The sequence below is a fragment of the Acinonyx jubatus genome, chromosome A2 (genome assembly GCF_027475565.1).
Source record: "Acinonyx jubatus isolate Ajub_Pintada_27869175 chromosome A2, VMU_Ajub_asm_v1.0, whole genome shotgun sequence".
In the NCBI taxonomy this organism is placed as follows: domain Eukaryota; kingdom Metazoa; phylum Chordata; class Mammalia; order Carnivora; family Felidae; genus Acinonyx; species Acinonyx jubatus.
In genome coordinates this window covers 7,325,117-7,375,871 of record NC_069383.1, presented here as the reverse complement: position 1 = coordinate 7,375,871, position 50,755 = coordinate 7,325,117, and the positions used below count along the sequence as shown (strand labels likewise).

The window sequence follows — 50,755 nt, the reverse complement described above, 5'->3', positions numbered from 1 at the left end:
GGATTTTGTCCATCACCTTGTTCTCACTACTCTGGTGAGATGTCCAGTTGAGCTAACAAGCTACCGATAGGCAATAAAGAAAAGCCACTGGGGGGGGGGGGTGCCCGGCTTTGGCTCAGGTCATGATCTCACGGTCTGTGGGTTCCAGCCCCACATTGGGCTCTGTGCTGATGGCTCAGAGCCTGAAGCCTGCTTCAGATTCTGTGTCTCCCTCTCTCTCTCTGCCCCTCCCCTATTTACACTCTCTCTTTCTCTCTCTCAAAAATAAATAAACATTTAAAACATTTAAAAAAAAAAAAGAAAGAAAGAAAACCCATTGGAACATACAGTCATTTCCAGTGAGGGAAGTCTTTGGCCACTGGTGAATGAGAAAGTTAATTTCACAAGTCTTTTGTTCACTGATATTTTAATATGGAATGATTTACTGTGGCTTTTTTTTTTAAACCACAGAAGCTTGTACATCTGAAACTAATGTAACAATGTATGTCAACTATACTTTAATGAAAGAAAAAGGAGAACCTGGGTGGCTCATTTGGTTAAGCGGCCAACTCTTGGTTTAGCCTCAGGTCATGATCTCGTGGTTTGTTCATTCAAGCTCCACACTGGGCTCTGTGCTGACAGCACAGAGCCCTGAGTGGGATTCTCTCTCTCCTTCTGTCTTTGTCCCTCCCCTGCTCATGCACTCTCTCAAAATAAATACACTTTATAAATAAATAAATAAAATAAAACTTCTCACACAAAAACATTATGGTGATTTAAGTCCTAGAGATAGTTCACTTACATGATTTTAAGCAGCATAGAATAGTTGGTAATTTGTAAAAATCAGCATCATGTTTTGATCCTCTAAAAAAAGCTGCAGTTGCATTTAGGTGAATTACATTAAATTGCTATAAATGCTGATCTCATTGCCATTGTATGGAAAGCTCTAAAGAGAAACATATTCTGTAGGCTTTAATTTCATGAATGAGCTATGGCTTCTCCATTTGGTTAATCAAAATATTCTGAAATTGCTTGGAGGCATTTGGATAAGCCATATTATATCTGTTGTATAACTATGTAGGGATCACAAAACAATAAGCTCTCTTCCATTTTCACAGCAGTTGGATGTATCCATGAAAGTAACTTTTTTGTAAACAAAATGAGATTTAAATTCTAAGTTGGATATCTATGTCTTGTACATAAGGAAATTATTATCAGCCAATGTAAAGCTGAAACATTTCAATGAACAGATTAAGGTTATCAAACATCTGTTATTAAATTAATAATGTTTTAAAGGAGTATCTGGGTGACTCAGTCAGTTGAGCGTCCTACTTCTGCTCAGGTCATTATCTTGCAGTCCGTGAGTTCGAGCCCAGTGTCAGGCTCTGTGCTGACAGCTCAGAGCCTGAAGCCTCCTTTGGATTCTGTGTCTCCCTCTGTCTCTCTGCCCCTCCCCCGCTTGCACTGTGTCTCTGTCTCTCTTAAAAATAAACACTAAAAAAAATAATAATGTTCCATAAAGCATAACACAATGGGACAACCTACATACTTCAAAAAGCTTTGTGGGGTACCTGGGTGGCTCAGTCGGTTCAGCGTCCGATTTTGGCTCAGGTCATGATCTCATGGTTTGTGAGTTCAAGGCCCACGTCCGGCTCTGTGCTGACAGCTCAGAGCGTGTAGCCTGCTTTGGATTCGGTGTCTCCCTCTCTCCTTCCCCCTCCCCTACTCACACTCTGTCTCTCTCGCTCTCTCAAAAATAAATAAGACATTAAAAAAATGTTAAAAAGCTTCATTATAACTTGAGAGAGAAAAGTTCGGTTTTTGTTTTGTACAGTCTTGTATTTTTTAATGATTTTTTGCCAATGGCCCTGAAACACCAGCAAGACACAGAAAGTATTTTAAGCTGCTACCTTTTGATCCAGGTTGCTGTAGGTTTTGTGCGCAGGGTCTCTGGGTAGAATCCCTGTGCATGCAACTCTGGAGATGAATCTATGCGTATCCTCATAGGCTTAAGCAACCTGAGTGGTTGCTTGGCCAGTCTTTGCACAGAACTCTTCCCTTGCCTTTGAATTCCGACTTTGAAAATCTGTGTCCTAGGGACTATGGCTATCTGACCTTCTCCAAAGCATCTTGTGGAGGAGAAAGTGACTTCTCCTCTCTAGCACCTAAGTAAATCACAGCCTTTCCTGTACAACAATAAGGATTCAGCTTCTTGAACTTCAGGGAGGTTGTTAATTTTGTCCCCAAATTATTACTGGCATTGACCCTGAATACATGATATACCAAAGTATATGACAATCAAAATAAGGATGCCAGGACTTGGGCAGATTCCCCATAAAGAACAGAGAGGAAATGACCCAGATGCCTCAGATCCTCTCAACTATGTTACAGTCACATTTTCAGCTTATGACTGGTGTCAAAGGGAGACTTTGGGATAAGGCTCATTGTATAAAAGCAGAAACTTATATTTATTTTTTTTTTAAAGAATGGCTTCCCAGGCCTTTATCCCCCCCCCCCCAGTTTATTTATTTATCTGGGGGGCAGAGATGACGTCTTGGTCACCTCTTAGGGTTTTTGTCCTGTTTTTGATATCAGCTTTATAAATCAAACAGTGAATAAACCAACATCTCTTATTCCTTTCTAGAAGAGCAATGAGCCCTCTTTTCTAGTTCAGTCACTTCCATTCCCCGACCCCCCCCCACCCCCCCGCCCATACCAAGGAGACTAAGAGAAGGGATTTGTATAATCTCAGTACAGCGTCTCAAATGCCAGTGCGATTGCCCCAAAACAGCCATGCCCTGGTCTCTTCAAATCCACAAGCTCACCAGCATGGGAGTTAACTGTCTTTTCTGTCTCCTTTCCCCTGGATCCCCAAAGAGCAAGTGGCTCTTGCCCATTTCAGTCTGGGGTATCGCGACTGGTTTGGGACTATCACCGTCTGAAGAGAGGTCACCGAGAGGTGGATTAGTTTCCTCCAACTTTACATCCAAAAGCACATTCAGTGGTGCTAGAATTCCCATGTTTCACGAAAGGCACAAGATAACCGGGCGAGAGGAAATATAAACAAAAACCTAACCCCCTGACGACCCTGTGGTGCCGGGAAGAGAAAATAAAACGGTCAGCACTCCGAGGATGTAACATTTACTTGGATTTGAGGCGCCGGTTTTGGTACACCTGTCACGTGACGAAAGAGCCCGGGGTGGTAACATTTTGTGGTAGTAGGGGAGATACTACCCCAGGAGAAACGCTGGCAGGCATGCGCAGATGGTAGCCTCTAACCCAAGTATTAGGACTGTTGTGTTCAGAACAGGCCGTTCCAACCGTTCTCTAAGAGGCTGGAGAACACGGTGCCAGGAAGGAGCGGAGGAAATGACTGGCTGCAGCTTAGGCAGCAGATGCCAGGAGACAGCGCGGTCGGGGCGGGGTCGGAGGAGGGGCGGGGTCGGGGCGGGGCCGGCGGGGGGGCGGGGCCGGGGCCGGCGGGGGGGGGGGGGGGGCGGGGCGGGGGCGGGGGCGGGGGCGGGGGAGCGCTGCGGTCTGAGGTTGAGTCTACACTGCCTCCTTCCAGGGACCGGAATCTGCCTTCTTTCATAGACCACACGTGGACCGCTTTGTCGAAAATGCGCATTCCTTTCCTCCCTGGCTCTGTTAGCCTGTCCAGGCTGCGCTTCTATCAGCTTCTAGTCTACTCGGGCAGCAGCCACCCACTCATCGTGTGTCGGGACTCAGCTGAGATGACTGTTTCTCCAGGACCGCTTCCCTGGTCCCTCCAGGTTGGGTCAAGTGACCTTCCTGTGTGTTACCCTCACACTGCCGGTTTCCCTCTAGCCTGGCGCTTTTTCCACTTCACCGTATCTGCCCGTTTACTCCTCTTTCTGCCCACTAGACTGTGAGTCTCCCGAGGGCAGGACAGTACCTGGCCATCTCAGTGCTGGGCAAACGCACAGGACTGCTTTCCTTTCTGGTGCTGCCCTTTGACTGGGTGTGATTTCCAAACCTCAGCCATGGCTGTCACACTTTGCCCTTGATGTTTATGATCTCAGTGAACTACTCCTAATACTATAGCATTAGATCACATTTATTTAAACGATTCCCAAATCTATAACTCTATAGACTCACTTTTGGGGTTAATTTCAGTCATATATCCTCTTGCATATTACATGATCTCCTTTTGATCTTTTCTACTTCTACACAGATTCGTTTCATCAACTAAACCCTTTCCGTGAACTGTGTCGCCACCTTTTCCTTTCCTTCCTCTTTCTCTTCTCTTCCTTTCCTGAACAATTCAGTTCCAAAATCATTAAGTGGAGCCATTTAATGGTGTGGTGGGCATCCACACCAGCGGTGGATTCAAGGGTGGGGGGAGGTCAGTCCAGAGCTCAGTGTCACACCCACAGTGGGGCAAGGAGGGCATCTGCTAAGGGCAGGGAGTGGCAGTGGCCAGGTGAGATGGGTTACATACAAGGGGATCGGTCAGTTACATAACTATATTAAGGATAGTGGGAGCAAGGCTTCTCATTGTCGGAGACAGAGTTACAAATATGGGAAGGGACAAACTTGAATGGACCCTGTGGTGTTGGATTGAAATCGGCAGTATTGCTGGGGAGTCATTTTTTAAAAAGATAAAGGGAAGTGTGTAAATGTAAACATGTATGTGTTATGTGTATGTACGTCCTCACTCTAGGCACTGAGAGGGCCCCAGAGTAACAATGAACACTGCTGGTGGCAGATCTTGGCTTCTGATCCACTGCCCACTAAAAGGTACCAGGGATCCCTGATGAAATGTCAGCTCCAGCACTAGGACAGGGAAAAACGGAAGATGAGCCTGGAATAACTGTGCCAGAGAACAAAGGAAGTTGCTCAGGAATGATGGGAACATGTCAAAAAGACACAGAAAGAAGCCTGTGTAGGGGCCCCCTTGTGGGCCAAACTTGGGAAAATTGGAGCATTAAAATAAATACTGACAGAAAGGAATTATAAACCACTGGATAAAATAAGAATAAAAGAACCTATGGGGCCACAGAGATATAAAATTTATACCTTAATCAGTGGAGAATTCGATGAGGAATGGGATATTTACATGGCTTCAAATACATCCCCACGAAATCACCACATAGTTAATAATCACAGAGAAGAAAACAAGCAACTTCACAGTGGAGAAGTCTGGCAGACACGACCTGGGTCAACTGATTAAGGTGAACATCACCAGTAACAGAACAAATTGAAATCCTGTGCTACCCAACAAGATGTGATGAGAATACAGCATCACTTCTTGTCCATCCTTCTGAAGGGAAATAACCTGAACTTAACCCTGAAGACTCATCAGGCACACTCAAACTGCGGGACATTCTACAAAGCAACTGTCCTGCATTCTTGAAAGGTATGAAGGTCCTGACAGCCTGAAGCTGTCTCTTTTTTCTAGAAACGTACCGAGGGCTGAAACAAGCAAGCTGCAACACCTGAATGTTTTTTTCTACCTGCCAAGTCCACAGTGCTACATGCTAGTATGTACACGGTCAGAGCCCCAAGATTCAACAGGTGACAGTTACTATTAACGAAGACTGTCAACTTCTCAGACCAAAACACTCATTGCTTTTCTCCATTCTACTTTCTCTAAGCAGCCAATTCCAGACTTTAGTCTCTATTACTTGCAACCCCCCCCTTTCTGTTAGCTATCTCTATGTCTTTATTTTTTTAATGTTTTATTTTTATTTTTTTGAGAAAGAGACAGAGTGTGAGTAGGGGAGTGGCAGAGAGAGAGGGAAATACAGAATCTAAGCAGGCCATAGACTCTGAGCTGTCAGTGCCGATCCTGACGCAGGGCTCGAACTCATGAACCATGAGATTGTGACCTAAGCCGAAGTCTGACGCTTACCGGACGGAGACACCCAGGTGCCCCAATTAGGATTCTTTATTTTGTAAAAGAAAACTCAACCTGAAACATTTTAAACAAGAAGTAAATGTTTCTGGTTCACATAACTGAGGAGCCAGGGGTAGTATAAGTTCAGGCACAGCTCACGCCAGGGCTCAAATGATGTTAACAGGAAGAGGTTTCCCTGTCTCTCAGTTCTACTTCCATGTGTTGGCTGAGCAGTTCTTAGGGCCACATCCTTCCTCGTTCTGATCCAGCAGGAAGGAGGGTGTTTTCGCCCCATGTAAGTCACTCTAAAAGAATAAAGGAGTTATGACATGGTTTGCAAATAGTAAAATTGCGGGAGGTTTTCTCTTCTCCCTGCCTGAAAATTCTAAGAGAATGGAGAAACGGAATGATTTTCCCATACAGTTATACTCTTTCACTCCTATGTGGAAGACTTTCTGAATCGCTGCTGAGTCTTCAACAGGAAGTGGCTTCAAAATAAATATATGTGACTTCAAAAGTCATTGGATGGGTAGGTCAGGAAATCCTACTGATAAAGAAGGTTGCCATCTCATGAAAGCCTGGCCAGTCAGCAAACATAAAGAAGGAATGAATTGCTGAGACTTGCCTAGTCTTTGATTTCATGAATTACTCTCAATTTTTCAACAAAGCCCCATCATGCCTAGAAAGATCAGTCTCATAGATACTCCTTATAACATGCGTGAAGGGTTCCTTCGGATGCTCATCCAGATCTTCCTCCTGTGCTCAGAAACAGACGACTACATCATCAAAGGACCCTGTCGCCTGGCCCCACAAACACATTTGCCTTTGTCGCAGGATGGCTCCACACCTGTCCTCATCAGAAATATTTAGACACCTTCTACATTTGTTCGTCTCAGATAAGGAGTTCGTGGATCTTGAGAAGCCACACTTTTCAATATGTACGACAGGCACGGCTTGCAATGATTTTGCTGGTCCTTTTTCTGCAAGTTAACCTATACTTCACCCAAACCAGATTTGCCCCCTGGCAGAGGTAGAATATTGAATACATAGGTTCTTGTTTTAGAAGAAGGATCTGTGTGTCATGGGGCGACTCGTAAAGCAGTCATGGGAAATGCCACAGACACTCACTTGTAACTAGAGAAACACAACTTGAAATGAGTAGTTTGAATCAATTAAATGAACATTTGAGCACATACCACAGGACACAGTCATGTCAACATGGTAGTGCGTGATGAAGTATGCACAGAACTGCCTTCAACATTTTCTGTGATTCAAACACTCATGCGTTTAGGAGAAAGAAATACAGAAAGTTACATCTGCAGAGGTTTCTACATTGGGTACTGTGTTGCTCCACTAAAATTTAAACTGAACACTGATTATTTGGCCCAAGAACACATTACAAGTGTCAGAACACCAATTATCTTTAGCACCATAAAATCAGATAGTCACTTTACCTAGAAGAAAGTGACAAAGGGGAACAAGGAAAATGTCTGAAAGCTGGATATGTCTGATAACCTGGAAAATGTGGAACAGAAGCTAATTAGGCAGTCACAACCCAAGAGAAGCAATATTGTGAATTTTATTAATATTCGTTAAAGGAAACAAGTCCTAATAGGTATTTCTTGAAGGAAAGGAAGGAAGGAAGGAAGGAAGGAAGGAAGGAAGGAAAGAAGGAAGGCAGGCAGGCAGGCAGGCAGGCAGGCAGGCATAGAACTGGAACTCAGGAAACCAAAGTCGTATTATCTGTCACGTGGAGGAAGTCACTTCAATCTCTGTAACTCGCTTTACTCACCCATAAAATGAGTGAGTTAGATTACAATCACTAAGGATTCTATTTTTAATACTTTTTTTTCTTTCTTTCTTTTTTGCATCAGTGAAAAAGGCAGTAAGAAATTAATTGCCATGTTTCTTGGGAAACATTGTTTCAAATTAGGCTAAGTATCGGAAATTGAGTTACTATCACCCCGGGGGTCTTTGAAAACCTTGAAACTAAAATAAGACTTAGGACCATCATTACCATTTTCTTAAGAACTACTAGAGTGACGGTCCCTATCACTGCAATTTAGAGTTGTACTATCTATCATACGTCCCCCCCGTCCCCCTGTAGGGCTTCTTTCCTTTTCTCAGCCATCATTTCCTCTGTTCTTTCTCCTATTTTGCACCTCACCAACACGCAAACTCAGCTTCAGGGAAACTAGAACACTCAGCCCGGGGCTGACTGTAGATTCAGTAGCTATGTGTAGGGCTCTACGTTCATTAATTCACTGATTGATTCAACAAGCGTTCGGAGAGCGCCCACTGGGGCCATACACTGGATGGGTAAGAAGAGAAAAAAATCAGTCTCTACTTCAAGGAACTCAGTTCAGGGCTGAGCGCACGCATTTGTCTGCACGGCCCTCTCCGGATCCCACAACACAAGCTCAGGTTGGAGGGCTGGGCCAGGGCTGCAGATTCCACCGTCCGACTTTCTCGGAGGGCGCCTCCTACTGGCCGGAACCGCACCAGCAGGCCACCCTGGGACCGAGAGCCAACCTCTGCCCGGCCGAGATGTCACGGCTCACACCTGATGCTGCACCTAAAGCAACTGCGTGATCCAACACCCCAGGCTGGTTCCAGCCGGAGTCTCGCTTCCGTCCGGCACCAACTGCCCCTTCCTGATGCCCAGTCACTGCGGCAGCCCCCATCCCCACCCACCCCACACACTGCCACCAGGAAATCTGGGCGGTCGACCTCTGGGGGCGGCGCCTGCCCCGGCGGTGGCCGTCGCCCTGGAGATACGCAAGGCACCCGGGAAATGTTGTCTTTCCTGCGCCCGAATTCGGCCCCCACAGTGCCGCCTGCGGGCAGGAGGAGCAGATTGCTCTGGGAGCGTCGGCAGCTCTGTGCATCCTTTAACAGCATCCGGATCTCCCCTGCTCTCCGGACTGGGAGAACTGGAATTGAACTCCACAGTTCTGACCCTTCCTCCTTTGGAGGCTACACAAGGTTAGATCCAAGACTGACCGGCATATAAGTCATGGAATTGGACCGTGCATAACGTTCCTTTTTCTGCCTCAATTTTTCCTGACCCAAATTGCCCCTCTTCAAAATGAAATTGTGAGTCATTGCACCCCTCCACCCACCTTTCCGCCACTCACTTACTCACCATGGTGGTTTTCACCGTTCCGTCGTTTCAGGAAAGGTCTGGACTGCCTTGGGCTCAGAACAAGTCCTTTAGCTTCTATGAGGAGCTTGGGGGTGGGCGGAGGTGATAAGGGAGGCAAACTGAGGAAGGTACTCTAACGATGAGTAAAGGCTAGTTAGTAATGTTCGTTATGTAGATTTCTCTGGTGCTGTCTCCAGGCCGCTAGAGTCTAATGCTGTCTCTGGATTAACTTTTGTTCTTCCTGATAAGTAGGCATCGGTAGAAACCAATGGGCAATTTCCGAGGCACAACTTTGGAAATTGACGTCCTGCTTTTAGGCAAATGGGGGGACGGCAGGAAACTTGTATCTGCTTCCTTTCCATTGCTTTCCTTATGCCAAAGTGGCATATTTGGGGGTGGCATATTCTACTACTATTCAATGGTCAGATGACCCAGCTAGCACTCGCCAGCAGGAGTGTTTGTAAGTTAAGGATGTAATGTGGAGGCTGTTATTTTTTATTTATTTTGAGAGAGAGAGTCAGGGAGGGGCAGAGAGAAAGGAAGACAGAGGATCCAAAGAGGGCTCTATGCTGACAGCAGCAAGGCCAATGTGGGGCTCTAATTCATGAACCATGAGATCATGGCCTGAGCCAAAGTCAGACGCTCAATGTACTGGGCCACCCAGATGCTCCGTTCCATTTCATTTTAAAACTTCTGATGACAGGGGCACCTGGGTGGCTCAGTCAGTTAAGCATCCAACTTCGGCTCAGGTCATGATCTCACAGCTCATGAGTCCAAGCCTCACATTGGGGCTCTGAGCTGACAGTTCAGAGCCTGGAGCCTGCTTCAGATTCTGTGTCTCCCTCTCTCCCTGCCCCTCCTCGCTCATGCTCTCTTTCTCGAAAACAAATAAACATTAAAAAAATTTTTTTAACGTTAAAAAAAATTTCTGATAACAAACTGTCCTTTGTCAATTATACCTAAAAGTTTCTGGATCTGTAGTTATTTAATCACTCCAAACTGCTCTTGTTAAGTTGATGAAAACCTCCCCCGCAAACTTGCTTGGTAAAGAGTAAGGCAGTGAATTACATTCAGTCTGAAACATGTTTGTGTTTTATCTCTAATCATTTTGTTCTTATAATCATAAAGGGTTTCCATTAATTCTCTGCTTTTCTTCCCTATTAAAAAAAAAATACCTTTCATTATTCTTTTGGTCTCTTCCAGATGCTAATAATCTCCTTAGGCCTGTGTGATTTTGTCCTCAGTAGTTGGTGTTTTTTTTTTTCTGTTCTTTCTTTGTAATCTTCTTTCGTATTTTGAAAACGTTTTCCCCTCTCTTCTGCAACAAATTAATTGGTTTAGTAACTGTACTGGTTTTATTACTTTAAGCACTTGGTATTTTTCATGCACAGAATATGAATTCCCTGAGTTTCCAATTAAGTTTGGTGGAAGGATCCCTGCCCTCGTACCTGGGGACCCACAAAGAGTCCCAACCCAGCCACTAACTATGGGTGAGACATTTACTATACCTTTGGTTTCCTCCTCTGTAACATTAGAGATTGGAATAAAAAACCTTCCTGCTCCTTATAATGCTAAAATTTGGAATTTAGAATTATAAATTATTCTATATATTTATTATATTCCTTATATATTTATCTCTATATAAAGTCTAAAAAGAATTGAAAGGAGTACTTGGGTTTAGTTGGATCTTACCTTTCTTCTTGACTTTCTCCAAGGCACCTCTAGTTTTTAACAATATTTTGAACACTCTGGATCTTTTACCATCTGTGAAATCCTGCAAGGGTAACAGGCAATAAGTGAGAACAGCAAACTAGAGGCTCCGGCCTTCGGTCTCCCATGAAACCTCTGCTGGGTTCCTGATCACATCCTGCTGGCAGGGTCCCCACCACGGGCATCCACCTTCTCTGCTTACATTGAGTCTAGCTCCACACGTCGAGGTTGGCTACTCTGTGAACACAACAGACATCACCGTGGCTCTGATTGTAAACCTGCCTAAATGATGTAATCTTTTAACGTTGTCAGTGACCTTTGCTGGTGTCCCACCACTTGAGGAAAGAGGGTACTCTTAAACCACATAAGAATTTATTCTGACTTAAAGGTCTGTTTTCTTTGCCCCATAAAACCTAAGACCTCTTTTCCTTGGATTCTCATGCTTTAAAAAAAATTTTTTTTTTAATTGACTTATTTATCCTGAGAGAGACAGAGACAGCTTGAGTGGGGGAGGAGTAGAGCGAGAGGGAGTGAGCATCCCAAGCAGGCTCTGCACTGTCAGCGCAGAGCCCAACACAGGACTCAAACCCACGGAACACTGAACTCATGACCTGAGTCGAAACCAAGATGCCAATGCTCAACTGATTACACCACCCAGGCTCCCCGGATTCTCATCCTTCTTAATGGACATAGGGCTGCTTTGCTGGAGCCAAAAGGGCTTTTCAGTAATGTTTTCCAAAATGAATCCTGCAGAACTCTATGTCCCCAAGGTCATAGTAAATGTTTTTGAAAAAGAAAGAATCCCGAGGTCAAATATATTCACAATTTAAGAATATACTATACATTAGGTATTCCTAATAGACTGCACGTGTGTGTGGTGGGGTGGAGGGAATGGAGGAAAACTGTTTTTACCTCAATCGGCCATGTGGTGCTTTTCTCTCTTTTTAAAAGTACACCTTTGGAGGGGTGCCTGGGCAGCTCAGTTGGTTAAGTGCCCGACTTCAGCTCAAGTCATGATTTCACAGTTCGTGGGTTCAAGCCCCATGTCGGGCTCTGTGCTGATAGTTCAGAGCCTGGAGCCTGCTTTGGATTCTGTGTCTCCCTCTCTCTCTGCTCTTCCCCCACTCATGCTCTTTCTGTCTCTCAAAAATAAACAATTAAAAAAAAAAGTATACCTCTGGAGCCAGTGTTCCAGAGCACATCATCTGTGAAGCATTGTTTTAATAGTGTTTGTTATAGGTTAGTTGCAGTCTCATTTTCTGTTATGCCTCCAAATTTCAGGTCAGCCATTCTTTACACGAAACATGAACCCTCTGAAAGTCAGGAATTCCTTGTCTGGAGTGCAATTCTGTCCCTAATGTACAAACATTCTGTGCTCCTGCCGTCTTCACCTCATGTAACAAGTGGGGTAATCTCCTGGACTTCTGTTTACTTTTAACATTTGCTTTCAAACTCCACACTAAATTGTTGTTGCCTGTACTGCTGCATGACAAAGCTGTCTAGCTTTATTTATTTTTTTCCTGAAGATTTTAAGTAATCTCCACACCCAATGTGGGGCTAGAACTCACAACCCCGAGATAGGTCGCATGCTCTGCTCACTGAGCCAGCCTGGTGCCCCTTGGCTTTATTTTGTCTTTACTCAGATTTAGTCACTGCTTAGATAGGCACTCTTGGTAATCTCCTTCACTGTCTTGGCTGTGAACAGTTTCTCTGTTCTGCAACTCCTAAACCTGTACCTCCCATCCCAATCCATCTCTCATCTAAATTCTAACCCTATACATCTTAGCATCCTCGCTTTAAAAAAAAAAAAAATTGTTTTAATGTTCATTTGTTTTTGAGAGAAACAGAGTGTGAGCAGGGGAGGGGCAGACACAGAATCTGAAGCAGGCTTCAGGCTCCGAGCTGTCAGCACAGGGCCGGATGCAGGACTCGAACTCACCAACTGTGAGATCATGACCTGAGCTGGTGCTTAACCAACTAAACCACCCAGGCTCCTCTTAGTACCCTTGCTTTTACATTTCTTCAACTCAGATTACCAAACTTTGATGAAATTATCAGTTTTCTTTAGGGGGAACTATATACATCACCGCCACGAAACATACCGTGAAGCCTCAGCATTCATGTAAACAGACCAGGATTCAGAGAACTTGTTTTATTGCTCACAGTTTCAAAATAAATGAATCAAAACCAAATTCAACATTATATCAGGGCTGCAACAAAATTCACACATACCTGAACCCTCACTTTAGAATCATACTGTGGAAAAGGAGAACAGTGGACATTTAATAGCCACCTCATCTCCTCAACTTTGGGAACAGTACTGGAAGGATTTCCTTTTGTCTTAATTCAAGCTGGGATTTCAGAGCTAGCTGAACATTTGGGGGGAAATTACCACTTAAGATGGTAAGAAGAACAGATATCTCTTTTATCAATGGATAGGAAATAGAACTGGTGATGTTTTAAATGTTTATTTTAGAGAGAGAAAGAGAGCGCTCGCGCCTGAGCGGGGGAAGGACAGAGACAGAGGGTAAGAGAGAATCCCAAGCAGGATCGGGCTGTCAGCATGGATCCAGATCTGGGGCTCGAACCCACCAACCTGAGATCATGACCTGAGCCGAAATCAGGAGTCCGATGCTCAAGTGACTGGGCCACCCAGGCGCCCCTTCCTGGTGATGTTTTAGCCGAGAAAATCCTTTGTGGCTTCTCATACTCCTAACTTGGTTCCATTCTTGGTCAAAAAACGGCCCCTGTTCCCCAAATCTGTCTCCCGACGGGTTTCGCTATGGCTGCTGTGGATTCCCAGGGAACGTCAAGCCTGCCGAAGGCTCTGGACGCCCTTCCCGGCCTCAACTCCAGTCAGCCTCGATCATCGCGAACAGCTGGCTGAGCCTCTTCTTGACGTCAGGCTCGCTGGGGGCACTGCAGGATTTGGCGTGCACGCGGATGTGTTCGGCAAGTTTGGACTTGTAGATGAAGCCCTTGCCACAGTCGCCGCAGGCGAACGGCCTCTCGGGTCTGTGTATGCGCTGGTGCCTCAGCATGTGTCCCTTCTCTCGGAAGTTCTTATCACACTCGGGACAGTGGAAGGGCCTCTCGCCTGTGTGCAGGCCTTGGTGGCTGAGCAGCTGCGCCTTCAGGCGGAAACTCTTGTCGCACGTGGGGCACTGGAAGGGCTTCTCCCCCGTGTGCGTCCGGACGTGTTCGATGAGCTTGGACTGCTTGGCGAAGCCTTTGCCGCACTCGCAGGAGAAGGGCATCTGCCCGCCGTGCAGCAGCTGGTGGGCCTTCATGTCGGCCTTGACGCGGTAGCTCTTGCCGCACTCGGGGCACTGGAAGGGTCTCTCGCCCGTGTGCAGGCGCTGGTGACTAAGCAGCTGCCCCTTGAGGCGGAAACTCCGGTCGCAGCTGGAGCAGCGGAAGGGCCTCTCGCCGCTGTGCACGCGGAAGTGCTCGGCGAGCTTGGACTGCCGGGTGAAGCCCTTGCCGCACTCCCCGCACGAGAAGGGCCTCTCCTTGCTGTGGGTGCGCTGGTGGGCCTTCAGGATGCCCTTGAGGCGGAAGCTCTTGCCGCACTCGGGGCACCGGAAGGGCCTCTCCCCGCTGTGCACCCGCAGGTGCTCCCGGAGCTTGCAGCGGTGCGCAAAGCCCCTGCCGCACTCGCCGCAGGAGAACGGCCTCTCCCCGCCGTGCCGGAGCCGGTGTGCTCTCAGCATGCTCTGGAGGCGGAAGCTCAGCCCGCACTCCGGGCACTGGAAGGGCTTCTCGTCCGTGTGCAGACGCCGGTGCCGCAGCAGCTGTCCCCTCTGGCGGAAGCTCCGGCCGCAGTCGGCGCACCCGAACGGCCTCTCCCCGCTGTGCACTCGGACGTGCTCCGTGAGCTTACACCGCTTGGCGAAGCCCTTGCCGCACTTGGCGCAGGAGAAGGGTCTGCCGCCGCCGTGCGCGCGCCGGTGGACCTCCAGCGAGCCACCCGGGCGGAAGCCGTCGCCGCACTCCTGGCACCGGAAGGGCCGCTCTCCCGCGTGCACCCGTTTGTGGCCGGCGAGCTGGGACCCGGCAGCGAAGCGCTCGCCACCCTCGGGGCAAGACAACGGCCTCTCCCCGGCGGGGCGGTGCCGGACAGTCTCCACGGCCCCCGGCCACGGGCCTGGCTTCCCTCCCGAGCGCAAGCTGGCCCGCCGTGCCTTCCCTGGGAGGGCCAGGTCGCCTTCGCCACGGGAGACCAGCCTCCCCCTGCTGGGCTGGCCCTGGGGAGCCGCCAGGCTGTTCTTCGGGAGAGCGTTCCGGTCGCACCTGGGGCACTGGGAAGGCCTCTCCCCCCTGCGCCGGAGGCGGTGGCCGAGAAGGCTCTGCTTGCGCGGGCCGCACCGTTTACATCCAGGGCCCTGCGGGAGGCTCGTCCCCGCCGGTACAGCCAGATGCCTGAGCAAATACCGCTTCCGGTGGAAGCTCCGCCCGCAGTCGTAACACCGGAAATGCCTCCGACCCTGAGGGATGCTGCGCTGTTGCTGTGGATGGGCTTGTTTGCTGAATTTCTTCCAGGGCCGACACGGCTGGTCACTCAAGTGGCTCTGGTGCTTCTCTAAGTGATTCTTCTTGCAAAAGCTTTCCTCACTAACAGCGCTTGGGTGCTGGGTGCCCTCCCAGGAGCTTTCCTCCTGAAAGGCAGGGGGAGCCAGAGTTCTGGGACTTGGGATTCCTTCTCTCCGGGTAGGTTCCCTGCAGCTGGGGACTACTGGAATTGGAGCCCATGCGACATGTCTGTGTGGATTCACGAGAGCGATCCTCCCGTCAGGCCTGAAGGAAGCATCTGCCCTTCCTCCTAGTGAGGGTTCAGAGGGGCACTGGCCCTGTAGGAGATCTACTTGGAACCGGCATTTAGCTTCTCCTGATTTCACAGCTTGTTGACTTCCTGAAATGGAAAACAAAACTTCAGTCCGTATTCCTGTCATGACTAAAGGCTTATATCACCAGGAAGGGGAGCAGTAACAGTGACCTCTGGGAACCCAGCTCCCACGGAGCTCCACAACCAAGGACATTTCAGTATGGTTCCATTTAATGACCAGGAGTTTGGTGAGAGTCTGCTAAAATTAAACCGAAAAAAACTTATCTTAAAAGAGGAAAATCTAGGAGCACTTGGCTGGCTCAGTCGGAATAGCATGCCACTCTTGATCTCAGCGTCATCAGTTCGAGCCTCATGTTGGGTATAGAGATTACATAAATAAACTTAAAAAAAAAAAAGGAAAATATAGGTCTTAATAGGGCCTATGCTCTGAAATGAGACCGTCTGGGTTCAAATCCCACCTTTCCGCTGTCTAGCCTCTGTCAAGTGAATCTCTCTTGGCTTTGGTTCCTTCTCCCGTAGAAACAGGGAAACAACAGGACATTTGATTGTCATGATTATTGAGTTCCTGCAGTTACAGTGTTGAACACGTGCCTGGCATACTGCACACTCCATGTGCTCACCGCCATGACTACAGGACCATCCAACTTGTGCCATTTTGATGTGGAGGCATTTCTGGAGTCAGGTTGATGACGGTGTCACTATTAGACCCTAATACCACGGTCCCATGTCACCCAGGGGATGTCCCTCAGGCCAGGCAGCAGGGCTTGGGCTCTGTTCCCCACTCCTCGCCCCTATTCCCACCAACCTTTTAAAAAGGTTTCTTGGAAGAATTGATAACAGATGGTAAAAAGTGAAAGAATTTGTGAAGCAAAACTCCTTTACTGTCCAGAAAGCAGCAGCAACAAACTAAGCAAACTAAACAAATTTCTGGGAATGATGCTCCCGTTGGCTTTCTCATTCCGTATTTTAATGCTGCCTTTTAAGAATCCAAAAATTTCAGACTCTCCTATGATAACAAGAAACAACAGAGGAGAGCTGAGTTTTAGGTATTCAAGTAGAGACAACAGTTCCCAGATAGGAAGGAAGCAATTTTGGTCACTAGGATTTAGATAACCAGTTTCGCTACCACCCCGCCCCACACCAGCCCTGCCTACTAACAATAGTGCCTATTTACTGAGCTCTTACTGTGTGCCATGTATCATTTTAACACTTTATGTATACTAACCTATTTAAACCTATAATGTAGGTGCTTTTATTATCTTCATTTCATAGGCCAGGAAATTGAAATATCGAGAGGTTGAATAACTTGCCCAAGGCGACCCAGAAAAGCAAGATCCAGACTCAGAGTCCAGGACCCATACTCCTAACCACTGTGCTTTACTGCCTTTTTCTAGAATATGCCAGACATCAAGCCTCAGCCTAGCCAAACAGGAAGACATGATCAGAGAACTGGAACAAAGATATCTGAATGTGATGTCCTCAGGAAAGGGCCCTAATTTCTTAATACTCACGCCAAAACAGATGTCCCTCAATAACTGGATCAAAATGCAGATCAGCTGAAGAGCAAATTATGTTTCCTGATTTCTGTGATTCTCCCCAGTTCTTGAAGAACTCTTTCCCCTGTTCAATCCGTGATATTAGTTCTGGTTTGGGAAGTCCATCATCTGTACAAAGAAGTTAGACAGGGTATTTTGGTTTCTTTGAGCACTAAATTTAAAGCATGCGGAGTTGTTTTTAAATTTTTTAAATGTATTCCTGGGATAATGTATGAGAAGAGATGTCAAAAAATAGATTATAGGTTTGCACAAAGAGGAGTAAAACTGCCCACACATCCTAAAAGTTCTTCCTAATCTTTCTGGACCTGTTAAATCAGTTATACTGTTTAAATCCTGTCTTGGTCCCCATATGTCTAGCAATATGTATTTAGCCATGGGTTTCATAAAACTCACTAGTAGGGTGCTCTGAGAATGGTGGGACAGCTCTGGAGACAGCTGGACAGATATCACGAGAAGAGGGGGAGATGGAAAAATAACTCGAATGCCTGTCCTAGGCAATTTCAAAGTAGGTAGCTCCAGCTAAAATATTCTCAGAAGTTCTCTGGTGACGGTGCTAATCATGACTCCAAACACGGTGGAGTTCTGCTAGAATAAAAAGGGTTGTAAGCAATGAAATAAACAGACGAAAATAGTTACAAGATTCTTTAATATATGACCCCCATTTCCCAAAAGAAATGTTTAATTTATTTATTTTCAAGTAAAATTTTCTTTCAATAAAATATATTTAACAGAATCTAAAGTATGCTTCATAGGTTGCTAAAGGGAGATCAGTGTATGGTTCAAATAAGAGAAAGAGGGTACGCTGGGCAATGCCTGCCTCAGGAAGAAAATGTCAGAGTGGTGTAGTACATGTGGAGACAGATCACTGTTCTAGATTCCTCCTTGTCCTCTGAAATCTGACTTCAATCCCAAAAGAATTCTAAGACTTCTTTCATGAGAAAAGGAATCCCTATCTTTTGTTTAAATCCATATACCTATTCTCAATCTTCATCTGTTGAAATCCCAGCATCTTTTAAAATAAAAGTATTTTTCCAAAAGTAAAGCCTGGGTGGCTCAGTCAGTTAAGTGTCCAACGTTGGCTCAGGTCATGATCTCACAGTTTGTGAGTTCAAGCTCCACATCAGGCTTTGAGCTGATGGTGCAGAGCCTGCTTGGTATTCTCTCTCCCTTTCTCTTTGCCCCTCCCAAGCTTGTACTCGCTTGCTCTCTCTCTCTCTCTCTCTCTGAGTGAATAAACTTAAAAATTAAAAAATAAATAAAAAAACAAAACCAAGAAAACAATTCAATTTATAATAACACAAAAAAGAATAAAACATTTAGGAATAAATTTAATAAAAGAAATCCAAGACTTATACAATAAAAACTATAAAATATTGTTCAAAGAGATTTTGTCATAAATGAATAGGAAGATATCCCATGTTCATGAAAAGGAAGCCTTGATATTGTTAAAATGACAATATTCCCCGAATCCAATCTGCCTTGTTTTTTGACAAACTGATCCTAAAAGTAATGGTAATCAAAAAGACAAACATATATACATCAATGAAACAGTATTGAGAATCCATAAATAAAACTCTACATTTATGGTAAACTGATTTTCCAAAAGGGTGCCAAGAGAATTCAATGGGGAAAGACTTTTCAACAAATGGTGTTGGGACAACTGGATATCCATATGCAAAAGAAGTTGGATCCCTACTTCACACTGTATACAAAAATTAACTCAAAAGGGATCAAAGACCTAAATGTAAGCAATGAAACTCTAAACTTCTCAGAAGAAAACATAGGAGTGAATCTGTGTGACTTTGGATTAAGCAATGGTTTCTTAGATATGACACCAAAAGCTCAAGCAACGCAAGAAAAAAGTTGGGCTTCATGAAAATTGACAACTTTTGTGCTTCAAAGGATAGTATCAAGAAAGTGAACATGGGCACCTGGGTGGCTCAGTCGGTTAAGCATCCAACTTCGGCTCAGGTCGTGATCTCAGTCTGTGAGAAGAGATGTCAAAAAACAGCACCAAGCCAGCTTAGGATCCTGTCCTTCCCCTCTCTCTGCCCCTCCCCCACTCATATTTTGTCTCTCTCCTCTCTCTCTCTCTCTCTCTCACCCCCCCCCAAATTTAAAAAATAAAGAAAGTGAACAGACAACCACAGAATGGGAGAAAATTATCTGCAAATTATGTATCTGATAAGGGTCCAGTATCCAAAACAAATAGGGAATTTATTTTTAATAGGCTTTGAATGCAGCACAGGGCTTGAACTCATGACCCTGAGATCAAGACCTGAGATGAGATCAAGAGTCAGATGCTTAACAGACTGAGCCACCAGGCGCTCTACAAATGGAGAACTCTTAAAACTCAACAATAAAAAGACAAAGAAATAAATTTAAAAATGAGCAAAGTATTTGAACAGACACTTCTCCTAAGAAGGTATACAAATGAAAAGATGCTCAACACGATTAGAGCTGTTAAGGAAATTCAAATCAAAACCACAACAATATACCACTTCACATCCATTTAATCCTGATGTTTGGAACATTCTTTCTGGGTAGAACAGGATGGATGATAATAAGATTATCTTTCTTTCTCTATAGATTCAATTACTTTAATTGGTTCTTCAGTAAAAATAAAAATATGTAATATCTTAGATTATATGTTTTAGAAACAACACTCTCTATGTAAAGCCTAGAAAACTTAATTATGGTAAAAGAATAGAATATGAAGTATTAGAAACCTTATGATATAAAGAAGTGGTATGGCTGTTAGGAGCTGGCAGAAGAGGTGACAGGAAGCACAGGAGAACTAATCACCTTGGCTTCATACACTGAAGTAATCGAGATGTAATACGAAGTTCACAGAACATGATCTAGAAGTTTATTATTTAAGTTATAAAGTTAGCCCATAGAGGCCTGGAAAAAAAACAACCTCAAAATTCGGGGGAAAGGGAAAAAAGCAGACAGAAGATCCTGTAAGTGCGTTAATCCCTCCTTTTCAATAGTAATGAGTTAATGCTGTCTAGACGTGACAAATCAAGAAACTAAGACACAAGCATAATAGTAAGATTGGAGGAAACCACAGTAAGAACTGAAACAGAAAAGGTTAAACGTGGTTGCCTTGGGAAATGAACTGAGTGCAGGAGTGAGGATGAAGCAGAGACTTTATCATTCGACACTTCTCTGAACTGACTGATTCTTAAAAATCACATTTGATAAATTAAAAAAAAAAACAAAAACATATGAAGACCAAGTAAGGAAAAAGACTGAAAAGAACACATTACTATAACCAAGCAGAGACAGCTCCTGTTAAACATCTCAGGGTATAGCCTTACAAAATCTCACTGCAGGGAAATATTATAGCTTTTCTGAGTTATACAACCCCACTGTAAAAGCTGCCAAGTAGGGACACTACCCATATTAAAAATAGTATGGGTACATTATGGATAGGAGCTAGGAGTGCTCCAATATGGAAATCATGGCACCCTATGACTGTGTAGCAACTAAAAGTCCCGAGTCCTGGTGTATTCAACCTATGACTTTAGGGTAAAACAAAAATACCTTTCTGAGTTAATTTCTGAGAAATCTGGCCACCTAACAAACAGGAAACTCAAGTGGCCAAGACCTCTTTCAGGCCCATTTCCAGGATCTACCCACAAAATCAAGCACTTCTTACCTAGAGAAACAAGAATCTCATAATTGGTTCTCATTACATGCTTGTAAAGCTCCTTCTGCCATGCCTCCAGATTCTGCCATTCTTGTTCAGAGAAATAAATGGCAACATCTTCAAAAGTCAGAGGTAACTGAAATTACAGACATAATACATACACAGTCATTATTGCTTCAAAATGATTTCGGCTCCTTCTCATCAATGTATTTATTTTCTTTCTTAAGTAAACTCTACCCTCAACGTGGAGCTCGAACTCACAACCCTGAGATCAAGAATCACCCGCTTTACCCACTGGCCAACCAGGTGCCCCTCCTTTTCATCAATTTAAAAGACTTTTTTAGAGGATCCTGTTCTTGTGTATTCAGCAGCTTCCTCCTTGAGAACTGCTCCTCCCCCTACTCCAACCATGTGGTTCTGTTAACCACCATACCTTACGTGGTTCTTTATGGTTGTTCAAGCTACATATGCATTTGTATAGGATATTTTTCTTCTTTTAAAAACAAAAGAGGGAATAAAGCACTGTGTAACTTCATTCGCTTAATATGTCAGGTGTTTTTCCAGGTCAGTGTGTATAGGCAAAACCAGGTTTTTGCAAACTGCATTATATTCCATTGCATGGGCACACATACCCCATGAATGGGACATATAGTTTCCATTTCCTTTATAAATTACAAACAATGCTCTGATATGCTTCCTGATATACTAGTGCTTTTACCACTGTAAGATAAAGCCTAAAAAGGAGAACTACTAAATCAAAAGGTATAAAAATGTTCAGTTTAATAAATACCACTAGACTGCCTTCCAAAAAAAATCCAGCACTTTTGCCCTTTTGCTAATAAGATGAGACTTATTTCTTTGCACCTTCATCAGCACAGCATGGTTTTAAACCTTTATTATTTTTTTTTTTTGCCAGTGCAATGGGTAAAAAATTTCCTTGTTTTACTTTGCATTCATTTGTGAGGCTTAACATCCTTTTCATACTTTTCGGGTGTGGAGGATGTTCTAGTATCTTTGTACATGTCTGTTCACATCCTTTGCTCAACATTCTCGTGGACTCCTATAATTTGAATGAACTTCTTTATATCAGGGTGAATCATTCTTTGATTGACTAGCAAACATTTTCTCCCCCAGTCGTTTGTATTTTGATTTTATCTTCTGCCAAATAGAGCATTTTGAGTCTTTAATTTGATCTGTCAGTCCTTTCCATGGTTTCCAGGTTTGTTTTTTAATTTTTTAAAGGTTTATTTTGAGAGAGAGATGTGAGACTGAGCCACCCAGGTGCCCCCATAGTTTCCAGCTTTTTAAGTGTCCCCCACACCAAAAAGTTATACAAATATTCTACTAATATTTTTTGCCCTTAGATTTGCAATTTAATTCTATAGATGAGGGGCACCTGGGTGGCTCAGTCAGTTGAGCTTCTGGCTCTTGATTTTGGCTCAGGTCATGATCTCACAGTTTGCAAGATGGAGCCCTGCATCAGGCTCAGTGGGGAGCCTGCTTGGGATTCTCTCTCTCCCTCTCTCTCTGCCCCTCCCCTGCTCACATAATCTCTTTCTCTCTCAAAATAAGTTAATATTTTTAGTAAAAATCAAAGAAAATTCTACAGATGAGATTGGCATCTTTAATAGATACATATGGAGAGCCAATCACACACCAGTAAGTATACTATCCTTTCTCCTTAGATTGGAATGCCAACCTTTAATCTTTGCATGTATTAGATTTTCATAAATATGTGAATCTATATATTCTCTTACACTTTCTATATGTGTCTGATTACAGTACCTATGCAATATTGTAATAATGGGATGGTAAGTCTTACCCTCTCCTCACATTCTTTTCAAAGTTACTGCTGTGAATTCGTAGATATGTATCCTTCCTTATAAACTCCAAAACTATTTAGTCCAACAACAACAACAAAAAAGTGCATTGGAATTCCAGTCTGGACTGCATTAACTGTATATATGTATTTAGGAAAGATTGATCTCATCTAGAAACATGTTCTGCATTCATTTGGTCCAGCTTGCTATCCTTAATAAACTTAATTATTTTCTTCATAAATGTTCTGAGTCTTTTTTATTAACTTTATTTCTGGTGTTCTGTGGTCTTTCCAACAATTGTAAATGAGACCACCCCTTTTGGGGTGCCATTTCAATTTATTATTAATAGTTTTTTAAAAAGTTACTGATTTTTGTAAACTTACTGTGTATCCAATTAATGTGTCATATTATTTATCAATCCTATTAACTTTATGGTGGGATACAATAAAAATTCTCAAATAAAGATAATTTCTCCATCTTCTACACTGCTTTTCTCTTATATTATTATAGTTTTCAGGAGAACCTCTTTCGTGGCTTTAGGGTTTAGTATCTTGATTTGGAAGACTTTTCCTATTCTAAAATTATAAAATATTCTCTTAAATTCTTCATAACATTCTTATAACTTTTATTAGACTTAGACCGTTTTCCATCTGGAACTTATTTATGTGTAACATAACAGGAAGGAACATAATTCTTTTTCCAGGTGGATTTTCAGTTATCACAAAACTTACTCAACAGTCTATTCTTTCACCATTGATTTGGGATTGTTTTTCATTAATTAGGCTTCCATTTATAGTTGGCATTTATACTCCATTTATACTTCCATTTATCCTTTTTTGCTCCAATACTGCAGTATAATTCTTATAGTTTTATCAGATATTTTGCTTTTTAAAAAAAAATTTTTTTTTAACCTTTATTTATTTTTGAGACAGAGAGAGACAGAGCATGAACGGGGAAGGGTCAGAGAGAGGGAGACACAGAATCTGAAACAGGCTCCAGGCTCCGAGCTGTCAGCACAGAGCCCGACGCGGGGCTCGAACTCACGGACCGTCAGATCATGACCTGAGCCAAGTTGGACGCTTAACCGACTGAGCCACCCAGGCGCCCCTAGATATTTTGCTTTTTAAGGGGGCATGGCCATCCACCACTAACCTCCATCATTTCCCATAGGAAAATGTCTTGGCTTTTCTTGTCTGTTTTCTCTTCTACATAAATAGTAAAGATATTTTGTCAAATTTATACAAATTCTCATGGGATTCTGATACGAATATGCTTAATATATTAATTTGGGGAGAAATGGACCTCTAAAATATGGCTTCTTTCCACGCAGAAACATCTCTCTCATTTTTCTAGACATTTTATGTGCTTTAGTAAAATTAGTTTTCTTCATGTAGATTTTACATAATTCTCAACAGGTTCATTTCTAGGGATGGTACAGTTTTTGTTGCTACCATGTTTTGGGTTCTTTTTTCCCCCCACTAAAATTTCTAATTATGAAAGGTTGGGAAGCTAATTTCCTTGTTGGCTAACACTTTAGTTGACTGCCGTGGGTGTCTGTGTTGAGAACGAGATCTGCAAATTAACATTTCTTTTAACCATTTAAGCCTATCATTTCTTATTTTTCTTATTGTATTGGCTGGAATGATGTTGAATAAGAGTGGTGACAGCATGCATCTGTCTAAGGTTTATAACTAGAAGCATGTAAATTATATATTTGTTAAAGTAATTTACATTAAATGCACATTCTTTTATGGTTTCCTTTTCTCTCTTTTTCAAATTATATTTAAGATTTTTTTTTTTCTTTTTAGGTAATCTCTACACCCAACGTGGGGCTTGAGCCACAACCCTGAGATCAAGAGTCACATGCCCTACTGACTGAGCCAGCCAGGAGCCCCTATTGCTTTCTTTTTTAAGTTTTTTTAAAATTTATCTATTTTGAGAGAGACAGAGAGAATGCAAGCAGGGAAGGGGCAGAGGGAGAGAGAATCCCAAACAGCTCCCCACTGTCAGCACAGAGCCTGACATGGGGCTAGAACTCACAAAACTGCGAGATCATGACCTGAGGTGAAACCAAGAGTCAGAGACTCAACCAACTGGGCCACCAAGGCTCCCCCTATTGTCTTCTTTACATCAGTTTTAACTCCCAATGTTTTGCCATATGTGTTTACTTCCTATGGGTATTAAAGTACAGTTTGTTTCAACTTTTATTTTTATTCATCTTTTCGTTATATGGAATATGAAGCTTAGATTTACGTTTTTAAAAAAATGTAATAATTCCTTTACATTTATATCAGAAATTCATTAAGTTTAATGAAACAGTCATTTCTGCTATGTTTTTAAACTGTGAATTTGCCCTAACATGATTGATATTGGGTGCCTGGGTGGCTCAGCAGGCTGGGCGTTTGACTTCAGCTCAGGTCATGATCTCACAGCTCGTGAGTCCGAGCCCCAAGTCAGGCTCTGTGCTGACTGCACGGGGCCTGGAGCCTGCTTCGGATTCTGTCTCTTGTCTCTGTCTCTGTCTCTCTGCCCCTCCCCCGCTCACGCTTTCTCTCTCAAAAATAAACATTAAAAAAAAATTGAAACAAAAATAATTTGTCACAAAATTTTACACTTGCTTATATGCAAGTTTGTCAGTGAGAAACTCTAGGTCAGTTCCACATGAGGACAATTTTACACCCCAGAGGACGTTTGGCAATGTCTGGGGACGCTTTTGTCAGGACTGGGCAAGCTGCTACTTGCATGTCGTGGATACTGGTAAACATCCCACAGAGCACGAGACAGCCCCCTACAACACAAACTAGCCAGTTACAGAATGACAGCAGTGACGAGGGGAAGGAACCGTGCCAGGCTGCCACAGAGAGATGAGAAGGAATATACAAAACACGCCCGTGCATACCCTTCGAGAAGAATCCGCCAGCTTCCTCAGATTACCCTGTTTTATGAGCCCAACCTCTCCAAACCTGGTGTTGAAACTTTCCGTCTGATTTCGGATAATGGTCCTTCCACCTCACTGCCCCTTCTTACACCCACTTCCATAAGCAAATTTCAGGTAGTTTTTAAGCTAGTTTATTTTGTTAATAATTTAACATGCATAAAAGTGTGTTTTTACTAGGTTCCTATCTTTTCAACATGTCACTGACAAACTTTTTGAATGTTGTGTATCTAAACACCATTCCTCCGGTAAGCTATGGTTTTTACTACATGATTTTGCATTGCATTGTGATTTTTAGAAATGCATGTGATGTGTTACAGCAGAAATGAATGCATGTTTTTGTTTAAAATATACTTATTCTCCTCTGATTAAATTCCTTACTTTAAAAATGTTTTCGGGGCGCCTGGGTGGCTCGGTCGGTTAAGCATCCGACTTTGGCTCAGGTCATGATCTCACAGTCCGTGAGTTCGAGCCCCACGTCAGGCTCTGTGCTGACCGCTCAGAGCCTGGAGCCTGTTTCAGATTCTGTGTCTCCCTCTCTCTCTGTCCCTCCCTGTTCATGCTCTGTCTCTCTCTGTCTCAAAAATAAATAAACGTTTAAAAAAAAAAAATGTTTTCAAGAAATGCTCAAAAAGCCTTCATTATTACTTTAATTTTCAGAAGTTAAAGATTCAGAAAATTAGAACATTATAACAAGTATCCTGGGTTGTTATCAGTATACTACTGATTTAAGAATTCAACATTTTTCTTCAGACTTCCTTTTAATGAAATAGAATATGACAGATGAAACTCAAGTCCTCTTTAGTCCCTCTTCAATATTTTTAAAATCTTTCTAAAATTTATTAAAGTTTATTTATTTTGAGAGGGAGGAAGGAAGGGAGGGAGGGAATGTGTGAGTGGGGGAGGGGTAGAGAGGGAAAGAGAATCTCAAGCAGGTTCCCAACTGTCAGTGCAGAGCCCAACGTGGGGCTCAGTCTCCCAAACCATGAGATCATGACCTGAGCTGAAATCAAGAGTCAGCTGCTTAACCGACTGAGACACCCAGGTGTCCTATTGTTTTTTAAAAATGTTTATTTATTTTGAGAGAGAGGGCATGGGCACTGGGAAGGGGCACAGAGAAAATTCCAAGCAGGCTCCATGCTGTCAGCACAGAGCCCGACTTGGGGCTCGATGTCACAAACCGTGAGATCATGACCCGAGCCAAAATCAAGAGCTGTAAGCTCAACAAATCGAGCCACCCAGGTGTCCCTTCAATATATCTTATACTCAGTCCTATTCTCTCTCCCCAGAAGCGAACATTATGTGCATGTAGTAACTTTTCAATTCATGTTTTTAATTTTTAAATACACATAAGTATCTATAAATAAGTATTACTTTAATTTTTATGCACAAATGCTTTATTATACTGCAGCTTGGATTTTTCATTCAACATTTTGAGATCTGTCCATATTGATATATACAGAATTGATTTAATTTTGTGTCGTGTTCTATTATCTGAATATGTCACAATTTTTAATCCATTCTTTTATCCACTGACCATTTGTTTTCAGTTTTCTGAACTGACTGTTCAGATCTTTTACCTATACTTTTTACTGGGTGACTTATGCTTTCATTTCTAGGATTTCTTTTTTTTTAGGTTTACTTATTTTGAGAGAGAGAGGGACAGCACAAATAGGGGAGGGACAGAGAGAGGAGAAGGAGATTCCCAAGCAGGCTCCACGTCATCAGCGTACAGCCTGATGCAGGGCTCGATCCCACAAACTGAGATCATGACCTGAGCCAAAACCAAGAGTCAGATGCTCAGCTGACTGAGCCACCCAGGTGCTCATTTCTACAATTTCTTTATATAACTTGTATATTGATTAATTGTTGACTAAATTAGGTTACAAATACTTTCTCCTTGTGTATCTTCTCTGTTATTTTTTTATTTTTTAAAGTTTATTTATTGGGGGGGGGGGGGGGGGAGAGAACGAGCATGGAAGGGCAGAGGATCCAAAGCAGGTTCTGTGTTGACAGCAGAGAGCCCTACACAGGGCTCAAACTCACAAACCATGAGATCATGACCTGAGCTGAAGTCGGAGGCTTAACCGACTGAGCCACCCAGGCGCCCCTAAAAAAATTTTTTTAAACAAAAAATAAAATCTGTTTACATTCACAAAAATCTTACTGCCATTTTGATAAAACTGCGGTAAATTTACATATTAACTTGGAAGAAAAGTATCATCTTTACTGTATTTAGTCTTTCCATCTACGGGCCTCTCTATCTCCCATTTATTTATAATTTCTCCATAAAAGTGTTGCATACCTTTTGAATATTTAATCCTAGGAATTATGCTTTCTTAGCTAAGACTATTAACGCTACTTTGAAATAACCTCATGAATTCATTTAGTGATCAGAAAAAATGCTCGGGGCGCCTGGGTGACTCGGTTAAGCGACCGACTTTGGCTCAGGTCATGATCTCTCAGTTTGTGAGTTCAAGCCCCGCGTAGGGCTCTGTGCTGACAGCTCAGAGCCTGGAGCCTACTTCAGATTCTATGTCTCCCCCTCTCTCCACCCCTCCCCTGCTCACCTTCTGTGTCTGTCTCTTAATAATAAATAAACATTAAAAAAATTTAAAAAAAAGAAAAAATGCTCAATATGAAAGTTTGTAAGGTATTAAAAAAAAACATAATAAATGGTCATTCCTTCTAAACCTCGATTGCAACAAAACATTAAACAAATAGTGTGTATTCTGCTTAGATTTTTATATCCTATTCTATTCCTTCCGACCTGTCTTCCTTTCTTCTTACACTCAAACGTTAGCAGATGAATTATCGTATTCAAGCCGCTGCCAGCCATCATTTCAATCACTCAGAGTCTTAAATTTTTTAAACACTTGTTCTGAATTCAGTAACTGCCATGTAAAACTGGCTGAGCTGTGACACCCACAAGGGAACCAGACCCATTTCTCTCCTTTCCCTTGTCAGCCCCCGCCACGCCCGGGCGCCCCCGGCCAGGCAGGGCTCGCTGCTGAGTGGGCCTGGTCCACGCTCGGCTTGTTCGGGAGTGCGGCCACCGGCTCCGTCCACGGTCCGGACCTTACACCCGGACAGACGCAGCTCCACCCGTCCCTCCGCTGCCACCCCGCGAGGACCCCGGATGGAGGCCCGCCACGCCGGAGCCCGAAGACCCGCCCCGAGCCCCGAAACTGGGCGTCCGCGCACGGAGCCTTTCTTACCGGAGCCGGCTCGGCCATGGCCCTTCACGGTCCCTCCCGGCCCGCGGCCCCGCGGGGACGCTAAGTTCCCGGGCGGCCCCGCGGCACCTCCTCGGGCGCGCGGCCTCCAGCTCCGCCCAGCCCCGCAGGCCCAGCCCCCGCGCGGTGCACGCTGGGACTCGCGCCCGGCCCGGCCCCACAGCGCCCCCTGCGGCCGGGAGGAGCCAGTGCCGTCCCCGGGTCCTGGCGCTGGGTTTGGGTCTCCAAGCGAGGAAGACAGACCGAGAGGCACTGAAAGGAGCTGGAGAGAGGAAGACGGAAAGGCGGACGTGGGGCTTCAGCTGCAAGTGGGGAGACGACTCGCTCTTCACTGAGCCCCGGACGGAGAAGAGGCGCGGGGCTGGTTCCTCCCCGAAGCGGACCCCAGGCGAGGGGAGGATCATCTGTGAGGCCATCCCGGGAATGAAGCGGGGAGGTGAGCCGGCCCAGGGGGTCAACGAGCAGGTCCCTGTCATGGGTAATGGGGAGTCCGTACGGCGATTCTAAGAGTGTGCAATACCCCCCTACCCGCATCAGAATCCTCCCACCAGGGACCAGGAGGCTGGGAATTCATCTTCAGGGAGTCTGGCAGACACATGGCATCGCTGACCCCGTGGACTTAAATTAGGACGTGACTTACAGTCTATAAAATCCAAGAAATGGTCTTATAACCTAAATGTGAAATGGATCTTCAGTTTACTTCGTCTTTCACTCTTAAGTACCCAGTGTGATTGAAGTGCTGGGATATATGTCATTGCTTCCCCCTACCTTAAAGGTTTTCTTTAAGAAAAAAAAATTGGGGGGCGCCTGGGTGGCTCGGTCGGTTGAGCGTCCAACTTTGGCTCAGGTCATGATCTCGCGGTCTGTGAGTTGGAGCCCCGCGTCGGGCTCTGTGCTGACAGCTCAGAGCCTGGAGCCTGTTTCAGATTCTGTGTCTCCCTCTCTCTCTTCCCCTCCCCCGCTCATACTCCGTGTCTCTCTCTCTCTCCCCCCCCCCGTCAAAAAAAAAATAAACATTAAAAAAATTTTTTCTAAATAAAAAAATAAATTAAAAAAAATTTGAAATTTAACAACAATAAAGCAAATTTAAAAAGAAGGCAGCTCTTTCTGCCCGTGGGTTGGTCCGGTGCTTTAGTAAAACCACATTTTTACACTGAAGACAGACATCTCAAGAATTATTTCTTGGCTATTGGCTCTGAACCCTGACACTTCAAACCACATCATTTGGCATCCTAATGATTCTGAGGCTTAGTCCAAACTTGGACGCCATTCGAAATACTGTTTATATTACCAAGACTTTGGCTGGAATGTCATTTGAGAGCCATGCATAGACTCAGCTAGATGGCCATAGCTTTAAGGAACTAAGGTTGACTTTTCGAAGAATGAAGCCAATAGAGCCCCTTGGAACTATTGACCTTGATGACGTTTTGGGGTGATGGTGGGGCGGGGCGGTCCAGAGCCAACAACCGAGAAAAAAAATCCTTGAAAATGCCTTTGGTGCAAAAAAGGTGATTTTATTAAAGCATGGGGACAGGACCCATGGGCTGGAAGAGCTGCACTGGGTTCCTGAAAGGTAACTCATTATATACCCTCAGGTTGGGAGGGAGTTAGGGGTAGAGTAAGTCTCGAAGGTATTTTGGAAGCAAGGTTTCCAGGACCTTGAGGGGCTACCTGTTGCTAGGGAAACATTTACTACCATTTAAGAAAACCTCAGTCATGAAACCCTTCAGATGTATATGGGGGGTGAGGGGCATAAGCTTGGAGTAAGATTGCCAGTATATATCTCGGGCGGTTGAAATGAAGTAGAATTACAGGATCCTCGAGGTTCAGGTAATGTTAAGCTAGGATTCTCTTTTGCCTGTAGCAAAGTGTCATCATCTCAGCAGCTGAGCTCCTTACAGGGAGGTCACTGCCTGTTTCAGGGACTTACCTATGGGCTGTAAGGCAGTAAGGGAATTTCATTTTTCATTTGACTTAGTTTCCCACATTAAGCATGGCAAGCACTTAAACCTCTTTCCTTTGTTCTTGGGTAGGCAGGAGTGTCCGAGGAATATCACACATATTCCACCTGGTGGGGGGGGGGGGGTGCTGTTAGCCTGTACTTTGCCTTCAGCTTGCCCCACGCTCCCTCATCAGCCTGGTACCTTGCTTAGAGTTTCCAGCAGCCTTACCAGGAGTCTGGTATGTCAGCTGACACGGCTTCTTATTCCTGTGAACCTGTGGAAACCTCAAATTGCTCTTCAAACGACAATGAAGGACTTTGAGGAAAGTTCTGATTAACTATCAGAGTGATGTGGGAAACAAAGGCAGAGGGAGATAGCAGGTAACATTGAATTTCCTTATGGCCTGCAGCCCATTGACGAATACTTGAGGCCAGCAGAGTATATAATTTTCCTGCAGGAACTCCCTACTGTCTTAATGTAAATGGTTTGCCAGAGGGGAAAACCACCTTAGCTTGATAATAGCTAGGCCCCAGGATCCAGTGTCTTTAGCATATGAAAATCCTTTGGGAAACTTCCTCTAGCTTTTACCTCCCCCAACTCCCAAGTATATTATCAGTCACTCCATGGGGCCTGTCCCCATGCTTTAATAAAATCAGTTTTGCAAAATAAATAAATAAGTGTAAAATTTGTTTATAATTCTGGCACTCCAATGTAAATGGTCTATTTTTTTAAATGTTTTTATTTTTGAGAGAGATGGAGTGAGCGGGGGAGGGGCAGAGAGAGAGGGGGACTGAGGATCTGGAACGGGCTCTGTGCTGACTGCAGCAAGCCCAGTGTGGGGCTCAGACTCACCAACCGGGAGATCATAACTTGAGCCGAAATCGGACACTCAACCAACCGAGCCACCCGGGTGCCCCAAGATTTTCACATAAACTTCCAGTCTCTGCCCGCAGACATGTACTTATTATATGGTTCTGAGACATACGTCACTTTGTTTCTTTTGTTTTTCATTTACCACATCAGAGTTTTCCATGTTTCTCATAATCTTACAGTTCTACTCTTAAATGGATGTAATGCAAGGCAATGCATTAATCTGCACGGACTGGGCACGTTAAAGACAGAAATGAATTCTCTCACAGTTCTGGAAGCCCAAAGTCTGAGATTAAGGTATCAGCAGAGTTGGTTTCCTCTGAAGACTCTCCTTGGTTTGCAGATGGATGCCTTCTTCCTGTGTCCTCCCAAGGATGTTCCTCTCTCTGGGTGTTCTGTATCCCAATCTCTTCTTATCAGGATACCAATCTTATTGGACTAGGGCCCACCCATAATGACCTCATTTTACCTTACTTACCTCTTTCAAGGCCCTGTGTCTAAATATAATACTGTTCTGGGCACCTGGGTGGTTCAGTCCGTTAAGCATCTGACTGCGGCTCAGGTCATGATCTCATGGTTCTCGAGTTCAAGCCCTGCATCGGTTGTCGGGTTCTGTGCTGACAGCTCAGAGGCTGGAGCCTGCTTTCGATTCTGTGTGTCCCTTTCTCTGTGCCCCTCCCCCACCATCTCAAATAAATAAATAAATAAATAAATATTTATATACATATTTATATAACATAGTTAAATAAATAAATAAATAAAGTCCTGTTTTGACATACTGGGGGTTAGGACTTCCAACATATGAATTTTTGGAGAATACCAGTACATAGTAGGTAGGGTAGTGTAAAATATTCAGGGGCCATTAAAAAAAAATGTGGCCATAAATAACGCTGCTTGAATATTTCCATGCGTATAGTCTTAAAACACAAAAAGTACAAAGTGCAAAGGACAAATACATGAAATTAGATTAAGATTTAAAACTTTTTTTCAAGAAAAAAATAAAAAATAAAACTTTTTTTTCCCCATCAAAAACCACAATAGCCTAACCAAAACTAAGTCAGACTGGGGAAAGATATTTGCAGTGAGGAAAAACATCTAGAGAATATAAATAACTTCTAAAAATCAAAAGACTACTCAGGAGGATGATGTGCAAAATTATGAATAGTGAATTCAGGAAAGGGGGAAACATGAATAGGCACAAAATACACAAAGATGTTCCCTCTTACTGTTAGTCAGGAAAATGGCAGTAAGCTTTTGAAGATGCGCCCATCCTACATCCAGCAAGTCTTAACCTTGGCGCTGTTTTTGCACATTTACATAGGAGCCACATTCAAGAATCTCCATAGCAGCATTGTTTTAAGAGCAAAAACAGGAGAACAATTTAAGTGTCTATCACCCAGAGGATGGATCTCTTGTGGGTTTTTCACCCATACACTGAAAAGTAGCAGCAAAAACTAGTGAGCTACAGCTGAAAAGAGCATACGTGAATGACATTAACATAAGGATGACTGAAAAGGCACGTTGTAGGTTACGTACAATATGGTAGCCCTTACAGAAACTTTAGGACATATAAAACAGTACTATATATTATTTAGAAGTAACACGTATGTAGGCAAAGTATGCTGACATGTACAGGAATAAATACCCAGTTTGGGATAGTAGCCGTCGCTGGGAGCTGGGATGGGGAAGGGGTGGGCAGGAGAGGATGGAAACCAAGGTTACACAGGTGCTCCATCAGTACAGATGGTCCCCGATTTGTGATGGTACCACTTACGATTTCTCAGTTTTACAATGGTATGAAAGCAATATGCATTCCGTAGAAACTACGCTTTGCATTTTTTTTTTTTTAACACTTTGCATTTTGATCTTTCCTGGGCTTGCGATTTGTTGGAGGATCCTCTCTCGTGATGCTGGGCAGCTGCAGCTTGCAGTCAGCCACACCGTCACAAGGGGCACAAAACTGATGTGCTTACAACCATCACCCACACACCGGTTGTTTGTCACTTTCGCTACAGTATTCATACATTACACGAGCTATGCAACACTTCATTATAAAATAAACTTTGTATTCAGTGATTTTGCCCAACTGCAGGCTAATGTAAGTGCTTTTAGCACGTGCAAGGTAGGCTGGGCTAAGCTATGATGCTCATTAGGTTAGGTGTTTTAAACAGTATTTTCAGCATGCAATGGTTTTATCAGGTTGCAATCCCATTTTAAGTCACAGGTCTGTACTGCAAATGACTTATTCAAGAGGAGCCAACTGCTCACAGGTGAACATTCTTTACACCTTCTAAATATTTTTAACACTATAAGGAACATTTAAATAAATGAATCAAGCCATCAGAGTATTTGCCATCTCCAGGGGAGGGACACAGGCTTGTAAAGAACAATGTGAAAATAATATCCAATACTATTAGCAAAGTACAAAGTGCTGTGGGAGCATCAGACAAGGGATTAGCTGGCTATCTCCAGAGGTAGAGTTCATTGAGAACTCCTAGCTTTTTGACTATGAAACTAATTCTTTCACAAAATTTTAAAAAATATTTATGTACACACACACACACACACACACACACACACGATTTATGTCTAAACTTCATCTCACAAATTTGGTATATAGAACCTAGAATGTTTAGTTCTAATATTGCATTGTGATTTCCTCTTTAACCAGAGTTCTTTAGTGTATTTTTAAAGTTTCCAAGCCTAGGAAGTTTTGTTTGTTGTTTAAAGTTTTCTTTTTTATTTCTAAGTTAATATTTCATGGTAGAAGTTGGATCACAATGAAATGAACTTTAAAAAATATGTGGAGACTTCATTGTGCCCTATTACATAGTTAATTTTTGTAAATGCTCTGTGTTTAAAACTGATGTTATTTCTGGGGTGCCTGGCTGGCTCAGTCGGTTAAGTGTCCGACTTCGGCTCAGGTCACGATCTCGCGATTCGTGAGTTCGAGCCCCGTGTCAGGCTCTGTGCTGACAGCTCAGAGCCTGGGGCCTGCTTTGGCTTCTGTGTCTCCCTCTCTCTCTGCCCCTTCCCCAACTCACACTCTGTCTGTCTCAAAAAGAAATAAACGTTGTTAAAAAAAAACCAAAAAACTGAGGTTATTTCTCATACAAGGTTTTCTGTTGGGTAAAACTTATAAATTTTTTGCTGTTCACATCAAATTATTAATGCTCATTATTGTCTGCTAGATGAATACATTTACGAAAGGTGTGCTAACTACCCAACTAAAATATGGTATATTTATTTTGGTCATTTGGGTAACTTTTGCTTTTCATAGCACAAGCCTACATTGTTAGGTGTTTACAAGTTCGTGATTCTTAACTCTTCTTAGTTGATTCTTTTTATGGATTTTGCTATAAATTCTAACTTGTTCTCATGTATAGTTTATTTCACTAGGCTTCATTTGACAAATCTTTTTCCATCACTTTATTTTCATTGTTTAGTGTTTGTAGTCATGTCTCTTGTAAACTTTGTATAGTATGAACTTTTAAAATATCTGACAGTCTTCTGATTGTGTACTTAATTCACTATTTTATTATTTTCATCATTTTCTTTTTCTGCCTTCAGATGGATTGGTACTCTTTTTCTTTTCTTTTCTTCCTTCCTTCCTTCCTTCCTTCCTTTCTTTCTTTCTTTTTCTTTCTTTCTTTCTTTCTTTCTTTCTGTGTTTTATTTATTTTTGAGAGAGAGCACAAGCGGGGGAGGGACAGAGGATCTGAAGCAGGCTCCGCGCTGACAGCAGTGAGCCTGATGTGGGGCTCGAACACACAAACCGCGAGATCGTGACCTAAGCCAAAGTCAGAAGCTCAACTGACTGAGGAACCCAGGCGCCCCTGAATTGGTACTTTACTATATTCCTTTTTTCTTCAGCTGTTTTAGAAATTATATATAACATCTTAGTGATTGCTGTTGATTTTTTAACCGTTTTATTGAGGTACAATTGACACACTATAAACTGTATATATTTAAACCTTACAATTTGGTAAGTTTTGACATATGTAGAAGATGGTGAAACCATCCTCAAAATCAAGATAATAAACAGACCCATAATCCCCCCAAATTGTCCATGCCCTTATGTTTTTCTCCTTATTCTCGATGCTAGTTTTACCATCATTGCAGGTGTGGATTTTTACCATCCTCTCATGTAATGGAAGTGCACTTTCCTTTTTTTTTAATGTCTATTTATTTATTTAATTTTTTTAATGCTTATTTATTTTTGAGAGAGAGACAGAGTGTGAGTGGGGGAGGAGCAGAGAGAGAGAGGGAGACACAGAATCTGAAGCAGGCTGCAGGCTCTGAGCTGTCAGCACAGAGCCCGATGCGGGGCTCGAACTCATGAACCGTGAGATCATGACCTGAGCTGAAGTCGGACGCTTACCGACTGAGCCACCCAGACGCCCCATATTTATTTTTGAGAGACAGAGTGCGAATGGGGGAGGGGCAGAGAGAGGGAGACACAGAATCCAAAGCAGGCTCCAGGCTCTGAGCTGTCAGCACAGAGCCTGACATGGGATTTGAACCCACAAACCGCAAGATCATGACCTGAGCTGAAGTCAGATGCTCACCCGACTGAGCCACCCAGGCACCCCATTAAATGTTTATTTTTGAGAGCACAAGCTGGGGAGGGGTAGAGACAGGGGGAAAGAGGAGGCTCTGTGCTGACAGGAGCGAGCCCAATGTAAGGCTGGAACTCATGAACCCCGAGATCATGACCTGAGCTGAAGTCAGATGCTCAACAGACTGAGCCACCCAAGTGCCTGGTAGTGCACTTTTCATTTGAAGATTTTGGAAACCTCTCAGCCATTTTCAGGTATTGCTTCTCAGCCACTCCCTTTATTTTTTCCTTCTGGAATTGTTAGGTATATATCAGAAGCTCTCAATCGATTCTCTATGGATCTTCACTGCTTTCATACTTTTATTATTTGTATTTACCTATCTACTTCATTCTGGGTAAATTCCTAAAGTTTGTTTATTCTATTCGAGATTTTAATTCAATCAGTAACTTTACTTTCTCATTTCCAAGGTCTTTTTTCATATCCACCTGTTTATCATTTCTGCTTATTTATTCCCTAGTATTTTTAAATGTTATAATTTGTTTATATTTTGGTGAATCAAGTGCACTGGTTTTCAGGTATCTTCCAGGTATCTCTATTTAAATGTCTACGGAGTGAATTCATCTTCTGATTTTGTTTTGTTGGCTCACTTAAACTTACATCTCTTTATGGGTTTTGGAATTACGGATTGCAGGATCATCGTGAATGGGGAGGGGTAGGGTTTGTGTCTACGTGAGAATGTATGCACCTCCAACCATTCTTGTTTAGCTGTCCTGCGACTGTGTCTGCCTGATTCCCTGGGGCCCTCAGGTCCATAATCAAGTCCTATGTAGTTCAGTGCTCCCCCACCCCACCCTGTTAGTGGGTACATCACAGATCCAGGCATTAAGCCAGAGAATGGCTTGATCTGGGTGGGAAAATGCAAAAACAAGATTAAACCCCTGCCCTGGCCGGAGTGCAGTCTCTGAGGGAAGCAGGCAGGTTACAGTTGAACACTAAGAGTGCTATTAGAGAAACGGTGCTGTGGCATTGTGCACATACCTAAAATGCTGCTGGTGTGGAAACTGAAGGTGGAATGTGCAGGAGTCGGGAAGATGAGGGAGTGGTCATGAGGATATGACACACTTGGGAAAGACCAGAGTCATTTGGTGAGAGTGAGGTTCATATTGTGAATAGGTAACAAGATTAAGCTGAAAAGGCAGGTCTGGGTCAGCTCAAAGGTTTCTTTCTGATGTCATGTTAGGGAGTTTACGTTTGTAATAAACTTGGAAGCTTATAAAAAATATTTTTTGAGAGTAACATTAGAGTTGGATATTAGGGAAATCAACCTGTTATAAGGGTAATGAATGCACTGCAGGAGAAAGCAGGAAAATCTGCCCATAAAAACACTAAATTTTTTTTAAAGTTGGCTTTGGGAGGAGGCAGCTGGGTGGCTCAGTCCGTTAAGTGTCAGACTCTTGATTTCAGCTCAGGTCATGATCTCATGGTTTGTGAGTTCGAGTCCCGCATCAGGCTCTGCACTGACAGCATGGAGCCTGCTTGGGATTCTCTCTCTCTCCCTCTCTGTTCTTCCCCCACTTGTGTTCTCTCTAAAAGAAATAAACAAACTTAAACAATAATTTTTTTAAAAGTTGGCTTCAGTCAGTGGTGATGGTAGAGATAAAGAAGGGCATTTGTTTGGGAGGAATTTAGGAGACAGATTGGGTGGAGGAAAACCTAGGATCATTATCAGATTTACAGCTTTGGGATTAGTTAGTATAATTTTAGAGGTGGGAAATACAAGAATGTAAGGAAGAGTGCAGAGTGAGGGTTGATATGGATACAGTCTTTTTTTTAAATTTTTTAAATGTTTACTTATTTTTTGAGAGAGAGAGAATGTGAGTGAGGGGCAGAGAGGGAGGGAGATACAGAATCCAAAGCAGGCTCCAGGTTCCACGCTGTCAGCACAGAGCCCAAGGTGGGGCTCGAACTCCCGAACCATGAGATCACGACCTGACCCGATGACGGATGCTTAACCGACTGAGCCACCTAGGCGCCCCTGGATGCAAAGTCTTATCTTGGGCATTTTGTGTTTGAGATGCCTGTGGAAATCAGAAATACTCAGGGGGAAGGTGAACTAGGGAGACGGATGTACAGATTTGAAAGTCATCAGCACCTAGGAGATGAGACATTACTGCACAAGTGGTGGCTCAGGAGAGGAACCGATGAAAAACACGCACAGCTAGCAGTGGCTGGTGGTGGCAGCGGCAGAGGAGGAAGTACTTCCTCCCCATTCTTGGTATTTCTTTCCATTTAGGAACACACAGCATTCTTAATCTCCGCGCCTCCTTATTCGCTTTGCTCAGGTCTACTAGTTAAGGTTAAATGAGGCCATAGGATTGGGGCCCTAATCCAATAGGGCTGGTATCCTTCTAACAAAAAGAAGAAACACCGGCGATCCCCCACTCCCACCCTGTGCACAGAGGAAAAAAACAACCTAAGGACACAGGAAGCCAGCTCTCACCAGACACCAATCCTGCTGGCCCCTTGGTCTTGGACTTCTAGCCTTTAGATCTGTAAGAAAACAAATTTCTGTGCCTTAAGCCCCCCAGTCTGTGGTGTTTCGTTATGGCAGCCTGACCTAACACACACATAACGTAAGAAACTTTTATCCCAAGGAGCTTGATTACAAAATGGAGGAGAGAAAGGCTTAAAGGAAAAGGTCTAACCTGAATTTCACGGCAGGATGACTAGAATGCTTTCAAAGAGTTTTCCTTCCTCCAGTCTCTCCACTCACTAGAACAAACGTTCTGGAGCTTTTCCAACAAGTTCACTTGAACAGACTGTCACTCAGTAGGTGTGGGAAGGGTCCCTGGGGCCTGCGTCTTCCACACGTATCCCAGGCGAAGGCACGGCGTTGTCCTGAGGTGTGCTGGCGAAGAGGCCGCCGAGGCTGACATCCAGCCCACACGCGCCCTGGCACAGGTTAGAGGAAGCGCATTTTTCTTTGCACAAAGACACCACTGACTCGCCAAGAGGCTTGCACCTACAGGAGTGTACCAACCAGACGTTGGTTCTCGTAGAGACACTGTGACTTGTAGGGTGTCCTTGATTCCAGCGGATTCTGACTCAGGTGATCAGCAACCACTGGGTACTACAGCAGTGGAATTTTCCATAGGCCCCAAAGATTCCCTAAGGAAGCACAGCCGTACATTTTTGTAGGAATGAGGTTAAAAGGCTGACAGTCCACGAGACAGATGAAGGTTCGCTAGAACAGGCTGGAAAATCGCCTTAGAATGATCGATTGGGCCACAGAACAAAAAACGGAGTGATGTCTTGGACTGGCAATATTTTCTCCTTTGGTATTTACCCAAAAGCCCCAATATTAAGGCAAGTATGTCTCCTGGAGAATTGACGTATACTACTGAAAATGCAGAGGGGTTAGTTACATCATTGCTTGTCACCGACAATGGTGGATTTTTCGGTGATTTAAATTAAACCAGAGGGAAACAAAAATTTATGTGCACCATCGTTAACAAAGGAGATGGTAGACAACACTGATTTTTGGTAATATAGAGAAACTCCCCCGCGACACAGATGCTCTCACCATGTGAGAGAAAATGAAAATTCACTATATGAGAAAAAACTGAAAGTCTCAGTACAAATTTAAATAAGGAGGCCTGATAATAGAAAGCATACTGAGGCGTCTGAGGGGAAACATTTCAGTCTGTAACATTTCTTCAATTGAGCCGTGGTTTCGGAATTTCTTTTATTGTTATTTGAGAGAGAGCGCGCGCGAGTGGGGGAGAGGGGCAGAGGGAAAGAGAGAGGGAATCTTAAGCAGGCTTTAAGCTCGGCGCAGAGCCCGACGCGGGGCTCGATGCCACGACCCCGGGATCATGACTTGAGCTGAAATCAACCACTCAACCGAGCCACCCAGGTGCCCCAAGGTTTCAGAATTTAATAAAGGTATTACCGTGCTCTTGGATGACGCTGCTAAAAACTGCCGGAATGGCGGCAGAGTCGAGTGTTTCTTCCAGAACCGGCAGGCCTGGTCCACAGGAATCACAGAGGGGAGATGCCTCTTGTGCCTGGATAATTGGGGACCTTTGTCAAGGAGCTGTCACGCCCTGCCTGCTGTGCATCTGGCCAGCGTATGTGAGGCCGGTGTCCCGTGAATCCCTTATCCCCCTTCTACCGTGGATCCGACAGAGCTGCTAACGCCACCTAAGAGCTGTCACTGCTGCCTTTCTGCGTGGCTTGGCCTAGACACTGAGGGGCTTTGCCCTGGCATGTACGGCCATATGGGTGTTGAGTGCTCCCATGTACGTAAAGCTCCTTCCACACTCGTCACAAGAAAAAGGCCTCTCCCCTCTGTGATGGTGCAGGTGGGTCTTCAGACTTCTCTTCTGGAGGAAGCTTTTGCCACATTCCGGACACCCGAAGGGCTTCTCTCCACTATGCGTGTGCAAGTGGACCTTCAGGCTTCCCCGTATGCAGTAGCTCTTGTCACACTCGGGACACCGGAAGGGCTTCTCACCACTATGGACTCGAACGTGTTCGGTGAGCCTGTACCGCTGAGTGAAACTTTTGCCGCACTTAACGCAGGAGAACGGCTTTTTGTCACTGTGCTGGAGCAGGTGGCTTTTCAAATTCCCTTTGAGACGGAAGCTTTTATTGCACTCAGGACACCGGAAGGGTTTCTCTCCGCTGTGGAGTCTCTGATGTTCGGTGAGCTGAGACTGCTGGGTGTAGGTCTTCCCACACTCGCTGCACGCAAACGGCTTCTCGCCCCTGTGTATCCGCTGGTGGAACTTCAGGGAGGCCTTCCAGAAGAAGCTCTTGTCACACTCAGGACACTGGAAAGGCTCCTCCCCACCATGAAGCCTCCTGTGCTCGGCGAGGTGCGAGTGTCGGCTGAAGCTCCGGCTGCATTCGGGACAGGAGAACGGCTTTTCTTTGGCGTGGACCTTGAGGTGCTCCGTGAGCCTCGACTGCCGAGGGAACGTCTTTTTGCACTCACCGCAGGAGAATTCCCTCTGCCTGTTGTGGACTCTGCTATGGCGAGCGAGCTTCGAGGGCCGGGTAAACCTCTTGCCACACTCCCCGCAGGAGAACGGCTTCTCCTCGCTGTGTAAACGCTGGTGGGCCTTCATGGCGTTCTTCCAAGAGAAGCTCCTGTCACACTCGGGACACTGGAAGGGCTTCTTCCCACTGTGCTGAAATAGATGGGCTTTGAGGCTTCTCTTCAGGCGGAAGCTCTTCTCACACTCGGGACACTGGAAGGGCTTCTCTCCCGTATGAACTCTGATATGTTCAGTGAGTTTCGTCTTGTGCGTGAATCTCCGACCACATTCGTCGCAAGAAAACGGCTTCTCTCCACCGTGGATCCTCTGGTGGGCCTTCACGGCAGCCTTTCGGGAAAAGCTTCTGCCGCACTCCGGGCAACGGAAAGGCTTCTTCCCATTGTGTCGGCAAACGTGGGCCTTCAAACTTCTCCGCAGGCGGAAGCTTCTGTCACACTCTGGACACCGGAAAGGCTTCTCCCCAGTGTGCACCTTGAGGTGCTCCGTGAGCTTGCACCGCGAGACGAAACCCTTGCCGCACCGCTCACAGGAAAATGGTCTCTCCCTTTTGTGCAAACACAGATGCTTCTTCAGAGTGGCTCTAAACTGGAAGGTCTGGTCACACTGGGGGCATGGGAGGGGGCGCTGGCCCGTGTGAACAACCTGGTGAATGATCAGGCTGCACTTCAGATAGTAGCTCTTCTCGCACTGGCCACACTGGAAACGCTTCTTCTTACACAGGACCGGCCGGTTCCACCGGAGTTCAGAGCTCCCTCTGGATTCATTTTTGTGCTGTGGATATTTACAGAGCTGGCTCTTGGCGTGGTTTCTTTTGTGCTTTACCAAGTCTCTCTTTACCTGGAAGACCTTCCTACAGACAAAACAGGAATAAAATCTTGGCCCCGGTGGAATTTCCAAGTGACCTGGGGTACCTACCCGCGTAGGCCATAGATCGTTCTTATCCCGATTAGAGGATATGCTGTCAAGGTTTTCATGTGGAATCCCTATTTCTTGGAGACTTGGGTGCCGTAAGGTGGCTCTTTGATTTGGTAAGATCTTTCTTTCCTCCCCTGGGAAGGTAGTACACGAACCCTGCCTTTGGAGGCCATTTGAACGGCATTCCTCCTCTTCTGCCCCAAGATTTCCTTGGTCACCTGGAGAGAAAAAAAGAAGACCCACCCTTACCAATGACGTGTCTGTGCTACGATGGGGTCAAGAATGGTCTTCACATCACTACCAGCACGGGAAAAGGAATCCCATTGGTCTTGATGACCTTGTGTATCTGCTTGCCACAGGCCAAGTATATCTAACTGTGACGTGCAAATTCTTCCATCAAGTGTTAAGAAATGGCTGCGTGTGGAAAAAAAATTGCAGGCAAATACATCTTGTGAACCAATGGATTATCCTCAGAGAATAAGCAGAAGTTGAAAGAAAATAAAAATGAGCTAGTCTGAGAATATGACCATTCTATTCTAGTTCCTCAAATCTGTGAAGTAAATCACATAATACTGACATATAAAGGCTTTGGGTCATATTCTTGCCCCTTCTACCACAGATTTCAGGAAAAGCTTTCTGGAAGAAATGCTAATAAAAAATATCTTTCTTGGCACCTGGGTGGCTCAGTCAGTTAAGTGTCCAACTTCAGACCAGGTCATGATTTCACAGTTCACGAGTTCGAGTCCCACATTGGGTTCTCTGCTGTGAGTGCAGAACCCACTTCAGATCCTCTGACCCCCTCTCTCTGCCCCTCCCCCACTTGTGCTCCCTCTCTCAGAAATAAACATAAAAAAAAAGAAAGTATCTTTCTTAAGAACGTCAAAATGACAATTTACTAAATTTCACAAAGAACACTATGGAAATAATGCCCTTTTCCAAGGAACTTTGCATTGTAAGAAAGATATTAATAGACGCATAGTCACTGCTGTTCCCAGAGCAAAAACCATGATGACAGGAAATGGGGAGCTGAGCTCGCACCATATTCTCACCCGCAAAAACTGGAGCGGTCAATTCCAGATGCTGGCCTGAGCTGATGTATTTCAGAACCGCTTTTTCTCCTACCTGTTGAACTGGGTCCTAGGCCTCTCCTTTTTTAAAATCTCTTAACACAGGAGGAAACCTCACCTGTCAGGAAGGGTGGGCCTGCCCCCAGAGAACTCTGATTATGCTCTGTGGTCACTGTTAACAACAACAGGATGATGTCATTTACTAAGTTAGCACTCCATAGCTAACGCCTAGGTCATGGCAAAAGCGTACTTACCTGTCTCCTTGAACTCTATTTCTTATCACTTACTATTTATTCCAGGCAGAGGAGCAGTTGTGATTATTGGGTGAGTACCACCTGGCACGAAGGGAACATTCGTTTTTAGGGACAGCCACCAAAGTTGGCTTTGGTACTCAAAAACCTTTCTGGGTCCTCCCTTTCTAAAGGATGAAGTCAAACTTCCTCCTTGGGATTTCTGGCCCCAGCTAATCTGACATCATGTCATGTTTCCCCTTCTCCACCTCCCATACGCTCCCAAGAATCACATTCAGCTATACATTTTCTAAACACAATGGGCTTGTTCCCACCTTTGAGACAGCTCATGTATAACCCCTGCTGATCTTCTCTAACCAAATCCGTCCATTCTTTGCTATTTAAATCCTAATTCCTTTAGAAGGCCTCCTGGGAAACTGCTGTCTCTACTCCACTCACTCTCCTCTAAATCCCTATACAACTCCTACTACCATTGCCACTTACTATTTTATTAAATTATACACAGTCCCATTATATAGATGACTGGTCCAACAGTTCAATATGATCGACTAACTTAACTGCCATCCCAGGTGAGCACGAAGACCAAATCCTCCAGCGGAACATATATATAGGTATATGTACATGTCTCCTTCCCACCCCCAGCCTGAGTAATAACTAACACAGTCCTATGAACATGGTAGGGACTCAATGCTTGTTAGATAAATGAAATAATAGACATTGGCAATGAAATGAAGTCTTTGGGAATTCTTTTTTTGTTTTGATGGAGCTAGCCCATACGTTCCCTGGGCTCAAATCCCTTCTTCTTAAGGGGAGTCCTATGACTTCCAGGGACTTAGATCTCCATTTAATAAAACATTAGCATAGTCTAAAAAATAAGATATTCCCTTAAGCATTTAAAGTATTTCCAACGTTTTTCTTGTGATACAAGGAATTCAAAAAGGAATCCTTCTGGGGCAGCTGGGTGGCTCAGTTGGTTGAACGTCCAACTTCGGCTCAGGTCATGATCTCACAGCTCATGAGTTCGAGCCCCGCGTCGAGCTCTGTGCTGAGAGCTCAGAGCCTGGAGCCTGCTTCTGTGTCTCCCTCTCTCTCTGCCCCTCCCCCACTGGATTCTGTCTCTGTCTCTCTCAAATATAAACATTAAAAAAATTAAAAAAAAAAAAAAAGGAATCTTTCAACAGGATTTTAGAACTCAAGTTCTAAAAATCTGTACAATAAAAAAATAGTATGTTATACCAAATTGGACGGTTTTCCATTTCTCTATACTCAAATGGACACAGTGGTGTCATGAGGAAGATGGCTGTTCCTCAGGACTTGACAAGTGGGTCCTCAACTTGTTCTTTTACAGGGAATTCTTCTTTCCAGGATCATAATTTTTTTTTTTAACAAAACATACACAATTTCCCTCCTTATAAAAGTAATACGTTCTTGTATTTGCTTCCCACTTGAGGAAAAAAAGAACACTCTCCATCAAAACAATGCTTATTCACAACGTCCAGCTGACTATCCACAAAGATAAAAGAAATCAGTCATGACCCTAAATCCATCATACTCACCAAAATACAGCAACTTTCCAGTCTTCTGCGTGCTGCACTGCTCATCAGCAGAAGGGCTAAGTGTCATTCTTTTCTCCAAGGGTCCCTGGTCTCTGATTAACAGCGTTCTCCCTTGTTCCATCCAAGTGATCAAATCTGGCTTGGAAAAAACACCACCTGCAAAGAGAGTCCACATAGACTCAATCTGGATTTATCTGAGTTCTTCACTGAACATGATTATCAGAGTTGACTTTGATTCCTGAAGACAGGACATCAAAGTTAAGTTAAAAAAAATTGAAACCCGGGGCGCCTGGGTGGTTCAGTCAGTTAAGTGTCCGACTTCGGCTCAGGTCATGATCTCACAGTTCGTGGGGTCGAGTCCCACGTCGGGCTCTGTGCTGATAGCGGAGAGCCTGGAGCCTGCTTCATATTCTGTGTCTCCTTCTCTCTCTGCCCCTCTCCTACTCGCGCTCTGCCTCTCTCTCTCTCTCAAAAATAAATAAGTGATTAAAAAAAAAATTGAAACCCTTGAAATTACATGAATGACAACAAAATATAGCTTAACCAAGACTGCTTAGCTTAAAGGTTCTCTGCAATGTTTCATAAAACTAAAGGAAATGGGGAAGTTAAGGACAATGATTTTTACTTTTATTTTAATGGTTATTTATTCTTGAAAGAGGAAGAGACAGAGCCCAAATGGGGTGGGGGCAGAGAGAGAGAGGGAGACACAGAATCCAAAGCAGGCTCTTGGCTCTGAGCTGTCAGCACAGAGCCCGATGCGGGGCTTGAACCCACAAACTATAAGATCATGACCTGAGCCGAAGTCAGACCCTTAACCAACTGAGCCACCCAGGTGCCCCTGGACAATGATTTTTAAAAGGCCAACAGACCCAGGCAGAAAGTCTTAAAAAATGATCATTATGAGAACAATGTGAGTACAATAAAAAGCAAAATCACAGGAGGTCAAGAAGGGAGCCTGATCACTAAACGCTTCTGACTAGACTCCCCATATTCAAGGACACTAACTACTGAGGTGCAGTGAAGGAACCAGGAAGTTGTTAAATGATGGCAATGATGAAGGGAGAGAGAGTAATGTGTCTAATGACATAAGCATGAAGGGAAGAAGGACAGTTCTAAAGTAAAGGAATGATTTTAGAAGATCCAATGGATGCCCTGTAGTAGTGTCACCTACCACTGAGACCTTGGATCAAGCATTGGCAGCACCTGAAGGGCTTGTGAAAAATGTGGACTCCTGGGCCTGAGGCTGGACCTGCTAAATCCTAATCTCTGGGGCTAATATCTGGATGCCCGTACAGAAAATCATTTGTAAATAATGCCCTTTGGGTTTTAAAAAGTGGGAAAATCAGACTGGAATTTCCAAGCACAAGGACACTAGTTGTGATAACTCCCAACTCAACCCTGGATAAGCATGTAGCTCGAGTTTCTCCTACCTTACTGGACTGAGACTGCTCTGCTTGACCTCCAAATGTTGAGGTGTCCCGGGCTCTGTCCTATCTACATATTCTCCCTAGATGATTCCACCTAGCCCTGAGATTTCAAACACCATCTTGGGCCACCTGGGTGGCTCAAGTCGGTTGAGCGTCCGACTTCGGCTCACGTCATGATCTCACGGTTGGTGGGTTCGAGCCCTGCGTGGGGCTTTGAGCTGACAGCTCAGAGCCAGAAACCTGCTTTGGATTCTGTGTCTCCCTCTCGTTCTGCTCCTCTCCCAGTCATGGTCTCTCTCAAAAATAAACATGAAAACAAAATTTTTTTAAACACTATCTATACAGTGACTCCAAATTTGTGAATCCAGCCCTGATCTTCACTTGGAATTCCACTCTTGCGTACCCAATTATAAATATTTCCATATAATGTCTAATAAATATCTCACACTTAAGGTCCTTTCCCCAAGTGTTCCTGATGTCATCGAATAAAGCCATTGGCTTCAACATACTCAAGCCAAAACTCTAGGAGTTGATTCTTCTTTCACTTTTAGGCTCAACATCCAACCCACCAGCAACATCTGGGATGCTACATCCGAAAGACATTCAGAGTCTTTCTACTTCTACCTTTATCACCACCTACCTCGTTCAGCTGCCATGAAGCCTCACCTGCACTGCTGAGGTTCTTGGCTGGTGTCTCTCCTTTCATTGCTGTGCGCTACAATTCATTCTCCCCATGGCAACCCAAGTAATTAATTGTTCCAACAAATTTTGTCTTACTAGTCCTGTGTAAATCCTCTCATCACCTTCCCTTTGTATACAGAACTAAATAGAACTCTGTACCTTGACCTAGAGGCCCCTTCCAGACTTGGCACCACAGTTCTCATCTCCTAGCCTTCTCTGCATGTGTGACCAGCCTTAGCATGGTTCCCATCACACAATGAGCTCATGCACTCCAACCCTTAAACTTCTGCACTAATCTTCCCTCTGCTTAGAATTTTCTTCCCTCTGATTTCACACAACTGACTCATCTTGTCATCCCTATCCCAGATAGAAGAGATTATAAACCCCAAAGGAGGGAGAGAATCCTACAGGCTATATTGAGATCACCTGTTAAATTGGTAACGGTAGAAATGGTTTTAATGATGTAAGAATGAGTTAGAGCAAATTGGATAAACAGCAAAGTATAATCTCAACTTTCTCTTCAAATCTACCCCGTGAGTATTTCTCTGGGTATACCTACGTGTCCCATCCCACTGCCCCTTCTCCCTCTACCAGGGAACTTTTCCCCCAGTTCTTACGAGGACAGAAAACTCATCTTGTTGAGGCAACATATGTAGGCACCAAAGTATCAGTTTTTAAAAAAGGATACACTTAAAAAAAAAAGAGAGAGAGGCAATGAGGTTATTTAGTAATTCTAACTGTGGGACAAACAAGGGAGGTTTGGGGTGAAAGAGAATTCTGAATTAATAAGACTGGGGGGGTGCAGATATCACTAGATAAAATAATGACCTGTTAAATATTCCCAGGCCATAATAGGAAGTTAAGAAGATATTCTAAGTGGAAACTGGCCACAGAATCATACTCAATAGCTAATACAGAGTGGAAAGCCTAATAGTATTAGGCTGGTTCCCCAAAAATGATTTCTTTGAAGCCAATCCTACCCAGGGAATCAAGAGTCTCATAATTGGTCTTCATCACTTGCTGATACATTTCCTTCTGCCACTTCTCCAGGATCTCCCACTCTTGTTCCGAAAAATATAAGGCCACATCATCAAATGTCATTGTTACCTGGAATCACAAACAGTACATACATACATTTTCACTTTCAGGCTACCATCTTTCAATGCCCATGTCTTTAAGAGACGAGAAGAAACTATATTAAAATCTCATTCTTGGGCACCTGGCTGGTTCAGGTGGTGGAGCATGCAACTCGTGATTTCGGGGTTGTAACTTTGAGCCCCACAGGGGTGTAGAGATTACTTAAAAATAAAATCATATAGGGGCACCTGGGTGGGCTCAGTTGGTTAAGCCTCGGACTTCAGCTCAGGTCATGATCTCGTGGTTTGTTGCTTTGAGCCCCACGTTGGGCCCTGTGCTGACAACTCAGAGCCTGGAGCCTGCTTTGGACTGTTTCCCTCTTTCTCTGCCCCTCCCCTGCTTGTGTGTGTGCACACGCGTGCTGTCTCAAAAATGAATAAATGTTAAAAAATTTTAAAAAAGAAAATCATATACATATATATAATTATATGTGATATATATATTCTATCATTCTCTCTGGCTGGTGCCATGAACAATGTAATAAAGGGGTCACAGAAGTCTATTTGACCCACATAGTGAATTAATGACCAGCAGGCCTTTGAACACATGCATCACCTAAAGGGGGATCCTTTACTTAGCAACAACCAATTATTGGTATGCAAGACTTTTAAAAACTTTTTATTTTGAAATATAGACTCAGGAAGTTGCAAAGATAGTACAGTACAGAAAGGTTCCCTGTGTCCTATACCTGATGGGGGAGGAGGTGAGAAGCGGAAGGGGAAAAAATGCATTACATTAGTAAGATTATTAGATATGAAAATCTCAGTAAGGGTAGAAGCAAAACTTGCATAAGTAGGCAGGTTATATACTTAGTTGAATTTAACAGAGTTTCCTGGATTGAGCCCAGGATATGCCTATTAAACTCTAAAACCGGTGTTGAAATTTCCCATCAACCACCCCAACTGGTTTCAAATTTTCTGTCATTTCCTAGAGGGAGCAGTCTCCAGTTCCTTTCATTCCCAGTCTTCCTTCCCCTAACTTTTTTTTCATCCGTTTATACAGATGAGCTTCTTTGAGGTTACATCCGTCAGCAGAGCACAGAACGAGAACCCAAGAGAAACCAAAGAACTCCGACACATGGCGGAAACAGCAGGTGACAAGAGGGGACGTTTGGTTAGACCCTGAATTTCTCCCAGTGACCCCTTCTCTTCCTATTCCATTGCAGAAACAACCTGAGCACCAAAACCGTCCCTTTACCCGCCGGGGGCTCCGAGCTCAGTCCAGGGTCACGCACGGACAGTCCCCCGAATCGGGACCCCACACCAGATCGCGACAGGGACGAGTTTCGACAGGGCCCGCATCCTCCAAGGCCCCTCTTACCGGAGCCAGCTCAGCCATGGCCCTTCACGGCCCCCGCCTCTGCCCCTGCCTTCGCCGCTGCCCTGGAGACGCCGAGCGCACGGGTCACCCACCCCCCCCCCCCCCCCGGCACCGCCCACGGCGCGCGGCCTCCCACCCCAGTCCAGCCCCGCTAGGCCCAGCCCCCGCGCGGTGCACGCTGGGACTCGCGCCCGGCCCGGCCCCACAGCGCCCCCTGCGGCCGGGAGGAGCCAGCGCCGTCCCCGGGTCCTGGCGCTGGGTCTGGGTCTCCGAGCGAGGAAGACAGACCGAGAGGCACTGAACGGAGCTGGAGAGAGGAAGACGGAGAGGCGGACGTGGGGCTTCAGCTCCAAGTGGGGAGAAGGCTCGCTGTTCACTGAGCCCTGGACGGAGAGGGGGCGCGGGGCTGGTTCCTCCCCGAAGCGGACCCCAGGAGAGGGGAAGATCATCTGTGAGGCCATCCCGGGAATGAAGCAAGGGAGGTGAGCCGGCCCAGGGGGTCAACGAGCAGGTCCCTGTCATAGGCAATGGGGAGTCCGTCCTGCCAGGGATTCTGAGAGTGTGCAACCCCCACCCCCCGCCCCCGCTCAGAATCCTCCCGCCAGGGGCCAGAAGGCAGGCAAGTCATCCACCAAATCCTGCTTCTTCAGTGAAACCACTTCTGGTCTACCTTGGACACACGTCGAGCCCATATTTAACAGTAGGTTTTTGTAGATACGTCTCAGGTTGAGGGCGTGCTCTTCTATTCCGAGTTTGCTGGGAATTGATATTGTGAGTGGGTGTTTTGTTTTGCCCAAAGCCTTTTCTGCATCAATTTATATTTTTATGTGGTTTTTCTCTCTTAAACAATTAATACGGTCGGTTAGATAGATTGATTTCTGAACGTTGAACCAGCCTTGCATTCCTGCCATAAACCTTACGGGGAAGACCTGTGGAGGGTTGAAATGCTACTTATCTCACAAGCCGACAAATCAACCTGCCATAGTTTCACAGACCTTGACAATAGACAAAATTCATGGGTCATAGGCAGCTTGAGATTTATGTTCACATCGTTCATTACCTTGTCCTCAAGTCCCATGGGAATGATATGGGGTGGCCCAGGTGGATCCTGCACACATGATGGCTTTGTGTTGCAGGTGAAGAACCCAAACCATGGCGTTCCCACTCTTACAGTGGAGCTGTTAGCAATTTGCTCGACTACTCTGATCATCTCTCTTTTATTGT

At 44.5% G+C, this 50,755-nt stretch overlaps 2 protein-coding genes across 3 annotated transcripts; both read right to left on the bottom strand.

Annotated features, from left to right (window-relative positions):
* Window positions 1–12,831: 12,831 nt before the first annotated feature.
* ZNF786 (zinc finger protein 786) lies at window positions 12,832–39,676 on the bottom strand. 2 transcript variants are annotated; one of them, XM_027075711.2, is made up of 4 exons: window positions 38,820–39,676; window positions 20,761–20,887; window positions 17,052–17,204; window positions 12,832–15,606 (listed from the first exon to the last, which is right to left on the bottom strand). In XM_027075711.2, exons 2-4 carry the CDS (start codon window positions 20,792–20,794, stop codon window positions 13,541–13,543), a joined length of 2,253 nt encoding a protein of 750 aa, XP_026931512.1. In that variant the 5' UTR covers window positions 20,795–20,887; window positions 38,820–39,676; the 3' UTR covers window positions 12,832–13,540. The 2 variants fall into 2 exon arrangements, with proteins under 2 accessions (XP_026931512.1, XP_026931511.1); XM_027075710.2 differs by lacking the exon at window positions 38,820–39,676 and adding an exon at window positions 28,725–28,879.
* A 149-nt stretch (window positions 39,677–39,825) lies between these two features.
* Window positions 39,826–49,667, bottom strand: ZNF425 (zinc finger protein 425). Its single transcript, XM_027075712.2, has 4 exons — window positions 49,532–49,667; window positions 48,055–48,181; window positions 44,967–45,122; window positions 39,826–42,310 (listed from the first exon to the last, which is right to left on the bottom strand). The coding sequence occupies exons 1-4, from the start codon at window positions 49,547–49,549 to the stop codon at window positions 40,356–40,358; spliced, it is 2,256 nt and encodes a 751-aa protein (XP_026931513.1). The 5' UTR covers window positions 49,550–49,667; the 3' UTR covers window positions 39,826–40,355.
* Window positions 49,668–50,755: the final 1,088 nt, after the last annotated feature.

Coding starts and splice junctions, on each gene's coding strand:
- ZNF425 (XM_027075712.2), bottom strand. Junction 45,123..48,054: donor TGAGACTCTTGATTCCCTGG/GTAGGATTGGCT, acceptor CTCTCTTTGCAG/GTGGTGTTTTTTCCAAGCCA. Junction 42,311..44,966: donor TGGAAAGTTGCTGTATTTTG/GTGAGTATGATG, acceptor TTTTCTCTCCAG/GTGACCAAGGAAATCTTGGG.
- ZNF786 (XM_027075710.2), bottom strand. Junction 17,205..20,760: donor TGAGATTCTTGTTTCTCTAG/GTAAGAAGTGCT, acceptor TTCTTTGTACAG/ATGATGGACTTCCCAAACCA. Junction 15,607..17,051: donor TGAGGGACATCTGTTTTGGC/GTGAGTATTAAG, acceptor TTTCCATTTCAG/GAAGTCAACAAGCTGTGAAA.